The sequence below is a fragment of the Coptis chinensis genome, chromosome 3 (assembly GCF_015680905.1).
Source record: "Coptis chinensis isolate HL-2020 chromosome 3, ASM1568090v1, whole genome shotgun sequence".
Classification (NCBI taxonomy): Eukaryota; Viridiplantae; Streptophyta; class Magnoliopsida; order Ranunculales; family Ranunculaceae; genus Coptis; species Coptis chinensis.
Genome location: NC_141458.1, coordinates 20,406,772 through 20,478,860, shown reverse-complemented (window position 1 = coordinate 20,478,860; position 72,089 = coordinate 20,406,772). Strand labels below are relative to the sequence as shown.

Here is a 72,089-nt window from a genome sequence, read left to right as displayed (position 1 = left end):
TGTAGTAGTTCATAGTTCCCGGTAATTGGAAGTACAAATATGGCTTTGGTAATGATTACCCTTGGATTAAGGAAAAAGTCTTTATCCGAAGCGTTCTGCTCTAGGTCGTTTAGTCTTTTTAGAATGTTCTGGAGCGAGTTGGAGTGTACCACCTACATAAAGCGAGCTGCTCGCGAGTCGCAACGATCTCTACTTATGCTTAACGCGTGCTTAATATTCTTTAATGAGAATATTACTCCCTTACACAGGCCCCTCTCAGTAGATTGTGCTGTTCATGGAAGCGATCTGCTGAGAGAAAACAACAATATGTGTTGAGCATGAGTGGATGAGCGGCTGGTGTAAGTTGAGTAATTGGCACGCTGTAACGTTTGACTTGGGTTGCATGACGATTCGGTTGGAAAATAAAAGTTGTCACGTGATTGGCATGTGACCGAATCATAGCTTGATTGGTAGAGAAACGCGTGTCGCCCAGATTTTCGAAATCGTGAAAAGACAGTTCCTTGAGCCACGTGTGTGGGCTAGGCCGTAGGTTGTAATCATAACTCCTTGGTAACTGAACGGGCGGTTGAACAAAATCAAATTTGGGACAACTGCAAAGTTATTTTTTGTTTTCGTCTTCAGCAAAATTACAAGCTAGGGTTTCTCAGGTGAGTGTTTTTGCTGGTGCTGCCTTTCCATTTTTCATTTTCTTTCATCCTAGTCAAGCGTTGTGTGTTTAGTAGATAGGTCGGTGTTAGGCTTTATTATTTAAGTTTGGGTAGTCGGTAAGAAGAAAATGTAAAAATGTCTGACTCTGATGATACTTGATCTGAAGAGGTTCGAGAGGTCTCATTAAGCTATGGTGAGTATGAGGATGATAAGGAAGAGTCAGTGAGTCTTGGTAATCAAACTAAGCATAGTGAGGAAGTTAGGGAAGATGAGGGTAGTGTTCGATCTGGCTCTATTGGTGCTGTGGCTAGCATATCAGTCGAGCGTAGGGAGGGTCATCTGCTGGTGGGCCCCCCAGGGACGGTGGATCATCGCGGCAGCGTGAGTGCATTCGAACCGAGGGGCGGCTTATGGGATAAACGTACCGGACCTGGAGATATACGAACCAAGGTCGAGTGAAAATGAGCGGAGTGAAGAATACAATCCGCCGAATGGTGGCGTAATAATCTGTGAGGGTCAGCTGAGAGCGCATATGCAAATACCATTCTCGAAGTTGGTTTGCGACTTTCTAGCTCATTGTTGGAAATCCCCTTGTCAGTTTGTTGGTAACACTTGGCGGCTGTTCAAGGTGTTTGACCTACTGAATGCAAGTGGCGAGTACCACATAGGGGTTTCTGATATTACTGAGCACTTCGTTGTAAGGCGATTTGGTAATTTCAACTTTAGCTTGCAAACTATGACAACACGTTTTGGTGTGATCGATGGTGTAAGCAACGAGGCTTGGACCAAGAGGCCATTGCTGCTAGTTGGCAACTACTGTGCTAGCGGGTGTAGGTTGCAAACTAGGATTTGCAATATCTCCGGTGGGTGGGAGTGTCTTGTACATGTCATTTTAATGGGTGAGTTGTTGCTATTCTAACTGATCTGTGTCTTTGCTTGGCTTGTAGATTTTTCTGTCAAAACATGAACTGATTGTGGGGAAATAGAGAGGTTCGCGCGGTTGAGTCGAGTGCAGAAACAAGCGAAGCTGCCTGAAGTTGCTTATTTCTTTGTAGAGAAAGGGGGTCCAGCGATCCGAGAGAAAAGAAGAATTCAGAAGGATCGAGCTCGAGGTCAAGCTAGGAGGGAAGTGATGGAGAAGCGCGCAAGTGACTTGGTAACTAGGGAGGATAGAAACCGGGGTCGCGTTAGCTCCAGACGACCCTCAAGAGGTGCTGGTGCCTCAGGTGTGGGTGGGTCAAGCTGGCGACCTGAGGGTGGGTCGATTGATGCTCCTGTAGCGCTGGAGACGGTGGTCTTCAACCCTCGTGTGAGGAGCAGGTCATCGAAGAGAAAAGCTGATGCATCTGAGCAAGATGCTGTAAGGGTTGCTAAAGCTGCGAGGCATGCTTTAGGGGAGAGTTCCAGCACTGGGGGTGGTTCTGGTGGTGGTCGAATTGGTGGGACTACCACTCGCAAGACTTGAGCGAGACCGGAGCATGTTCTGGACCTTGCTACTTTTGAATCTAGGCCGAGCTCGTCCCCGGTGGTGCGAGAGCCTAGTCTGCCAGTGAAGGCGAAGAGTTCCCATAAGGCGAGTGGGAAATCAACTATGACTGCTGAGGACTTGGAGACCCAATTGGTATACCTAGATGACAATGGGGTGCAGCGTACTGTGAAGCGAACTAATTGCAGCTTCAGGTCGAGTAAGGTAGCGGCCTGTCTGCTTGATCATATAGATTTGGATGGTAACCGTAAGGAGCTGGATAAGAGGGGGTTGGAGGATAACTTAAAACGGATGGAAATTCGCTCAATGTCTGGTACATGGGGCTGTCTTGTTTTAACTTATTTGCTTGCTTATTAAACTTGTTGCGAACTGATTATTAGCATATGTGTGCGTCTGTAGTTTGTGAGTGGATTTCAGAAGCTGAAAGAGATTGCCCAGTTCTCTGAGAAAGATAGGGAAACTGTGGTGAAGCTGACCGAGGAGCTAAAGAATGCTTAGGATGCTGCTAAGATGGAACGCGAGGAGCTTGAAGACCTAAAGAAAACGCACCAAGCTCTTAGTTTGGCGAAGATGCTGAAGGATACTGAGACAGAAGATCTGAAGCTGAAACTACAAGGTGCTGAAGAGAACGTTAATGCAGCGACTGTGGAAATTGGTAGGCTGAATGAGTACGCTCTGCACTGCAAGAAAGTTGCTCAAGACGCTACTAAAGCTTATGATGAGCTGGACGCTGACTTTGTTGGTCTAGAAGCTGATTATAAAGCTTTGAAAGAGGAGCATGGACGCTGTACTCTTCGTCCTCCAGTGGTACTGGTACAGGGAGATACCAGTGGTGCTCTTACTTCTTCCATCGCTGCTCCGGAGATTGTTGTGCCTCGCACTGAAGCTGCTATGTCTGATGTTCTTATGAGTCTAAATCTGGACGGTGTGTCCATAGTAGTTGAGGGGAAAGAAGCTGAAGTTGACAACTCGCTGGTGGCCGGAGGTTTGGCCGTTATGCCTGGAACTAGAGAGTTATGATGTAAGGTTGGTAATTTGAATGGTTGTTAGTTGTGATACAATAGAACTAGTTTCCCGGGGTAACCGGGCAGTTTCCTTTTCTTATTTCTGTTTGTGAATACTGGATAACCATGCAATGATGAATGTTGGTTAACCGAGCTGGATTTCCTGAGTAGACTCAGTAGCTCGGCTGCCATGTGAACTGTGTTTAGGATTGCCTTGGCAGATCGCTTTTTGCTTATATGCTATGCTTATCCCTTGTTTCTTTGCTTTGTAAGATTCTTGTATTGGTTAAATATATGAATGGAGATATCGCTATATATGTATGGCTGTGTAGACGCTTTCTAGTGACCATAGTTGACTTTAAGTAACCTGTGATCGTTAAATGAGGGCCCTGTCCTTACTAGGTCCTTTAGCGCTGCAGGTCGCATGTAACGCGAGTTGGTGATTCGTTAGGTACTGCGGAGAAAGTAGGACGTAGGTCGATATCTTCATTCTGTAGAAGTGAAACAGTTCTGCACGTGCATGCCACGTGTAGGCAAGTGAGCGGTTAGATGTGTGCAATGATGGCTACCAGGTGGCCTGACGTTTGGCGTCTCAATGCAATTATGATGTGCCTAGGGAAGATACATTATTACACCATAAGTAACATCATTCGTAGGAGAGCAAATGCATTTGCTCCCATTTGCTCTTCCTATTACTACATTTCTTCGTCCCCAACCTGTACTGCGTCATCTTCTTCGTTGCTTCTCCAGGTACGTCTTTCTTCCTTATTTAGGTATCCCGTTTGAACAAAGACTGTTGTTTTGGTTGGTAACTCGTGTATTGTCATTCTCGCTCATAAGTTACACTATGGCTAGGTGCCGCAGATATGTAAGAGGAGAAGGAAGTTTGAGGGAGACCTCTCCTCTGATAATGGAGGAAATGGAATTCCATCCCCACGTGCATGGTGATCAGGGTAAGAGGAAAGCTGTTGCTGTAGAGGCCAAAGGGAACAAGCGACCTAGAAGGTCAGTTCGTTTGACTGGTGGCGTTGTATTCAGGTCGCCTAGACGAGTCGATGATATTGGTCGACATACTGAGGAGCGTAGCGACCTGGGGCAAGGTCACCACGTCGCTGGTAAGAGTTCGTCTCTGCGTCACGGTGACGTGGGGAGCGAGTTCTACTACATGGGGAAGACGGGGAAGAAGCGTGCGGTAAAACGCTCTGACTGCAGCTTCCACTAGGCACCCATAACGACCAGTCTGCTGAAGGGGATCATTTTGGACGGTGACAAGGCTGAGGCAGAGGATGAAGACATGGACACGCTGTTGGGGACCATGGACATGGCTGCTTGTTTGGTGAGTAACTTATGCGTGATGTTTTTGTTTCTGTTACTTGGGCAGTTTTGACGTTAACATTGTTCTTGCAGTTTTTTGCAGGGTATGACAAGTTGAAGAACGCTGTGCAGCGTGCCGATACTGACACTAACCCGCACGTCGAGCTAGGATGTATGCGAGCTGCGTGGGGAGTTGACAAGAAGAAACTAGAGGTGATGACCAAGAAGTGTCAGGATGCTGCTGACGAGAACACTGTGTTGGTTATTGTTATGACCGATTTGCAAGGGGAGCTAGCTAAAGTGACTGAGTATGCCAAACAATGCCAGAGGGTGGGCAAATAAAGGCTAAGAGGCGTATACCATGGCCTGTGTCCAATACATTGAGCTGGACGAGAAATATCACCAGCTGAAGAAGGCGAATGACGGCGAGGGACAGGGTTTAGGTATGCGTGTGGTGCTGAGATCTGCCAGGCACACCCCTTCGACTAGCGCTTCCCTGAAAGATAAGCATGTTGTAGCTGATTCTTGATTGTGATGTATCTTCTTGTCTTTGTCAGTTATGGGAATTTTATAAATATTTTGTAAGTTCACCTCTCTTATATGAGAGTTAACAATGAGCCGTGGTTGTGTCTTGGGCTTAAAGCGATTCGCCATTTTGATACTGAGAACTGGTTTCTACGAGAATGGCAGTTCGATGTTTTGTTAACATGTTAGAAGTATCGATCTGGATTTCCTGGGTAGACCCAGCAGATCGGTAAATTAATGTCTTGGCGTTGGCCGAGTATTCCCCTTGACTGTGTATGGAATGCATGTTTCTGCTTGAATGTTTATAGCTAGCACCTTGTTTATAATGCGTATGGGATGGAATGTCCAGGGAACCTGTGGTTTATCTTAAAGAAGCATTATGCTTGTAGTTATCGCTTTCTTTCGTGGTTGTTGCGCTCTGATGTGAGGCTCATTGGGAGTACTCTCGTCGAGCTGAGCTTAATATTAAGGATTTCTCACTAGGTGAGTTGGTAAGGCGTTAGGGCCTGTAAGCTGTAGATAGCGTTCTGCCTAGAGACAGCGTGTTGGCTTAAGAAAGCGTGCTGCTCACTGGGAGCATTCTCGCTAAGTCGATCCTAAAAGTATAGGTCCTCAACTAGCGAGACTCGGAGAAGCTGTGGAGCTTGTAAGCTCTTGAGAGCATTCTGCTCACGGAGAGCGTGTGGGCTTATGAAAGCGTATTGCTCACTGGGAGTGTTCTCACTGAGTCGATCCTAGAAGTATAAGTCTTCGACTAGCGAGACTCGGAGAGGCTGTGGAGCCTGTAAGCTCCTGAGAGCATTTTGCTCACGGAGAGCGTGTGAGCTTATGAAAGTGGATTGCGAGATTTGCCATTGCGAGTAAATGGAGTGAATTGTAATAATAAACAAAAGTAGATTAACTTTGAATTTACAGTAAGAGAAAACATGGGATATAAGACAATGTAATTTTATTGATAAAACTTCTTCAACAAATAAGTGTTCCAAGGTCGTGGTAATAAGTTCCCTTCTTGAGTTTTGATCCAGTATGCTTCGTTGCCTACAACGCGTTCCACTATATATGGGCCTTCCCAAGTTGGTGCTAATTTGGAGTCATCTTGAGTCTTTTTCAAAACTAGATTGTCGGGTTGAAAAGATCGAGGATGCACTCATTTGTTGTAGGACTTCTTCAGAATTTGCTGATAGGATGCTACTCTGATGGCGGCTAGGTCGCGCCGTTCTTCCAGCAGATCGACCTCTCGTGCTAAGACGGAATCGTTGTCTCCAGACTCGACAAGTTCTGACCGAGTAGTGGTGACTGTCAGCTCGGTGGGAATAACGACTTCTCTGCCGTAACACAAGGAGAATGGCGATTCACCTGTATTTGCGCGAGCTGTGGTGCGGTGAGCCCACAAAATGTTTTCTAGCTGATTTGGCCATTGGCTTTTGGTCTTCTCTATTTTTTTCTTCAAATTTTCTAAGATTGCTTTGTTGCTGGCCTCAGCTTGACCATTACTTTGTGCGTACTAGGGAGTGGAAAATGCATGAACTATCTTCCACTTGGCCAGAAATTCTTTGACCGTTTTGCCTTTGAACTGTGAGCCATTATCCATCACCAGTGTGTGCGGCAAACCAAATCTGGTGATGATATGAGTCCAGATGAAGTTTCTGACATGTGACTCTTTGACATTTACGAGTGGAATAGCTTCGACCCATTTATTGAAATAGTCAGTTGCAGTTAAGACGAAGCAGAATCCAGTACTTTTCTGTGGGATGAATGGTCCCATGATGTCTATGCCCCACATATGAAATGGCCAAGGGCTCGCGATGCTAATCAACTCACGAGCTGGTTGTATGATGTTGTGGCCAAAGGTTTAGCATTTGACGCATTTAAGTACATATGCTTTAGTGTCGATCTGCATGCGAGGCCAAAAGTATCCATGGGAGATCGCTTTGTGAGCCAAAGAGCGACCTCCCGCATGGTTTCCACACTTCCTTCATGAATCTTAGCGAAAATCAGTTGGCCCTGTTCTGGGCTTACGCACCTCAAGTGAGGGCCGCCAACAGACTTTTTGAACAACTTGTTATTGAGCACACAGTAACGGCGCGCTTGATATGGGATTTGCCTGGCCTTGGTACGCTCGTCTGGGAGCGTGCCATGTTGGATGTATTCAATGATGGGCTACATCCATGTTTGACTCATCTGATTGGCAGAGAGCGGGCATAGGTCATTGATTTCTAATATATGGTCTACTTGATAAGCAGGTCGGTCAACTACTTCAATGAGTAATTGTCTAGGGGCGCAGCTCGGTGTTTGAGTGGCCAAATAAGCTAAACTGTCTGCGTGACGGTTCTTGTCACGCAGAAAGTGGTGTATCGTGACTTTTTTGAAAGAAGGAAGTAACTGATTAACGACTTGAAGGTATTTAGCGAGGTTACCTTCATGGGTAGTGTACTCTTTTGCAATCTGACGAACAACCAGTTGCGAGTCACTAAAGACCTGAAGCTCCTTCACACCGAGCTGCATCGCCATGCGAAGTCCCATAATTAATGCTTCGTACTCGGCTTCATTGTTAGAGGTCGCGAAGTCAATGCGAACTGATTTCTCGACCATGGCTCCATCTGGGGATGCTAAGATGACTCCGACCCCACTTCCTCCAGGGTTACTAGAACCGTCGACAAAAAGAGACCATATTGATTTGGTGGCTTCCTTTGTGGGTACGACCTCTGCTTCTGGTTCCCAATTTGGGTCATCGACATGGAAATCTGCTAGGAAATCAGCGATGACCTGCCCTTTCTGTGAAGTACGAGGGATGAACTCCATGTGGTGTTCTCTGAGCTCTTCGGCCCATACTTCCATGCGAGTTGCTTGTTTTCTATGTGAAGAATTTTCTTCAAAGGTAGGTCGGTGAGAATCTTGATTGGATGTGCTTGAAAGTAGGGCTAGAATTTTCTTGCTGAGTATAACAATGCGAGTACTACTCTTTCAATGTACGAATAATTCTTCTCAGTTGGAGTGAGAGTTTTACTTGTAAAGTAGATCAGCTTCTCGGAGTTGTTTTCTTCTTTGAAAAGAACCGAGCTAATGGTAAAGTCTGATACCGCCAAATATAGCCCCAGCATTTCGCCATCCTTAGGCTTGGCCGGGATGGGGGTGTAGTCTAGTACTCTTTGAGGGTGGAAAACGCTTGGTGGCATTGATCGTTCCACGAAAACTGCTTACCCTTTTTGAGAAGTTGCAAGAAAGGTCAGCACTTGTCTGATGCCCTTGATATAAATCGGTTAAGTGCCGCGACCATTCCAGACAACTTCTGAATTTGCTTCTTTGTCTGGGGATCAGGCATGTCCAAGAACGCTTGGATTTGGTCTGGATTAGCTTCGATCCCTCTTTGTGATACTTGGTATCCAAGGAACTTCCCGGATGACGCTCCAAAGAGACACTTCTCAGGTTTAAGCTTCATTCGAGTTCGGCGCAACCTGGAGAACGCTTTCTCGAGATAAGTGAGGTGGTCTTCCGCTTTCTTGCTTTTGACGACCATGTCATCAATGTAGACTTCCATGGTGTCACCTAACATGTCCTGGAACATGTCAGTGACGAGACACTGGTACGTTGCGCCAGCGTTCTTAAGTCCGAAGGGGAGGATGTTGTAACAATAGATTCCTTGTTCTGTGATGAATGATGTTTTTTCTTGATCTTCTTCAGCGAGTGGGATTTGATTGTATCCACTGTACGCGTCCATGAAAGAGAGGAGCTCATGGCCACACGTCTGATCGACAAGTCGGTCTATCATGCGAGGTAGGGGAAGCTATCCTTTGGTGTTTCCGATTAACGTTAAGTGAAGTCGGCCTTAAAGACAAAACCGCGCCGTTCTTTTTGGAACTGCGACGATGTTAGCGATCCAGTCTGGATAGTCTACTTTTCTAATGAACCCGACTTGCTTAAGTTTTTCGACTTCATTATTGATGGCTTTCTGGAATCGTAAGGAGAGTCGTCGAGGTCGTTGGCAAACTGGTCTTGCATTAGGGTTCATATTTAGTCTATGACACGCAACATTAGGATCTATTCCAGGCACATCGATATACGACCAAGCAAAAACATCTTTATTCATGACCAAAAAGTTTACAAGCTGGGCCTTGAGTGTGGGGTCAAGGTTAGCCCCTACATATACGAACTTGGGATCATCTTCGGTTCCTAGGTTCACTCGCTCTCTGTCTGCCTGTTGAGATGTTGTCTTTGGTACTGATGCTTCCTCAGATGGGGATACTTTATCGATCTGAGGGAGAGTGGAATTGGTCGCATGAGTAGGAGCGATATCTGTGGCGACGACAACAGGGGCTGGAATGGCCTCTGTGGTTATGACAACAGATTCTGGAGTGACCTTCGGAATTGATATTTGTTGCGCGAAATATGACGGTGCGACTTCTGAGGTGCTAACTGGTGGAACAACAACATTAGATGTGACTTCTGGGGTCTTGACTGCTGGATTGACAACAACTGATGTAACTTCTGGGATCCGACCTGGTGGAGCGACAATGACTGGATTAACTTCTAGAGTTGAAATAGACGACTGAACCTTCTTGGTGGAGCCCCTAGCGTGCTACTTTGATGCTTTGGCTCTAACCTCAGCAACCAGGTCTTTGGCCATTGTATAACTAGGGCTGGGAATGGTACGGGATCATCCCGAATCCGACCCATATCCGAATTCATTTTTATCCCAATAGACCATATCAGAATATAAATTATCTGACCCGAATATCCGAAAACCCGAACTATTTTAACAAGATTCATATTTTGATGCCTAAAAATAATTTATATCTTACATTTATATATGAAAATCATTAAAATAGTGTATTTTGTGTGTGTTTTTAGTGGATATGGATATCCGAAATCCGATCCGAATCCGGATGGATCCGGATATGGTAAAGAGTTTTGAGTGAGAACCCGACCCAAACCCGCTCCATTTCCTGCCCTATGTATAACTGGTGGGCTCGTACCTTGTGTGACGATACAGGTCAGCGGTCTTGTTTGCAGAGAGGATTTGATTACAATGATAAACTTCAAGTTGATTGCTTCGAAGCTCCATCATGCCTCTTGGTCCTGGGAAGTGGAGAACTTGATGTACCGTGGATGGTATAGCTTGCATTTGGTGAATCCAGTGCCGCCTTAGAATGTCATTATAGGATGACTTGATGTCTAGAATGCTGAAGCGTGTATTGAAGTTGACTTTGTCCTCTCTAGATCCCACTGAAACTGGGAGTATGATATCGCCGATTGGGTCGGCCCTGGAGCCATTAAACCCATAAAGAGGAAGCGATCGGATCTATAAAGACTGACTTAGGTAAGTTCATTTCTTGAATTGTATGATAGAATAGGATGTCGCACGAACTGCCAGGGTCTATTATGACGTGTTTGACTGTTCAGTCGCTGATCTTGACATGGACAACAAGTGCATCGTTGTGTGGGAGGCAAACCTTGTTGAGGTCGGCCTCGATAAACGTAATATCCCCTGTGTTGCGACCTGAACTTCGCGGAGCGTGTGATGCTTGTGAAGAAAAATGATAAACTTCTTGAAGGGCACCGACACGTCTGCGTTTCTCTCTAGAAGATGTCACAGAATCATCTGGGAAAGTGATCATATGAATAGTTCTAGTGTTGTCGCGATCTGATGAGTGCTGTCGGCGTTCATGGCGAGAACGGTTACGGTCTCGGGGGCGTCCTCTGCTGCGGGAGCGAGCTTGAACCTTGTGATGGTCCTGGAGAGGTGGGGATCTACTGCGCACTCGGCGAGCCATGAGCTTATGGCGTAAGTCGCCGTTGGCTATGTTAGTATACTGTTTGATATGCCCTGCTTCGATGAGATCTTGGAGGTAGTGCCTTAGCCCCCAGCATGCATCAGTCTCGTGACATTTGGCTCGGTGAAATGCGTAGTACGGTTTGTCAGGTCGGTCCACTGGTTGCCGCACATCAGGTTGGAAATATGAAGCTCACTTGATCTTTTCTAGGATGTAACTGGGCGAGCGTGTCAGGACGGTGAGCTCGCGGTTGTTATTCATTCTGTTACCCGGCTTCTTCTCTTGCTGTTGGGGACGCTTTTTGGAGACTGGGGGGTTATCTGATATTGCTGCGACCTCTTCTTCTTCTGGTAGGCCTTGACGCTTCAGGCCTTCTTACAACTTTATATACTTGTCAACTCGAGCGTACAACTCAGATAAAGTCTTGGGATGCTCTTTCATGAGCGATCTGGCGAGTGCCGTGTTGCGCACACGGCAAGCGTTGTAAAATGCCAAGGTGGCGAAAAACTCTTTCAATCCTGCTTCCATGCACAGTAGTTCGGCTGTGAACCGACCTAAAAATTCACGAATTGTTTCGTTTTTGCCAAGTGAGAGCTGGAACAACGAGTTTAGATCAGCTTTCTTTCGTCTGTTATGCATATACTGGCTAGCAAATGAATCGGTAAGTTGCTCGAAGGTCTTTATCGAGTCTGGCTCGAGTGAGAAGAACCAATCGAGTGCTCCATCTTTGAGACTAGCAGGGAACAAGCGACAGTGGAGATGATCGAACTCTGGTGCACTATATAATGCCAAGCTTTGGATATAACGAGGCACATGTTACCCAGGGCATGTGCTGCCGTCGTACATCGGAAAACGTGGCTGAACAAAATCCTGAGGAGAGGGTTTATTTAGTACCTCCGTGGTGAATGGCGATGCACGGTACGTCTTGAGCATTTTCTAGACGATCTGGGTGGCGTCTTTTCTCACTGCGCTTTGACCGATTCTTTGCGATAGTTCGTTAATTTGCTGATTAACTTCATTGATGCCGTTCTCAGCAACATTCACAGCTGGTTGTTGTTGTGCGTCTACTTGTGCACGAAGAGCAGTATTTTCCTGCCGGAGCCAAGGAAATGCTCTCATTGGTCAAACCTAGCTGGTTCGCGAGGCTTTGAACTTGAGCTTCAAGGCTTGCCGTGCTTTGTGGGCTTGAGACTTTTGGTTTTTTGGTTTTTGATTTGTGTGAAGGTGGTTTCTCAAGTAATCGAGACCACAGACGACGCCAATGTAAAGGGGCGTTTTTCCTTTACATATACAGGAGAAAGAAGAAGGGGATTGGATTTAGGTAAGACCGAGTTCGCTAAGTAGTGAGCTGCCTACGTATCTTCTCTTGATTCTGGGGGGAGAGAAGAATCAGGCCTCACGTAGTTTATGTAGGTGGTATTTATAGGTACAAGAGAGTGTTGATCTTCGAGACACGTGTACTCCCTTGTACATATGTAGGGTGGAGATTACGAATGAGTGTTAGGTTGGTTCTGGTAGGAAGGCGGTGATAATTGGGAGTGGGTGTAGTAGTTCATAATTCCCGGTAATTGGAAGTACAGATATGGCTTTGGTAATGATTACCCTTGGATTAAGGAAAAAGTCTTTATCCGAAGCGTTCTTCTCTAGGTCGTTCAGTCTTTTTGGAACGTTTTGGAGCGAGTTGGAGTGTACCACCTACATAAATCGAGCTGCTCGTGAGTTGCAGCGATCTCTACTTATGCTTAATGCGTGCTTAATATTATTTAATGAGGATATTACTCCCTTACACCCTTAATAAAAACGAATTATACCAAACCATGTATGGGAGACCTTGGATTCCATCGTTCAACCACATCAGAACCCCAAAGAAACCAATATAAAAAAGTTTCACATTTCAAATTATACCTTAAATTAGAAGTATGATGTGCATGTATCAAACTCGATAATAAAGGAGATTTTTGGACGTGTGTATTAGACGGGGTGATTTTTTGCTCCCAGCGAACTTGGGTCCAAGCGCTATAAGGGGTGGTTAACAAGTAATGTATGACAACTTGGCAAAGATACCAAGGATTGCAACTCCCAGTTTTGCCCCTCTCCACCACTGACCAATTAAAAGGAAACCCTGATGTTTCTTTCGTGCTATATCTTCTTTTTCAATGAGTGTGTAAAAATGTAATAACCTAATAAAGAAAATAACTAGATTGGATTTTTTTTTTAAAAGTTGATCTTCTCCTCGGCTTTGATCCATTAAAATGTGGTATTGTTTGATCCACTCTTTCTTGTTCCGGTGATATCATATTCAAAACATTGTAATATAAGAAATCACTTTTTTTTTTGATGTAACAGTAAACCTTTTATTAAACAAAATGAGATTTACATATGCCCAAGACATCATAAAGGACTTGCATATTTACAACCATTGGCGCCTGATGCCACCATACAGACGCAATTTAAAATGGCGGAAGGAAAGACAAGTCTCGAACAGGCCCAGTTGAAAAGTGTACATTTGATTGCCGTAACAATCAATAGTTCTTTACTTGAGCCACCGCATGTGAGGCTAGCGCGTCTGCAGCCCCATTTGCTTCACGATAAACCCAGCTGAAGTGCACTTCTTGGAAGTTACTCAGCACTATCTTAATCTGAGTAACAATTCTATCTAATAACTAATGACAGTTCAAGTTATCCTCCATTAAAACCTTAAACAGCAATTGAGAATCTGTTTCTACCTCAACCTTCATATATCCAGCTGCTGTCCCAATTTGAAGTCCATATAATAAAGCAACAAATTCCGCTTCATTGTTGGTTGCGAAAAAAATTGGAATCGATGCTCCCATTATGAAATGACTGCTTTGAATCCCCCGAGAATACATCCTCCCCAGATATCGGATTCCCAATAGAAGCCCCATCTGTATTCAGTTTAACCAGGCCTTCTTTGGGTGGGAACCATTTAATATAAACCAGCATTTTTTCCCTATGCATCTGGCGGGACATGACTTCCATAACCATTTGTATGTGTTTCAAGACTCTGCTAATGTATCGAGATGGATGTGGACGCTTACCTTGAAACCTTGTTTCATTTCTCGCAGTCCAAATAATCCACAAGACCCCAACAAAGTAGCAAAGATCAAGGCTTCACCATTTTGCATTGTCCTTATATATTGTAATAAGCACAATAACTGCTCCTTAAAACTGCCAATATTCATATTCCTCCGATCAACAAGGCCACTCAAATTTGTTCCACACCAAATAGCTCTAGAAAAGGAACACTCAAAGAAAACATGAGTTTGTGTTTCAGGAAAGCTCTCACACATGGTGCATTCTGGATAAACATGAAAATGATGAGATGCCAAAATATCCGCTGTTGGGACGACACCTTGCAAGCATTGCCATACGAAAAATCTTTGTTTGAATGAGACTTTCATCTTCCAAACATGTTTGTAAACATTGTTATCCTGAACCAAAGTATCTGTTGCTGTAATCAACTGAATGCAACCATTATAAGCAGACTTGACCAAGTATTCTCCATTGTCCTCCCATTTCCAGATCAAAGTATCCTCCTCATTTGGTGTAATAGGTATCGAAACAATTCTCTCCACATATTCTACTGGCCAAAATTCATTTAACCTATCCCAATCCCAGGTATTGGTATCCATGTAAATGAAGTCAGAAACAAGGTGAAAAGGACAGTCTAGTGGTTTCCCAAGAAGTTCAAACCAAATCCTCGGAATGTGGAATCCATTTTTCATCCCATGCATTAATAGAAGTACCATTCCCAAGCTTCGGACCGATCCAAAGATTGATAATTTTTTTCGTGTTTCACAAATCCTTTTCCACAGAAGTGATGAAGTAGATTTTACTTCCGCCTTCAAGAAACTGGAATTGTGAAAGTACCTCTGTTTCATTTGATGAGCCCATAATGATGTTGGATTCAGTAGATCCCAACCTTTCTTTGCCAGCAAAACATAATTTTGTAACTGCAGTTCCTTTATGCCCAGCCCTCCATTATTCTTTGACATACATGCTAACTTCCACGGGAAATAATGAAGTTTCCTTGTTGATGGTGTATGGCCCCATAAAAAAGATCTTCTGATAGTCTCCATTTGATCCAGTATCTGTGCAGGTAAAATTGTACAGGACATAGCATGAGTAGGCAACGAAGATAAAACTGAATTAACCAGAGTGAGGCGGCCTGCCTTAGATAAACAATTAGCTTTCCATCCTGCCAGTTTCCTTTGAAATCTTTCCAATAGAGGACTAAACTTCTGAACTCTACCCTTCCCTGTTAAATTTGGCACTCCCAAGTACATTGGCAGGATAGAAGTAGACGGCATCATGAAACTTCGTCTCAAAAAGTACACAAACCTTCTATGCAATTTGGGGTGATGAATAATTTGCAACTTGCTTCTGTTGATAGTCTGACCTGACACTCTACAATACTCCTTTAGTAGATTGTTCAAATGATGTTTTTGTCAAAGATAAGTTTAACATACAATAACAATTAGAAGTAAGTGTAAACTAAAAATGTTGAACGATATATATATATATATATATATATTATAATTACAGATAATTAACATTTGATTGTTTTCTCAATATGTTATGGGGGAAATGATTGAAACTTTCAATCAGATTTTATTATTTTCCGTTTTCTCATTCCTTCTCATTTTCATTTCTAAGTGTAAGGAGGGAAAAAATTGGAACTCAGAAATATGGTTATTTTTGACAAATTGTCACTTTGATTTTGTTCACCACGTGGCTGTTATGCAAGCTACTTGGAGCGCTTGGACCAAACTGCGCTAGGAGAAAAAATCACTCAATTAGATGTGGTTTAACAATTTCCTTTATTGTGCTATGGAGTCAAAAGTAATTGGTCACACTACAAATTGAAAGAAAACTTTGAACCCTAAATGGTATCAATTGTTATCAAGATCAGACTGCCAACTTGCTGCTGATTTTCGTATCTGAAGCTATCTACTTAGATTAGGACTCATAATTAGTCATAACACACTCAGCCTATATATATATATATATATAAAGTACTGAGTAAGTTTATAGTTCTATCTCATTTGTCAATTATTTGTGCTTGTGTTAAAATATGCCTATTCTAGGCGATAAGATTGGTCCTAACTGACGTTGACCCCTAAGAGCATCCCCAAGACCCCAATGTGGTGCACAATAATTAAGATACAACAATTTTCCTTTGTGGTTTTGGTAATGAAGATATAACAGTTCACATGGGACTATGGGAGGTTATAACTAGGTTCAATTTGAATTGGGCACAAGCACATTACATCCTCCCGGTCAAGGGTGTAAAAGTTATTTTTAGTTAACACTACTGATGTAGACAATATTTAAGGAGAAAGGGTTTGATGGATTGAAATGACCAAGTTAGTTTGGACGAACTGTTTACGTATCAAGTTCTCTCTGCTGGGGGAGATTTGAATCAGGTCAGACGTAGTTCATCCTCTTCTTTATATAGGCAAAGGTGACCGCGCTTCCTCCTATCTCGTGTCAGGTCAAGTTCTGGACTTAATGACATTTAATGAACCATAAAGGCATCATGCGGTGGAGTAATGGCAAGCGCAGCTGAAGCTCTGGTCTTGATGATGCCAGCTGCAACATGCATTACTAGCAGTTGGGGTGCTGGCTAGAGTTAGCGTTCTGGAAGCTTGACGTTTTGGGAGAAGGACGTTCGGGGTGCTGATGAGCTCACGTAACCTGTATGAACTGGTCATCAGCGACCTGAACGCGTGGATGAGTGTGATTGTCTGGTGTGCTGGACACGTGACTAATATTCAATGGAAGTGTATATTACTCCCTTATATAGGGTGTTAAGCGCCATATTTGTTATTTTTATTCACCCTGTAACAGGTTAGTAACAAGCTAGTTTTTTTTGGGTAACTTAGTAACAAGCTAGTTGTATTCGAATGCACCATGCCATTTTATAACCGTAGCCTTTTAATTAGCATGGATGTTGGTTCAAGCCATTTTAGCAAGCAAGTGCAAAACATCAAAGGTTTACATTAAATCATAGGTGATGGCGAAAAATTTGGCTGTCCTGTCCATCAGATTGTTTAAGCCCAGGTTTGTTACAAGTGTAGGTGCCCTAAATACTTAATGTTGTTTATTTGAAGAATAAAGATAAATAAGGATACTTCATGCTTGAATTGTGCCTCTAACCTACACATGCAGACCTCTAAAGCATACCATTAGATTGACCTTTATATATATATATGTACGGATGGTCATTAATTAAGCGAGTAGATTCGAGCTTTAGCAAGTTCGTGGTCATCGAGTTTTTTCAATTCGAATAGCTCATTGAGCCTGGATCCAGATTGTTTCGAACCAAATCACAGGTTTCTCAGCTTGATGGATTCAACTTGTTTTATGCATAGTTTTGAATTTGTACAAATCTAGAGATAAATGATCATAAAATAAATATAGAATTATTTCTAAAGATTGAAATAACATGCAAAAACAATCTCACGAAATATGGAAAGTGTGATTAGAGTTCGCTAAAACGACAATAAACCGCTACCTAACAAGTATTATAAGGTGAAGAGACTATGATTACAATCAATATGTGATAGCTATTACAATCCAACACACTATTATAAAAAAATATAAAAAAATATATCAATATATCTATCTATATCTTAATATTAAAGCTCCCACAAGGAGTATTTTTCGAGCTCTATTAAAATTCCACGTTATCTCCTATTAAAACGAAAATTTCTCTTTTATTTGAAAAACGAGAATATATATTTTTTTACAATGGGAATTCATTTCCTATTATAACGGGAATTCATCTCCTATTAAAACAAATTCTAACATTTCTAATTAAAGCGAGGATCATTCTCCTATTAAAATGGGAATTCCTCCCCTATTGAAAAGAGAAAATCTAGCACATCTAATTAAAACGGGAATTATTCTCCAATTAAAACAAGATCTTTCTCCCAATTGAAAAAACAGGTTTTTAAAATTTAATTAAAACTTCATTTAAAACAATTTGAAAGCAAAACTTTATTACAATGATTTGATAAAAAATGTTTCTCTGAATACAATGTTGTATATATACTAGTTTAGAGACAGTTGTAACTAATTGCTGACAAGGATCAGTTAGTTATTAATCATAATAGAATTTTAACTAATGAATATAACTAGAAGTTAGTGCTAACTACACTTGTCAGTCTATCTTGTCTTCCCTGTTATTACCCTCCCTCAAGCTGAAGGGTGAATCTCGCATTGATAGCTTGTGAATAAGTAATTGAAACCTCTAAGTTGATAGACCTTTTGTGAATACATTAGCAATCTGGTCTGCTGTACAAAAATACTTGATAAGAAGTAATCCACTTGTAACTAGCTCCCTAACATAATGATAATCAACTTAATGTTTGGTTATGGCATGAAAAATAGGATTATTGGATAAAGAAATTGCGCTTATATTATCACACTAGAGAATAGGAGGATGAATCATAGGAACTTGAAGATCCTTTAGAAGAATGCTTATCCAGTAGAGTTTTGCTACAGTACAGGCTAAGCTTCAATATTCTGACTCAGTGCTGGATCTAGCAACTGTTGGTTGCTTTTTCTACTGAAAGTTCTTCACTCAATAGCAAACCATGTAGCTCATCTGAGTTAACTTGTTGTTGCCTTACACGAATAGAAGTAACAAACGATTTGTATTCATTTGTAAGACCCTTGAGCATATGAAATACCAAATATGTATCATTAACTGGTGAGCCAGCAGCAGCTAATGAATCTGCAATTTGCTTGATGTTTTGCATATATGAAGCAATACTCAAATTTCCTTTCTTCTGACTTTGTAACTTTGTCTTGAGTTGCATAACATGGGCAGTTGATATGGTTGCAAAACGTTTCTCTAATGTTGTCCATAACTCATAAGCAGATGAGATTCCAACAACATAAGGTAACACCTCTATTGACAATGTCGCATTCATCCAAATAAGTAATGTTTGGTCTCTTCTAATCCAATTAATATAATCAGGATTGACTTGATTTGTTAAATTTCCTCTTTGATCAATAAGAAATTGATCAGGACATCTTTCTCTACCAGTCAAAAGATTCAAAAGTTTGAAGTTTCTAAGTGTTGGCTTAAACACAGATTTCCACAAGCTATAATTCTCTCTATCTAATTTAATGGAAATAAGATTGCATATATTCTGAAAAGAAAGGTTTTGAAACGAACTCACAACCGGATTTTGAAAAGATGATGACATCTAAGAAGTTGATGAATCAGCAGGCTCCATTAATGGATTCTGAAGATTGTTGAATTGATTGCTGGTTGGAATATTTGCTTGATTCTGATTGTTATTGAACTGATTTGTAGGAGAAGGTTGATTATGATTGTTGTTATGTTAAGTAGAAGGTGCTTGAATCTGGTTATTTCTCGCCATTAATGAAGAACTTGAAGAACAATTCTTGATAATTTGTTAGGGTTTGATGATTTACACCAAATTGAATCTAAGAAAACTAAAGAACTTCTTGATTACTTGCTTACATCAAGAATTGAATTGATTGATGATGAATGATTGAGCAACGGAATGATTGAATTGAAAATTTTAGTAATTATTGGGTTTTGAGGATCGATCTGAAATCTCTTTCGAGCATTTATCTCCGATACCATGATAATAGATTGATTGAAATGAAAACAAAACTTTATTACAATGATTTGATAAAAAATGTTTCTCTGAATACAATGTTATATATATACTAGTTTAGAGACAGTTGTAACTAACTGCTGACAATGATCAGTTAGTTATTAATCATAACAGAATTTTAACTAATGAATCTAACTAGAAGTTAGTGCTAACTACACTTGTCGAACTATCTTGTCTTCTCTCTTATCTCCTATTTGAAAAGGGAAAATCTAGCATATCTAATTAAAACGGTAATTATTCTTTTATTAAAACATGATATCTCTTCCAATTGAAAAAATGGGGTTTTAAAACTTAATTAACACTTCATTTAAAATAATTTGTTAGAAAATTGGTTAGTGACTAAAACGGTAGTCCCAAATTTCTAAAAAAAATTTAAATATTTTCAAAAGAGCTGGTGAGTATGCACGTGCCTACAAGCTAATTAATATTAAAGCTCTCACAAGGGGTATTTTCCAAGCTCTTTTAAAATTCCACATCATCAACTCTTATTAAAATGAGAATTTTTCTTCTATTGAAAAGAGAAATTCTAGCATTTCTAATTAAAACAAGAATCTTTCTCCTATTAAAAACGGGAATCACATTTCTAAATTAAAACATGATCCCTACCCCAAATAAAAAATGAGTTTTTAAAACTTAATTAAAACAATTTGTTGAGAAATTAAAATGGTTTTTAAGATTTGATTAAAACAATTTGTTAGGAAATTAAAACGGGTTAGCAATGAAAATAGGAATCACAAAACGGGATAGAGACACATTCATTATGCGCACATTATAGCCATATTTTTGACATACAAATGAGTTAAGGCCTAGTTTTTTGTGGAGATGATCTCCCTACCATGAAGATCATTCTCACAAAAAATCACAATATTTGGATATGTCTAACCATGTAAAAATTAGTGTTCATTTGTGTTCATTTTTGAACTTTTAATCTAACGGTCTAAAATTTTTGTGAGCATGTTCTCTATGGTGGGGAGATCATATCTACAAAAAATCAACCTTTAATTCAACTTTTAAGTCCATGATTTTGCTTGGATTAATTTACAATGTGGCTATAATGTGCGCATAAGAATGTGCCTCTATCCCTCCGTTATATATATATATATATATATATATATATATATATATATATATATATATATATATATATATATATATATATATATATATATGCGGAATTATAGAAATGACATACGGAATTGCCATACATAATCCTATCTACCTGCACAATGAAAATAAGCTCTTTTGAACATGTCTAACCCTACTAAAAATTGAGTTTAAATTTGAAATTTATCTAACGGTTCATACTTTTAACACTCTTTTGACAAGACTAGACACATCCAATTGAGGTAATTTTTTGTGGAGATACTATCCATAGTAGGGAGATCATCTCTACAAAAAATCAGCCCCTAGGGCAATGTGCAAATCCGCTTTTGGATTACGTATGTCAATTCTATATGCCATTTCTGACGTAGCCAGCCTATATATATATATATATATATATAGTTATGATTGTTGAACAAGTTTTTAAAAGAGCTGGTGCATGCATGGGTATACTTTAAAACAAGTTTTAATAGTTACGATTTGTTAATATTAAAGCTCCCACAAGGGTTATTTTTCTATCTCTTTTAAAATTCCACGTCATCAATTCCTATTAAAACGGGAATTCCTTTTCTATAAAAAAAAAAATTCTAGCACTTCTAATTAAAATGGGAATTGTTCTCCTATTATAATGGGAATTCTTCTCTTATTGAAAAAGAAAAATCTAGCAGTTCTAATTAAAATGTGAATCCTTCTTCTATTAAAAACGGGAATCACACTTCTAAATTAAAATGGGATCCTTCATCCAATTAAAAAATGGGGTTTTAAAACTTAATTAAAAAAAATTGTTAGAAAATTAAAACAGTTTAGTGACGAAAACAAGAATCACGATTTGTTAGAATTTTTTTATAAGTATAGTTATGATTGTTGAGCAAGTTTTTAAAAGAGTTGATGTGTATGCACGAGTCTACTTTTTAGTTAATATTAAAGCTTCAACAATGGATATTTTTCTAGCTCTCTTAAAATTTCACATTATCAACTCCTATTAAAATGAGAATTCTTCTCCCATTGAAAAGAGAAATTTTAACACTTCTAATTAAAATGGAAATTCATCTCCTATTGAAAAGAGAAATTTTAGCACTTCTAACTAAAATATAATCATTCTCCTATTATAAATGGAATTTCTCTCTTATTGAAAAAGAAAAATCTAGCATTTCTAATTAAAACGGAAATTTTTATCCTATTAAAAACGAGAATCACACTTTTAAATTAAAACAGGATCTCTCCCCTAATTAAAAAATGAATTTTTAAAATTTTAAAACTTAATTAAAACAATTTGTTGAGAAATTAAAATAGATTTTTAAGACTTAATTAAAACAATTTGTTAGGAAATTAAAATGGGTTAGCGCCGAAAATAGGAATCACGATTTGTTAGAATTTTTTTATATGTATAGTTATGATTGTTGAACAAGTTCTTAAAAGAACCGGTGTGTATGCATGAGTCTACTTTCTAGTTAATATTAAATCTCCCATAAATGGTTTTTTTTTTCTAGCTCTTTTAAAATTCCACATCATCAACTCATATTAAAACGGGAATTTATCTCTTATTGAAAAAAGAAATTCTAGCACTTCTAATTAAAACGAAAATTCTTCTTCTATAATAATGAGAATTCTTCCCCTATTGAAAAAGAAAAATCTAACACTTCTAATTAAAACGAGAATCCTTATTCTATTAAAAACAGGAATTACACTTCTAAATTAAAATAAAATCCCTCCCCTACTTAAAAATGAGTTTTTAAAACTTAATTAAAAAAAATTGTTAGGAAATTAAAACGGTTTAGCGACGAAAACCGGAATCACAATTTATTAAAAATTTATATATGTATAGTTATAATTGTTAAGCAAATATGTAAAAGAGTCAGTGCGTATGCAGGGGTATACTTTCTAGTATATTAATATTAAAGCTCCTATAAGGAGGATTTTTCTAGCTCTCTTAAAATTTCACGTCATCAACTCCTATATTAAAACGAGAATTCATCTCCTATTGAAAAAATAAATTTTAGCATTTCTAATTAAAACTAGAATCATTCTCCTATTATAATGAGAATTCATCTTCTATTGAAAAAGAAAAATCTAGTACTTCTAATTAAAACATGAATCTTTCTCCTATTAAAAATGGGAATCACATTTCTAAATAAAAACGAGATCCCTCTCCCAATTAAAAAACGGTTTTTTAAAACTTAATTAAAATAATTTATTGAGAATTTAAAACGGTTTTTTAAAATTTGATTAAAATAATTTGTTAGGAAATAAAAAATGAGAAACTCGTGAGTTCGTATACGTCAATCCAGCGTAGCGACATTTGGACTAAATCAACCGTGTTTGGTATCATCGCACAGAAACCTGTGGTCGTTATAGTGTCCAACATATGCTCACTTTCCTACAGTAGCAGACCGCATATGCTCCAAAATTTATGCTTATTCACTATTTTGCTTAAACTAAACATGATGAATTCAATCCTGATGGTCCGAATTTCTTAATAATGGGAAATTTGACATCGTTTTTCATTAGTAGACCAAATGTGTATGTTTAAGGTTAACGAATTGCACACTTGCATATGTTTTCTTTGTCTTTTAGAGAGGGTGTTCTCACGCAATTTTTTGTGGAATTGCACCAGGCAGTTTCCTTGCCAAATAGTATGTCAAGCACTCTTCAAGTATGTCCAATATTAACTTCTACGACTGCCACAGACACAGATACTGGAGTGTTCAATGACTTCAATCAAAATTTGATTAGATTCCATTTAGGTCCGATCGTGCCAATTTAAAAAGCAAAGATAGGGACATATAGATGTGAACCTTTTCCTTGTCGAGTTGTTGGGCTAGCTACCTAATCCTTAAAACTAGATTTCATTTTTCAGATTTGGTTTGCTTCCTGACATCAATTAAAAATTCTAACCTTAATTTGTTATTGTGGAGTTGTCTTTAACATTGAATTCAGTCAAATAATGACAACTAATACATTTTGTTTTTCATTATAACTTTCGTAAATCTAAATTGTGATCAAATTATCAAACACCATTTTGACTTGCCGAAATTCATTGAAATAACACCACGAATATGGTGTACTTCATTTATATCTTTGTGTGATTGTGTCCATTCTTGTTTAGGCTTTTCAGACACGCCATCCTAGGGGTGGGAATTTGGCCCTAACAACCCTAACCCGGCCCTGACCGACCGACCCGACCCTAAGCCCTATAAAGCCCTCACAACTAAAGCCCTCAGTTTAAAGTCTAGGCCCTAATGACTTTAGAGGGGGCTAGGGCTAAGATTCTAAAACATAGGCCCGACCCTAACCAAGCCCTAACCAAGCCCTAACCGCCCCCTGTTTCATACTTTTTACTATAAATACACATACCATAATTGTCCAACTCTTTTGTTAAATATTTTCAATTAAAATAACATCGTCCTTTGTAGAATTTATCACTTACACCCAAGTGGTACTTCCAATAACTTGTTTTATATAACAAAAACTTGTCAACTTAGCATTGTGAAGAACAATGAAGCACTAGCCTAATAAAAATAAGACTTTATTCCTTTGATCATCAAGTCAAAGTCCATAACTTATTATTCTCAATTTCTTTTTTCACTTATTTCTTATAAATTATATTTTTATTCACATCCAAGCCAAGTCTAAAACTAAAGGTTTCCTTCCACACCATTAAAGCAAAAATACGAGCGGACATTTGTAACATAGAAACCAAAAACACCATTTGTCGGAAAAATGACATTTGTAATCTCAAACCTTTCTCCATCACTTGTTCAAAAGCCAATATTTTCATTTCCATATACAAAGCTTGAATCACTTTTAAATTAGAAGAAAGGTAATATTATATTTGTTTGAATCTATTATAGAAATAATTTATGATATTACAAATAGTTTAACAACTTCCATGACCCTTTAACCAAAACTATTATGTTTTTCTTTATATCTATTACTTCTTCCTTTAAAATGATAATATAATTATTTGTCTATGTATTTCAATGTTAAATGTAATTTCGGTGAGGTTTGAGTACAAGGAAGAACAAATTCGAACTCTCGATGTACTTGAGTTCATTAGATTGTGGATGTGCATTTTAAATTTTGGACTTATCTGAGATTATTACTAGATTGGTTGGACTTTGAGTTTGTAGATTATTGTACATTTTGTAATATAAATGAGTTTTAAAAACTGATGTAGTAAAAAAAAGAAAAATATATAGGCCGGCCCTAAAGCCCTTAAAGAGGGCTGTGGTCGTGGGTCGTGGCTTGAGGTTTAGACTTGTGACCCCCTATCTTCGATTTTTAGGGCGGGCCGACCGACCATAATATCTGAAGGGCTTTAAATGTTTAGGGCCGGGCTAGCCCAACCCGGCCCATTGCCCACCCCTACGCCATCCTGGCTTTGAAGGAAGTCACTCTCAAAACTACTAGAATTAGAAGAGATGCCCCAAATCCAAAATCAAACGGTTAGGAGATTTTTTTTTTTTTTTTTTTTTTCGATTGAAATTTTTTTACCATTGGATCTTGAATTTAGGGGGACATTTTTGTTTCTGTTAGTTTTGAAGGGCAGGGGGGGGGGGGGGGTGTTGTTCATAAATTGGCTTGAAATAACAATCAATATACCTGAATTTATTATATTAAAAAAAAATACAGTAATTTAACTAAAACGATTAAGAGCTACGCCATTTTAAAATGCATCCCTAATTTATACCATTGTTGTTTTGGGGGGATTGAATTACGTGTTTTATCCGTTGTAGTTCATAATTTGGTTTAAAACAATCAATATACCTGAATTTATTATATCAAAGAAAATACAGTAATTTAACTGAAACGATGAGAGCTGCGACTTTTAAAATGCATTTAACAATAAACAACAAGAGCTTTGACTTCCAAATCCAAACTCTAAGGTAAAAGGTGACCCATAAAATTGAACGGTCTATATTGATGAGAATGCATTATCCATTTATAAGCCACAATGCAATCTTTATTTTATTTTTGAACAAAATGGCATTGTCAAGCTTCGAATATGCAATCTCTTTTTTTTCCGCTAACAACATGTGTTATATATATATATATATATGGTTAACTGATACGTGGAACAAGATTCATGTTCTTAATACAAGCAGGTAGAGGATCCGTGACCTGTTTGTGTAGTGCCCACTGAGCCAACTCATGTGCTTCTACATTAAAACATCTACGAATCTAATTAAAACTAAAAGACATCCTACTTCTAGCACTCCTCAAAATACAATCTTTTAGAGGTTTCAATCTCCAGTCCACAGAAATCTTTTCAGCGGGAGCTTGCATTGTCTTGATCACGGTTTGACTATCCCCTTCTACCAAAATGTGGTTGAAACCTTTGTTGTGTGCTAGGTTCATTGCCACTTCTACTACTACCAATTCAGCTTCTTCAGGGTCTTGTGCTGTAAATCTTCTATAGGCTGATCCTACTGGAGCTCCAATGCTATCCCAGGCTATCACTGCTGCCCCAACAAGTTTTTCCTCCATGTTGAAAGCATCATCGACACAAATCAGTATGCAATCATTATGGATGACAGGGAAAAGAGATAGAGTGTCACTGTTATGATTATAACAAGGTAAAATAGAGGGGGTTGCTTCCCCTTCTTCTGCCGTGTTACTATATGTTATTAGACATTTATTCCATAGCGCATGTGTTCTTCGCAGAAGACTGCCTCTATCTGCTCTTTTCCCTTCAAATTTTATATCATTTCTCAACTCCCATACTCCCTGTAAGATAATACAGGCAAGAATGCATTTCTCAGTAAGGCCTTGGTCTGAGCTTGAGCAACCCTGCATAAAATCATCTATCCAGTCCCTGACACCATAGGAGTTGTGAAAATATGTTCTAATGCCTGTGTCTGATATCAGCCATGTAACTCTCATCCATTGACAAGAGAAGAACAAGTGCATTGGGGTTTCTTCCTTTTCAAAGCATAAGGGACAAAGAAAATTCCCTTCAGCCATTCTTTGTTTAAGAATATCTTCTGTAGGTAGCACCCCCATGTGTAGTTTCTAGAGGAAAAGCTGAGTTCTAGCACTGATTTTGGCTTTCTATATCAGTTTCATAGTGTTTGTGTTAAAGGACGAAGATTGGACATGCCAGTTATCATCATGTAACACATGGTAAGCTAATTTCACAGTGTGTTTGCCATTTTTGCTCGGGTTCCAAACCACCTTATCCTTCTCATCATTTTCTGGTCTGATGATAACCATTTTGATTGCATCACTTATGATTGGTGGAAACAAACTATCAAGCAAATTTGAATTCCACCTAGAGTGGTCAACAAGCATAAGATCAGATACCTGCATGTCATCTAATTCCATTGAGAAAGGGACATAGTCCACTAACACAATGGGCTTGTTGTTTAGTCTCAACCAAGGTTGATATAGCACAGAGGTTTGAGCACCACTGCCTATATTCCAAATCAAGTGGTTATCCATTTTAACATAGGCTCTATGGACCCCTTTCCAAAAGTAGGATGCATAGGGTGGGGGCTGTTATTTGAAATCGATCTAGTTTTTTCCATAGATAGCTTTGAAAGTTCTTGTCCATATAGAGCATGGATCAGAGATGGATTTCCAAGCTAATTTGGTTAACATGGCTGTGTTCATGTCTTTGGCTTTTCTGAAGCCTAAACCTCCCCAACCTTTAGGTTTGCATATGCTGTCCCACCCAATGGTGTGGAAGCTTTTCCTTTTAGCAGTGCCATGCCACCAGAAATCTCTACATGCCTTGTCTAACTTATCACAAGTTGATATAGGTAACCTATAAGAGGACATGGCATAAATAGGGGTGGCCTAGACAACTGCTTGGATGAGAGTTATTTTGCCTGCTTGAGATAGAACCTTTTCCCTCCACCCTTTTATTTTACCATGAACTCGATCCACCAAGTAATCAAAGTCCTCAGTTTTCTTCTGAGAGATCATGATAAGAACTCCTAGATATTTTTCCTTAGGATTGAACAATTTCATTTTCCAGTATCTCTTCAGAATCATCTGATGTTTGTGATGCACATTCTTACTGCAAAATAAACTGGACTTATCATAGTTTATTTTCTGGCCAGAAATCTTGCAGTAGTTATCCAAAATGGTTCTAAGTTTCCCACTTTTCTTCAAACTTGCCTTAGCAAAAATGATAAGATCATCAACATATAATAAGTGGGAAATAGTAGGGGAATTTCTCCTTAGCTTCATCCCATGTATCTCCCCTCTCCTTAGCCTTTGTAATCATTCTGGACAACTTTTCAAAGACCAAGATAAATAAATAAGGAGAGAGGAGGTCTCCTTGCCTAAGCCCCCTCTTAGGGATGATAGGATCCAAGGGTGCACCATTTAGGAGGACTTTAAAAGAGACTATGGAGAGACATTGAGAAACTAGTCTTCTCCACTTAGAATTAAAGCCCAACTTATCAAAAAATTTGTCCACAAAAGACCATTCTACTCTGTCATAGGCCTTTGCCATATCCATCTTCATGACAAAAAACCCATCCTTGGACTTCATATATTTCATATGGTGAAAAATCTCTGAGTCTAGGCCAATATTGTCTCCAATACTCCTACCTTTTATGGAAGCACCTTGGAAGGGGACACAATCTTGTTTATATGTTGTTTAAGCTTATTAGTCAGGATCTAGGAAATAATCTTATAACTAAAATTGCAAAGGTTAATAGGCCTAAACTTAGAGATGTGGTCAGGGTTAGACACTTTGGGTATGAGTGTTATAAAGGTTTCATTCATGTTAGGGTGAAGGGAGCCAAGCGAGAAGAAATTTTCCACAAAATATGAAATGCTAGGACCCACCACATCCCAACACTTATGATAAAACACTCCCTGAAAACCATAAGGTCCTGGGACCTTAAGCGCCCCCATTTTTTTTTTTACAACATTCCAAATTTCCCCATTTGTAGGAATAACAGTGAGAATCTCATTCTCCCTTAGTGATATACAAGGTTTAAAGAGATCCAGAATCTCAGAATTTTCCTCAGGATCCTCAGAGGAGAACAGATCCTCAAAGAACTCATTAATAGCCATACCCACATCTTTCCTACCAGTTTTCCAAATACCATCATCATTATTAAGCTTGTCAACAATGTCTTTTCCTTCTTCTGTAGATGGTGGACATATGAAAGAATTTGGTATTTCTATCATCTTCTTTCACATGGTGCATGCTTGATTTTTGTTTCCATAAATCCTCTTCTTTCTCATACCATCCCAGCAACTCAGCTTTTAGAGCACTAGCCTTAAGCAAGTTATCCTGAGTAGGATTTTTGAGAGCTCTATCTAAAACTTTTTGAGTGCTTTTGATCTTAGTAAACACATTCCCAAAAACATCGGTGTTCCAAGTTTTTAGGGAATTTTCAGTGTTTTTTTGTTTTATTTTCACATTCCAATCAGGTTGTTCATGGTTAACAGCATGTTAAGCTTTATCAACGATAGGTTTACAAGTAGGATCCTTCAACCACATATTAAAAAAGCGAAAAGGTCTAGCTACAATCTCAAGTTCAGTATTGAGATTGATGAACAAAGAAAGGTGATCAGATGTGGCATTCACAAGATTATTAATAGACATATGTGGAAACATGGTTAACCAATCAGTAGAAGCTAGAGCGCAGTCCAATCTTTCGAGAATATTATCATGCTTTTTCCTATTGTTATTCCATGTGAATTTAGGCCCCTTATAACCTAAATCTACCAAAGCTAACTCATTAATCAAGCTATTGAACTCGAGCATGCTCTTATTAAAAACAGACCTGCCACCTACTTTCTCATTCAAAGATGTGATGACATTAAAGTCCCCAAACAACAGCCAGGGACCAGGTATAAGGGGGGATATATCCCTAAGCTCGGACCAAACTTTATGTCGCAGATGAGCACAAGGCTCACCATAGACGAAAGTAAAAAACCAAACAGTATTTGAATAAAAATTATTAAATTTACCTGTAATCTGATTTGATGTTGCCCCAATGATTTCAAGGTCTACACCGTCTTTCCATAGAGTAGCCAATCCACCACGAAGACCAACAGCAGGGACCGAGAAGACACCACTAAACTTTAATCTCTTATTAATATTACTGATACTACTATCTTGTACTTTAGTTTCAGATAAGCAAATCACATCCGCTTCGTGTTGCCGGATGAGGTCCGTTAGATTTCGAATTGTTGTGGTGGTTCCCAACCCACGACAATTCCATGACATCATTGAGAGTGAGGTGGCTGTAATGGGACAGCCACCGCGAACCCTTTGGTGTTACCTTGATCTGAACTTCCATCTACTCTGTCATCTCTCCTAAACTGCTCCTGTTTAGAGTTTTCAGACAAGAGACATCCTCTTGTTGCACTTCCATCCCACATATCTTCCTCTTCGCTTGTGAATTTCATAAAAAATCTTGATATTTTCTCCAAAGTCTGAGGTTCCCCATTCTGAAAAAAAACCTTTCCTTCAGGGGATTCTATTTCATCTTCCCAGTCTTGTAGTGACATTCTGAAGCTACCAGTGCCTGCTAAAATACTTGATCCTTCTCCTGGCTGTAAACAGATAGCATTGTTTTGGTAGCCCTCTTCACACACAAAATTTTTTGACTCACAGTCCTCCCATTCTTCCTCTTCATTTTCTTCCATTTCCTGGTTGAACAGTGGATTTGGGTCTTCCTCCGCTTTTTTCTTATTTCCTATCTCATCGGCCTCACTAACTTTATCCCTGGTTAACAAGTTGATGACATTTACCTTTTTGACTTTGTGTTTACACAAGGTCCACTCTTTCATGTAAAAGCCAAACTTTTGACATCTTGTTGATCTCTGCTGTAGTCTAGTACTGTAACCTTGTCACCCTATGTCTTATTAGCCTTCCTGACCCAGTTGTCTAGTAGAGCTTGCCTTACTTGTGGCTCATTTTCTATCCTGTTTTCCCAGTGAATAACCCTTCTTTTCCATCGGTTATTCTCTTCCACCAGCACCCCCTCTCCGAAGAGGTATGGGCATAGGAGGTCATTTACTTCATTTTTTTCTACCATGGTCTTCAGGACTTCGAGATCCAACTTAAAGAAAGCTGTAAATTTCCTTTTTTCTAGATGAGAGAAATTAAGGTGATATATAGGGGGTGGGGTTGCATGTATAAAGGGGGGAGTGTTTTGGAGGAGAGTTGGGAGATGGTTTTCTAGCATTGGAACACTAGCACCGTTGAAAACCACCAAAGGAGTAGCCTGCTTGATTAAACCTTTATTTTGCCCTTGTGGCAAATTAGTATTGGCCCAAAACTCAAACAGACTCCCAAAAGAAGAGTGGGCTTTTAGGTTTGGACCAATGCCATAAGCAGGTAGTTTTGAGCAGAACCAAATTTTTGGGTTGGGAACCACCAGAGATAGGCCCACCTCAGGTGGAGATAGTTTGGCCCACCTCTGTTTTGCCCTGTGGGTTTACAAACGGTGTGATCGCCAAGTCTGTCATGTCACACTCTTGTGACCTACTAGATCTGGGTTGACTCACCATAGATGCATGTGATGTTTCTAGACCCCAATGACCCCATCCTGCCAAACTATCCGTTGGAGCCTGATGTTTTAGCCCACCATCATTGTACACTCGGTTTAGATTTTTGTCTTCTTCCATATGTAACCGTTAGTTTCTTTCTTTGTTGACCGTAGTTATGCTGAGGTGGTTTGACTAGTGCCGGGATCCACCGTGAGTAGCTTTCTCCCCCGAGAACTATTTTACAGGGAGAGAGTAACTTTCATCGACCACGTTTGCTCTCAGCCCATTGGTAAATCTGCACTTTGGCTTTGCTCCTTTACCATTGCCTCTAAACTTCAGCCCCAGCTGATTACTTAGTGCCTTGCAAACTTTTAAGTCATGACCCAGGAAACCACAGTAATAACAAAACAGAGGAAGATTTTCATATTTAAACTTTACCACACAGACACCCTCTTCTTCAAAATCGAGTTCTGCTTGCTGAGTAAGCACACGGTTAAGTTTAAAATCTACTTGTATCCTAGCAAAAGGTAGATATGAGCTTTGGCCTCCATTAAGTATCACTTTTTTTGCACCACCAAAAGCTTCACGTATGCTATGTAGATCCTCCATAGTGCTCCTCTCTGGTGGTAGTCCATGCCCTTGGATCCACATGTTGGCTGATGAGAAATCATATCCATCCAAGGGGGTGTTTGGTCACCATGGTTTGATAGATAGAATGAACCCATGGACAACCCATGGTCCATTTTCCATTACATATTCTAGATCCCTCTTTGTATTGAAAGAAATCTTCATGATTCCTTTAGCTAAGAACTGGAATTTTGTTTCCTTTTCCATGTGCCATTGCTCTCTGAGTTTTCCGGTGATTGTGTTGTGATCTATCCAATTTGGGGTGAACAATTTTCCAAACGCTACCAGGTTCTAATTTTCACTAGATTGTTTGTTTTGTTTCTTCATGGTTATTTTAATAGTAGGAGAGGAGATAGCTAATTGGAGTTATGTTTCCATGGTTGTTAGCTGGAACGGATCGGTTTCCTCCTCCATCAATGGTGGATAAAACGAGGATTATGTTTAAAGGATAGGTTTGGCTACTAGCATTCAACTTCGATCAAAATGCATTATCATCATTTTATTTATATAAGCCAGTAAGGCACAATGCAGTCTTTATTGTGATTTCAACAAAATGGCATATTAGCATTGTCAACCCAGTTGCCAGCATTGGCTATTAGTGTTTAACCTTAGGGATTTTGGCAAGTGTTTTCCTCCCAACCAAAAAGAAGAAATTAAGATCTGATTTATCCTCTTTTTGTCTTGCTTGTACATGTTCTAATATGTTCTTATTTGTAGTCCTAGGGACATTGGGCAGTTGGCATTACATATAAAGCGTTTGTATGGTTCAAGGCAAGATGGTGATCGATGATGAGGTGACTAACTTACCTGTCAAGATATTGGGTCCTTGTTGTAGAAGACAAAGGTAAGATATTGTCATACTGAGAGCATTCCCAATGTAAACAATTTTTTTTCACCTCCACGTAGGACTATTTTCCTTCTTTGCTACCTTTTTGCTGAAAAACAAGAAAATGTTACCCAATGTAGAGGTGACTTTAAACCTCGGATGGAATGTTTGATTATGTATGAATGTAAAAATTGAAAAAACGGCCAGTTGGAATGAAACATCCCGTTTGAAAAAAAAAAAAATCGAAAAAAAGTCAAAAAAATACGCGGGACGGAATGAAACATTTCGTCCGAAAAAAAAACCGAAAAAATATAAAAAAACACACAAGACAGAATAAAACATTCCGTCTGAAGCTCACAACTCAGTGAAAATCTCAGTAGCAAGTGCTACTCTCGTTGTGACTTAGTTACAAGTCACCGACTTTGTCACCTTTGCATTGGGCAAGGGTTTTATGTTATTCAAAAGTGAAAACTCTCAATTTCCCTTCATAGTGACTTGCATTGGGAATGCTCTGATAGCCAAGCGTGAGTTGCATAGGGAGTGAAAATGAATCAAACATAAAGATCTTCTTGCTGGATTGGGTTGTTGGAGAACACCCCAAGTTCAAAAACCAAGTAATAGGTATCCAGCCCAACAACCATGAGATAATTGAACTGGAGTCCATCTCAGAGTACCACAAGTGCACTGTGCACATGATACACACCGGTTCTTGTATGATATTAGATTATTAGGCTAGAAGATTGCACCTGTTTCTGTTGATTCAACAGATTGCCCCATGTAGCTTTCATAGGGGTTTAACATTCCAACTTTTTTAGTACAAAATACAGTCAGTACGTTGTAAAAATTGTTTGAGCTATGCAGTGCAGTGCAACAAGTAGACGATTTTTAGGCCTACTATGAGGCTTATTAACACTGAAGAACTATTTTTTTTTCTCACCCCAACAAATCTAGATATTTATGCCATTCATGGTTTTGCAGAGCAAGTTTAGTTTTTATTTTTATTTTTTATATCTTAAAGTACTAAATCCGGCCTATCCATTGCTTACAAAAAATAGTAGGCCCTTCCATTCAAATTTGCAAACGTTAATGGTTAACATATTCAATTCAGATTCAACATTGGCTATTTTGCACGTCATGCTTATACTCTGGGTAACTCTGACATGATAAAAAAAATCAAATAAACAGAAGAAACGAAAAGAATCAAAATATGGTTTCTTACTTACAAAATGTTGAAATTTTCTTCACTGGAGACGCATCCACAATACAAATACCATGACTACTAGCCTAACTAGTGGCGCGGTGGAGCCAGGTATTTCACATAGGTAGGGCACCATGGAATATGCTATACCAATTGAAATTGTTGAGTAGAAATCAGTTGCGATGTCCTGACCATTTATTTTGTTTGTATAAATATGAATTTTTTTTTTTTTCTTCTTCTCAAGAAGATTGATGAAAATTTGTAAAGGAGTATAAAAATGGGAGTTAATGGGCAATTGATGGTAACAAATAGAGAAAAATACAAGGAAAATTTGAAGTACTTTCGAGGTTTTTTCCTAAATTTATTTCAATGAGTTTCCTTTCAATTAGTTATTTTTTTTATGGAGATATATTCTCTCTCCTCAGAGGTTTGTTTATGTTTACGTTAGTCACGTTACTAAGAGTTGGCTTCTCCAAAATAGTTGCCACGTGTTTAGTTGCTATAGGACAATGATGTAAGAGCAAATGTTTTCTCCTTGCCACTTGTTTTATTTTTAACTTTTTCTTTTCGGTTTGGGGCTTTGGGTTGTAGACTGTGGGCAATTTAACACTACTATTTTTTTCTTAATCCAAAGTTTAGGTGGGGCCTAGGCTCTACCTGGTCCATGAATAGATCTGTCCCTACTACTAACCAATACTAACTACTATGCTAATGTTATAAATTCTCTTCTTTTACAATGTACTAACTAGTACTCTGTGCACGGTTGATGACCGTGATAATTCACACTTGTATGCTATGCACGTTCCTAAAAAAAAAATGGAACCCGTGTGAGAGAGAAAAAAAAACAATTTTTTATATGTATGGTCCACATAAAAAAAGAAAAAAAAACGGAAAAGAAAAATAAAATGTGGTCGAACAGACATGAAGAAACCGCTTCCCGACTAGCTCCCTCGCACCTCATTATATAGTAGACAATATGACCGTGATATATACAAATGCATATATGAATTTATGTATTTAAACTAAATAATATAATTTTATTTAAATCCGTTCATTACATAGTACACAAAAAAAGAAGAAAAATATTTAATTTTAAATTACGTTTTCACCCTTGTATTTATTTTAAATTTTCAGTTCTAATGTGTACTTGGTCAACATAATATCAACAATTGGGTAGGGGTAAAATTAGAAAATGAAAAATTGTCTATGTTATAGTAACTTATGCACTTGAGTAAGGATATTTTAGGAACCAAAATTTATAATTAGAATTTGACCCTTAAATTTAATTCACTTTATCAAGTATATTGTGTATTGAGTAGTGTAATACATTGAAAAAAAATGAGGACAAAAGTGGAAAATGGAAAAAGCCTTTTTCTTTTGATTGTTTTTTGGTTTGTCGACACGTGTCGTGCAAAAGTCAACAAAGTGGCCTAATAATGATGACAAATTCTGAGGCCCATGTGTATAAATAAAAATATATTATACTTAAATGACATACATACCTTTATATAAAAATCTATTTACTCATTTTATAATATTTTTTTTATTGTAATATCAATAGTTGGGTGGGGGTAAAATGGAAAAAAAAAAGAAATGTCTGTGGAGTCGAAAAGTTCCGTTGGTTGGACATTTTTACCCTCCACTTATGCAAGATATTACAAAATGTTCATAAAATAACAGCCGTAATAATTAGAAGGCCTTAAGGGCAAAATGGGAAAATGCTACTGTAGAGTAGCCTTCTCTCTTTATCCAGTGAGTGGAGCGAACGTTCTGGGCCTTTGGGGGAGAGGGGGGGGGGGTGTATGTGGTCCAAAATGTTATTTGGTTGGTTTTTGTCTGTCTATCCGTCCTCAATCTCCATTCTCTTTTTCTTCGCCAAACACTCTATTTTCTCTCCTATATATATATATATATATATATAATTCCACAAATATAAAAAATTCAGTTTATATCAAATGTTCTTACTGCTGACTGATCTTTCTGAATTAATCAGGTGTTTTACTTGATCTTTTTTTTCTTTGGTATCAGAGCCATGACAGCTTAAATTGAGGTTAGTGCATTAACGGCGAGGAAATGTTTTACAGTTATATTTAATTTTTTTATTTCCTAAGAAAGATGTAAGTAAGGGATAGCCCTAATATGATTAAGGAATAAGGCATGTGGGTTATACTTAAGGACTACTTGCTAAAAGCCCGGTTTTTCAACAACAAGAATGTCCGTTGGTTTCCTAAAATACTGTTGACTCTTCCTTTCCAGTATTATGAATAGTATCTTGTTAAAGATGATATTAGGATTACTTAATTTCATTCTTTATGATACAAGACTATTTGCTTTAAGCACTAGGTCATTATTGTTTCTTTACGTTTATGATAGTAACTCTGGGACGTCACCAAAGTCGCGTAGGGTATATGCAGTGCCGTTTTAGCAGGATATGCGTTTTAGGCCGTTTGCTCCCCGTAAAGCGTTGACAGACGTGGTTTTACTATTATAAACACTGAAGACTTGATTTTGATTTGACTGTTTATAATGCTTGGAGAAGAAGACGATATATCAATGATTACATCATGAATAGTTTTAATATTGTTTGGTATGATTATAATTTAATATACTCTACCTGTTTTTGCACTGACACCTCAACACCCATAACACAGTCATCAAATGATGATATGATTTGAGTTAAATTAAGAACACAGAATTAATCGAGTATGTATGATCTCGACACGCATGATAAAATGAACAAATGGACGTACGATTCCTAATATGGATCTCAAGACCATATATAAATATGGTAACTGGATTGAGAAATTGACCAGTAAAATTGCTGTAAAAACTATGGAACAAACTATTAGTTTACATTCTATGAGTAATAACTTGAATCTTTTAAGTCCTCGTGATTTATATCCTTATATGAAAAATTATAAATTTATTCATGTAGGATTAATACAGGTTGCATTTAGACCTTTGACCCTGTTGGGTATGAATGCTTGTATTCAAGCAACTCTTAGAGATGCTAGGTGCCTCGACTATTTACCTTCCCTTATGGGAGTAGTAGAGACTAGTCTTTGTCATGGACCAGTCTATTTTGATGTCTATCCTAATTTTAGTTTGTCTTTATCAGATAGAAATTTATATGATTCTATATTATTACAAATTCAGGCTAAATGTTATAACTTTTTACCTGGATCTGAGGTGATTGGAATTACCTACAATATTCATTATAAAGTCTTACAAACTTTAACTCCTAATGCTAGACATAAAACTACACCAGGTAAAACTGTGTTAATTGATACAAATCTTTTAACTTCTAGTGTAGCAACACCTAGGATGATTCCTTGGAGTGAAATTCAATTTCCTGATTCATGGACTTGCAGAAACGCTGTTCAACCATAGCCAATAATTAATAATGATTTATATCAAATAATTCAATCAACAGAAGGTGAAGTTATATTAAACTTTAAGAAACCTTTTGTTAGCTAGTAGAAGTTTGTCCTTGAGATCTTCTTATAGGATATCCATACCACAATCTTCTAGGCATTTAGTATCAGAAGTTGAATCCATATCTCAGTATAATCAATCTGTAGAAGAGATTCGTATCTCTAATCAACAAATACCACATTTTATTTATACACAGAAAGCCAGGGAATCTCCCACAACATCAGAGATGGAATTTGTTTTACAGATGGATTATACACCTTATGAAACAAATCAATTTTATAAGTTAAAATATGAAGAGTTGAGTAAATATTTTACTTTTGCAGAATTGAAACATATGGTTAGAAATTATCAAGAGTATTTTCGATGGTACCAGGATTATGGTACTACTCTGGCTAAATGGTTTTGTCTAGAGTATCAGAATCATAAAATTCTTAATTCTAGAATCAAACGAGCTACTCTACAACAGGATGTTAAGGATTATTTAAGATCCAAAGGTATGTTATCTAATAAGGATATGTTAATTGATAGGGTAAAACCTAGTTGACCTATTCAACATGTTAAACAAGTTAATAATCATTTACCAGATAAGATTATTCCTTTTCCAAATCAACTGGTAGAATCTGAGGTAAAAATAGCTTTACCTAATCAAACTGAGATAAAAATAGATGTTACCTCTACTAATAATTATATTGGTGTTTTAGAATTTCATCAAAAGAATTGTACTACTTCTGCTGATAAGGAGATGACAGTTGTCTATCCTCCAACAACACCTTTAAAGCTGAAAGATAGTCTTGACACTGTGGCTGATATTATACCACCTAAAGAGCATAACATATTGGTTAAAAAGGCTGATAACAAATCCAAGACTTATAAGAAACCAAAAACTCTTAAAGAGAAACAACATTGGAAGAGACTTAGACCTAAAGCCAAAGCTCTTCATTTTTGTCATAAATGTGATCATTATGGTCATAATATGGGCCAGTGTTCCACTAGACCACAAGACTATAGTAATCTTTTGAAGATAAGAAAATTTATGATTAATCCCCAGGATAAGATTTATAATCTTAATTATCTTCAGAACTTTATGACTTTATAGAATCTTCGTTCTTATAATGATATGAGACTTCCTGATAGTAGATTCGGTAAATCTCGTAGTACTAATGTTCCTGATTTACATTATGAGGTTAATAACCTTAAGACAGAGATAAAAGAATTAAAGATTAATAAAGATCTTATTACTAGTTATGGTCCCCATCACCATAATAAGATATCCCTGGATAACTTTGTTTTTCAAAGATGGAATATTCTTATTACTTTGGTTATTAATAATGAGTACACTCTTACAAATCATATTGCCTTAATTGATAGTGGAGCTGATTTGAATTGCATTCAAGAAGGTTTAATACCTACTCAATATTTTGAGAAATCTACTCAGAATCTTTCCACTGCTAGTGGTACTCCTATGCATATTGCATACAAATTAATAGATGTATTCATCTGTAAAGAAGGTCATTGTTTATCTTCTACTTTCTTTCTGGTTAAAGATCTTTCTCGACATATTATTTTAGGAAATCCTTTTCTTAATTCTATTATGCCTATTACCAAGATTAATGAAACAGAAGATAGAGCTTTATACAATCTGGAATCAGGAAGATTCCATCTCTTGACAGATGGGCTCGACTCTGAGGACTCGGAAACTTCTGAAGTCGAGACTGAGCATGTCCATGATCGTGTTCAGCTCGAGGATGTGGTAGTGGCTGAACCTGTTACACCGAATGTAGAAATACCAACTGGTGTTACAACAAGATCGGGGAAACAATGTGGAAGAAGAGGCCCTGATGTCAGTAAACAGAAGGACTCGAATCCAAGGAGTAATAACAGTGGCAAGAAGAATAGGGGTAGACCTCGAGGATCCAAAAATAGGAATCATCAATGAGGACATCTATGTGCTTCTGGAATGTGAGAGGTGCCAATGAGGTCAGAGTAGAGAAGAAGCTTAGTGTTTTTTGTTTGCTTGAAAACAAAGTCAGGCAAGATAAGTATGATCTCATTAGGAACACTTGTTGTCCGCTATGGGATCGTATGAATAACTACAATAAGGATCCTTCTGGGCGTATTTGGATATGTTGGGACCCTTTCTTGATGGAAATTAATAAGATATCGGAATCTGACTAGTACATTCATTGCAAGGGGAGATTCAAACCTACTAATGAAGAGTTCCTTTTAACTGCAGTGTATGCCAGAAATACCAAATATCTTAGACTGAATTTATGGAGAGACTTAATTACCATCAAAAGCTTAGTGAACTTGCCGTGGTGTACAGCAGGAGACTTTAATAACATCACCAAACCAGAAGAAAGAACGGGTGGGAGTCCAATGCACCCAAGAGAAGCAGAGGATTTTGTGGAATGTCTGCACAAAATAGAATTATCCGATCTTAGATTCAATGGGTTTTTTATACATGGAACAACAAGGTGGAGGGAAAAGGCAGAATCATGACCAAAATTGACTGCTGTATGGTTAATAGTTTATGGGAGGATGATTTCGCAAATTCCATGGCAGAATTTCTGCCCCATGGTGTCTCTAACCACTCGCCAATTTTACTCTTTTGGAATGATTTTGAGAGGAAGGCGACACCTTTTAGGTTCAAGAATTTTTGGCTTGAATAGCCCCAGTTTCACACCATCCTTCAAGAAGTGTGGACGAGTAATATTTTCTCCAATCCTATGTATGAACTAAAGCTTTTGAAGGAAATGTTGAAGCCGTGGGCAAGGAATAATTTTTCAAACATCCATGGAAGAGTTCAACAGGCCAGAGAGAATCTATATGACATCCAAAGGCAGATCCAATCAAAGCCATTGGACCCTTACTTGGGACAGAAGGATCATGAAGCTCTATAGAGGTATAGTGAACTAGCAGGTATTGAAATCTCTGAGATCAAATGCAAGCAAGACAGTGAATGGATGTTAGAAGGAGATAAATGTACATCATTTTTTTTTCAATCCTTAGAAGAAAAGAAGACCAGAACAGGGATATGGGCTCTCCAGAATTCTCAAGGGACTACTATCACAGGACAAGCAGAGGTGACCAAGACTATCATTGAGTATTACACTGCTCTTCTGGGAATTGAAGCAGAGGAGATAAGCGGAGATAATTTCTTCAATCAGTTGCAAGTCCGAAATACAATCTCTGACCATATGAAGGTTATTATGGAAGTGGATGTTACAGTAGATGAAGTTAAAAATGCTCTCTTGGAGATGAAAGAAAATATAGCCCCAGGGCCAGACTGGTTCACCCCTATTTTCTTTAAGAAATGCTGGGAAGTAGTTGGTCATGATTTCTCTCTTGCTATTCTTAATGCATTCAAATACTGCAAATTCCCTAGAGGAGTTAATGCTACTTTCTTATGTCTTATCCCTAAAGTCAACAATCCCACAAAACTTGAAGACTTTAGACCTATAGCCTTGTGTAATACCATATACAAATGTATTTCTAAGGTTATTGCCAATAGGATTAAGATAGTTATTGATGATTGAGTGCAGACTAATCAATCCGCTTTTATCCTTGGTAGATCCATTCAGGACAATATTCTTCTGTCTCATGAGCTTCTTTGAGGATATGACAGGAAGCATGACACACCTAGATGTACCATTAAGTTGGACATCCAGAAGGCATATGATATGGTCAGTTGGGAGTCTATCAAGGCAATGATCAGGACCTTCAGATTTTCTAAAAACATGTATTAGTGGATTGACATGTGCATTTCATCTCCTTCTTATTCTGTCATGATAAATGGTGCGTCAGAAGGATATTTTAATGGAGGCAAAGGAGTCAAACAAGGAGACCCCCTATCTCGTATCTCTTTGTACTAGTAATGGAGATTCTCAGTTGTGTGATTAAGGAAAAGCTCAACAATAAATCTATTCAGTATCATTCCAAATGTAAGAAGGTGAAGCTCTCTCATCTTGCTTTTGCTGATGATGTTCTTATGTTCTGCAAGGGAGAGACTTCATCCATACAAGCCATGAAAGAATGTCTGGATATCTTTGGAAGTGCAACTGGGCTACAGATCAACAAGCACAAGACATCAATCCTAGTGGGAGGACTAAATGATCAAGAAGCAGGTGCTTTGGCTACCATTTTAGAGGTTGACTTGATTAAACCTCCGGTGAAATACCTAGGACTTCCTCTTATCTCTGCTCGACTAGGAATCAAGGAATGTCAACCTTTGGTAGAGAAGATCACTTAGAAGATTACCAACTGGAAATCAAGGGTATTATCGCATGCGGGTAGATTACAGTTAATAAAGTCCATTCTATTGTCCTTCCACACATATTGGGCAAGAACCTTCATTCTTCCCAAGACAGTGCTCGAGCAAGTGGAACGTATTTGTGCAAAATTCCTATGGACTGGTACAAATAATAGGAGAGGGCTGCACCAGGCGAGCTAGAGTACAGTTTGCCAACCAAAGGAAGAAGGTGGGCTGGGAGTTATGAATGTCCACAGATGGAATGTGGGTGCACATTGTGGGCTGATTTTCAAATTAGTCCACGAAAGAAGATGCCATCTGGGTAGATTGGATTTGGAAGCAACACATCAAATCCAACTACTTTTGGACTATGAAAGTACCAAGAGACTGTTCTTGGACATGGCAAAGTATTTTGAACAATAGAACCACAGCCAAGAAATTCGTCAAATACTCCATTGCAAAAGGGGAGGAAACGCTATTTTGGCACGACATTTGGTGCTCAAGATCACCTCTGATCGAAGATGCTGAAGCAAAGATAGAATGGGATTTTCCTTTGAACGCAAAGGTGAGTGTAATCATTTCCAATGGGGAATGGAATGACACAGTCAACCTGATACAATCACAAACCTTAAAGGAGGTTATTAGAGCAGTGAATATCAATACCCATCTCGCACAAGATCAGGTAGTGTGGATGCCTCATCCGAGGGGGCAGTTTACCTCACACAGTGCGTATCAGGCTCTTTCACTAGTGAAGGATAAGAAAAAAATGGCAAAAGCTCATCTGGGGTAAGTGGGTGTTACCTAGACACTCCTTCACTACATGGCAGCTGCTCTCGCAAAGTCTCCTGACCCAGGACAGACTTGTGCAAAGGAGAATCCTACAATTTTCAGCTTGTTGCTTATGTAATAACAGTCGGGAATTCTCAGGGCACCTGTTTTTTGAATGCTCGTACTCCAAGGAAGTCATCTCTAGAGTCAAGTGGCTACTTGGTCTTATCACAGATAACAGAATAGCAAACAGAGAATGGTCGTCGATTTTGCGTATTTGCAAAGAGGTAGATATGGGAGAGGTATACAAGGTATTTTTCTGTGCTGCTGTTGCCTATATCTGGAGGGAAAGGAACGATCGTAGATTTCAGAATATTGCTAAGTCAGCAAGGAGGATATATGAGAAAATGGTAAGAGATATAAGGAACTATTTGCAAGTCCTCAGACCTGAAATCATTGATTCGAATAGAGCTAGAAACCTTTTTCAGAGACTTAATCTTGAACCTAGATACAAGACGCAAAGGCAAATTGAATGTGTTTGGAGAACTCCAAGTGGCAATCGAGTGAAAGCCAATACCGATGGAGCCTTGAGTAGTAATGGAGCTGGACAAGGTGGGGTAGTACGAGACAAAGAGGGACAAGTGTTAGCTGGATTCAGTGGCAGTGGAGGCATGGCGTCTGTGCTGTTTCAGGAAATCAAAGCTATCGACATATGCTTGCAAAGATGTCTCGATGAAGGTTACAAGGAAGTGGAGGTTGAGTCTGACTCATTGAGAGCTGTGAACACAATCAACAAGGTAGAGAAACCTCCTTGGTTCTGTCTTGACATTCTTAAAGCTATAGATACGAAAAGAGCTAAGTTCACTTTTATATCCTTCTCTCATGCCTATAGAGAAGTGAACCGAGCTGCAGATTATCTAGCTTCTCTTTATGACGCATCTAGTTTTGTTGTACATTTTGTCCCTCCATTAGATCACATATTACAATGTATTGTAAATGATGACGCAAGTGGACAAACTTATGTACGAAACAGTTGAATCAATACAGGTGGGGGTCTGCCTAACCCTAACTTAACTTAAAAAAAAAAAGATTAATGAGAAAGGTATTTATTCAACTATTGCTAATCAGAAAGTTACTTTTGAGTTTATAACTCCTCATATGTAGAAACAAATTCAAGTGATTAATAATAATTTGATCGCTAAAGAAAGTCAGTTAAACTTTCTCAAATAAGAAATAACTTTTTTAAAATTGCAACAAAGACTTAACACTAGGGAATTTCAGTTACAAATTGAACAGATCAAGAATCAGTTTATCACTGAAGTTTGTAGTGAGGGCCCTAATGCTTTTTGGGCGAGAAAGAAACATATTGTCTCTTTACCATATGAAGCAAGCTTTAATGAAAAGTTTATTCCGACTAAGGCTAGACCTAGTCAAATGAAATATTTGGCACTATGCCAAAAGCAAATCCAGAGTCTTATGGATAAAAAATTGATTACTCCCAGTAAGTCTCCTTGGAGTTGTACAACTTTTTATTTAGAATAGGATATCTAATCCATTTTAAGGCATCATTAAGGATCTTTTAGATCGCTTATCTACAACAATCATTTTCTCAAAGTTTAACCTTAAGTCAGGATATTGGCAAGTCCAGATAGCTCTTGAAGACAGGTATAAAACTACCTTTACTGTACCCTTTTGGACATTATGAATGGACAGTAATGCCCTTTGGATTAAAAAATGCTCCTTAAGAATTTCAGAATATTATGAATGATATTTGTAATCTTTATTCGGATTTTTCTATTATTTATATTGATGATATTCTAATTTATTCTAAATCTTTAGAACAACATATTAAACATCTAAAGATATTTAAAGATCTTATTAAAAGAAATGGTTTAGTAGTGTCTGCACCTAAAATGAAATTGTTTCAAACAACTGTTAGTTTTCTGGGTCATAACATTACTAAAGTAAAAATAATCCCTATAGACAGAACTATTGAGTTTGCATCTAAATTTTCTGATGAAATCTTAGACAAAACTTAGTTACAAAGATTTCTTGGTAGTCTTAATTATTTAGCAGACTATTATAAAAATCTTTCACAAGATACCTCTATCTTATACTCTAGACTAGCAAAGGTTCCAACAACTTGGAGTTCATCACATACTCTTGCAGTACAAAAGATTAAGCTTAAAGCAAAGCAATTACCTTGCTTATTTTTACCTAATTTTCAGTGGTTTAAAATTGTCGAAACAGATGCTTCCAATATTGGTTACAGTGGTATCTTAAAATAGAAAAATCCTATCACTAGTAAAGAAGAATTAATCCGATTCACTTCTGAAACTTGGAAGAAGGCTCAGATTAATTATTCTACTATAAAGCAAGAGATTCTTTCACTGGTAAAATGTATTCATAAATTTCAGGATGATTTATTAAATAAGTGATTCTTGGTTCGTATTGATTGTAGTGTTGCTAAATAGGTATTACAGAAAGATATCAAGAATATTGTTGACAAGCTTCTTTTTATGTTATAAGATGATATATGGATGATGTAGATGGTGTATGGTCGTTGAACAAAATAGAAGCGTATCAAAACCTAATTATCCCTTAATAAGTAAAGGATAAGTAGGATATCGTTCAACTTTTAAGTGTATGTTATGTGAAGGACATGACTGGAAAGGGGGGTTTGAGGGATTAAAAACTATAATTATAGATATTATAGATTCTAATGCTAAACTAAACTAAACTATTGAGAATTTATAAGAAAGAGAATTCAAGAGATTAGAATCCAACAATACTTTTGATTCAATAACCTTTTGCTTCATGGTTGTTCTCACAAGTAGACTATAATTAGGCAATCGAGCGAGTGTCGATGCCCTCTTGGACAAAACATCGTTAGCAAATAACTCTACTTAAGGTTATTCCTATGTTTATGTTACTAGTATCTTCTTTCCTTTTATGTGAGCTTGGGCAGCTATTCAATGAATCACCATCTAAGGCAAACACAAGGAATACTTCTCTTACTCTAAAACACTACACAACTAGAAGAAAAGTAGAGAATAATAGTATAATATTCAATTACAATAAATAAAACCCTATTCTAGCATTATATTCAATTGCAATAAATAAAAGCATGTCACTAGCAAATATTCAATTGCAATAAATAAAAACCCTTAATCTATACTTCCATCCCCTGGTCTGGGCAATGGAAGTAATAACTAAAAACATAAAGAACTAACCTGATTGAAGAACACCATGAACCAGAAGAATCATTAAACCTTAAGCACTGGCTTCATCTCCTCCCTTGAAGGAGAAAATTAGTTTTCCATAAAGAAAGAAGAACGAGAAGAAGAAGAGTCGAAGAACATAAGACTAGAAAGACTAATTTATTAAGACTCAGCTAGTTAAAACCGATCTTTTATTATTAATCTCTCTTTGCCTCAAGTTTTGGAGACAAGAGTATAAGTGAATTGGCAAATTACATGAGGCACTTAGGTCCTCTATTTATAGAGGTTACAATGAGCTCTAGAAGCATTCCAAACCGTCATTTGTTTCCTAATACAAATAGACTTCTTTGAGTCGAACTTCGTCTCCAAAACTGAGAAGAAATTGGCTCTGATTAATCGATCCCATGCGTGCGGGCCTTTCGATCCATCCCCGCACGCATTAGTCGATTTTGTCTCTTCTGTTCTATCATTCTATCCTCTTTTGTGGGCTTTGGTCCAAGCAACGAATCCTTTGGCCTTGGGCTTCCAAATAGGCTTTAAAATATGTCCAAGTCGCATTTTTAATAGCTCCAATTCCTTGGCCTTCTCCATGATTGTCCACGGGCTTCCCATGTGATCCTTAATGCTCCGAATTGCTCTGTTTTACCCCTTTTTCTCTAATATTCCACAAAACTCTCTCTTTGACCTGTAGAATCATAAAACATAACTTACAAACACTATTAGTCCACTAAGATGGCTAAACAAGAGGCATAATTGAGAGTTAAATAACACTTTTTGAGCACTTATCAATTGCATCTAAACAGATTTTTGTAGGATAGCAAGCTGATCTCTCTGTCTTTGATTTTGACATTGATTATATCAAAGGTGATTTTAATTCGTTGCCAGATTTTCTAACAAGAGATTTTTTGCAGGGATTATGAGCACCTTTCAGTGAGGCAAAGGTCGTGGTTATACCACTAAAGGTCATGGAAAGAGTAAAGGAAAATATAATTTCCTTGACAATGAGGAGCAATTTCCTCCCTTGTCTCATGGTTATAGTCAACAGAAAGGAAAGTCAATGAAAGAGGCAGTTCTTAATCCTTCAACTCCTTATATCCCTAATAAAAGGGCATATCAAACAGTCATTTATCTTCAACCAGGTGATGAGCAGTGGATGCCTAATCCTTGAGAAATTCAAAGAAAATATTTTGACACACAACAATATCCTATTGTTGACGACAAACATAGATATATCTATGAGGAAATTCTAGCTTCAATTCAGCTACATCTACTATGGATATTAACCATACATTACAGAAGCCTGATTCGGAATATAGTCTGATCTCTTCCAACAAAGCAATAATTAAGAGATTTATCTCTTATAATGAATGGGGTTTAGATCCCAACAAATGTCGAAAATCAAGTTCGACAAATATCTTTTATAATTATTAGGATTATATCTTAGCTTGTACTAATGTATTTTTCTATCAAAATGCTCACAAGAAACATTCATGGTTTATTAAACTATGTCCCCAGTCTATTAAGACTGATTATCCATATTGGATTTTTCATTAGTGGGAATATTTTGGTCCTGAACTTGATATTCTCCCTGAGAGCCTTTTAGATATTTTTTCTAAAATGGACTGAATATCATCCTCAATTAAAAGGAGATGATGCCTATGGGTTTACCATCTTTAACCTTTTTTTTTTTTTTTTTTAACCTTATATGGTATACCATGGATTTTTAAGTGGGATTTTAAATGTGAATATAATCACCTTCGAATTCCAGTTCTTAAAAGAAAGTTTTATTCAAGATGGTGGATTACTTTTCCAACCGAAGAAGCCATTAGCAGCATTGAGAATGATTTAAAATTATTCATTAAACAGACTCCCAGAAACAATCCTTCAGGGGAGATGGATACATGAAACCCTTTTGATATGATGAATAATCTTATCAGATTTCAGAATCCAAGTTTCTCAGAAATTTAAATTAATAACTTATGTATGGAAAAACTTAAGTCATTTTTTGACTTCTACCAACTACTGCAAAAGCATCCTCCAGCATAAAGGATATATCATCCTCAGGAACTACAATAGTGTCCCCCAAATAGGATGATGTTTCTAACTTTCTATGATATCAAATAATAGTCAGGATGAAGCAAATCAATTTGCTTGCCTAGCAGGAGAAAGTCAGCTAGATGAAGATTTAGGTGACAATTTTAATCTTATTGAAGCTTTAACTCAGATATATCCGAGTTCTTCTAATCCTCCAGTAAAGCGTACTGAAATTGACATATGGGCTAAATTCAAACAAGCTCTTAAGGATAAGCAGGAGCCCAAACCTACTTCATCTAAAACATAAGGAAGATTATGTTTGCACGACAAAATCATATTTCTAGAAGAAATGATGACCACCTATGGCCCATGAAGAGGACATAAAACAAAATTATTCTCCATGAAGGAGACATAAAGGAGAAGTATTATTTCTACTCATTATGATACGGATTATTATCCCTAAAAAAAAAAGATGGAATACAAGCAAATAAGTTTTGTCAAGGTGGACCCTTGAAGAAGACATCCTACCTTTTGCTTTTCTCAAAAGTCAAAAGGGGAATAGGATTTTATCATTATAAGAATTCTTATCCTTTCAAGACAGCAATAAAAACAAGTATACTTTGTCATGGTGGCCCAGCCGACTACGACTGCTCAAACATATGTAGCCACTTCCTGTGCGGACTCCAAATTATATTTTGAGATCCGACTTGTTGAGGAACATATATTTCATTTTAGATTTCAATTTTCTCTTTGTTTTGAGTGATAAGAGTGCTCTCTTTTCTCCCCCTTGTAATATTTCCACAAATATAAATAAAAGTTCAGTTTATATCAAGTGTTCTTGCTGCTGACTGATCTTTCCGCATTAATCAGGCTACGTTAACATATTATTTTGACACCTTATTTTGACATCCACAACTTACACAATGAACTAAAGGCTGATTTTATGAGAATATGTTCTCCATACAATAGAGATCATCTCCACAAAATATTAAGACATTTGAACATGTCTAACCTTATCAAAAGTTGTGTTTAAGTTTGATATTTATCTAACGGTTCACAATTTTAGCACTATTTTTAATAAAGCTAGACATATCCAATTGAGACGAGTTTTGGTGGAGATTCTATCTATGGTAGGAAGATTTTCTCTACAAAAAATTAGCCCTTAGTTCATTATGTAAGTTGTGGATGTCAAAATAATGTGTCAAAATAAGATGTCAACGTAGCCTAATCCATCTCTCTCTCTCCTTCACCCACCCAAAGCCCTAACTCGTGCACTCTCTCTTTTTCTCATTCCATAATTCCGCTCACTCCCATTGTTTTGTAGTATACATGTAAGCAAATTTCTGAAAGGTTTTGTGAGCAGCTAATTCATGATTCATTAAATGAATCAAAGTGATAGGTATTGAATATGATCTCATTTGTAGATGTCAAAGTTTGGTTTCCATTCTCTTGATTGTAGGTTTCAGGAAGAATAACCTACAATAGACATGAAATGGATGAATTTGTTCTGCGGAGGAATTCTGCTAGCTTATGTAAGTCAGGATGATCTCCACATTGGAGAAATGACAATGAGAGAAACCTTAGCATTTTCCGCAAGATGGCAAGGGGTTGGAGCACGATATGGTAACTTCAACTTCTAAATAATTGTGTCAAGTTATGCAACAGAGTAATAGAAAATATTTTCTCTATATGAAAAGAGTTCTCTGTTTCTAATTGGAATTATTTGTAGATATGCCGTCAGAGTTATCCCAAAGAGAGAAAGTGACAAATATTAAGCCAGACCCAGATATTGATGTGTTTATGAAGGTGAAATTAGGATTCTTCTTTTTGTTTGTTCAAAAGCTCGTTTGATTGTTTCTAAAATTTTGATGGGGGGGGGGGGGGGAGGAGAGACATGCTTTTTCTTATGGTGTCTTCAAGAAGAACTTTTATGTTTGTTTGTTGTGTTGTGTCTTTTTTCTTAAGATTCCAATGGTTCTGAATCATTTTTCATTATGCTTGTTTTCCTTCCTCACCCCACTTGAGCAGGCAGCATCACTGGAAGGTTAGAAAGAAAATTTTATAATTGAATATTTTCTCAAGGTAAGTGACGGGACATGTTCTATATGCATTTTTCTGTTCTGATAATTTTCTTATTCTGCCTTGACGGGTATTGATAGGGAGCATGATAAGTACCCAAAACTGTAATAGAGACATAACAATTTGGTTAATTGTGTGTTTAATAAACATAAAATAATTAGATTTTTTGTACTTTCATAGGTTTTCGCAGTTAACTTGAAAATAATGGTGCATTAAATCTTGGGAATAGTGTATATAGCTGAAGTCTTTCTAATCAGACCATGTGAAGCTCAACAAAGCCAGATTAAAGCCCAGGGACTCAAACAGGACAAAATCAAATCAGAATGGGATTATGTGCAGAAAAACATCAAACTTCTGAAGCTCATATCTCTTGAACATGGACTTCGATTTCGGCGAGTAAGCTGCCCAGACAATCAGTACGACAAACTCTACCTCAGCTCAAATTTTGTGGAAATTGACTTACAGACCCACCACTGGACGCAACACGTGGACACATTATGTAGGCCCACAAGAAAGGATGAGTCATCAATCATGGAGCAAGTCAAGAAAAAAGTGCCAAATTATCGGCACAAATTGACACCTTGTATGTATTAATTACCTTGACTAGACTTTTTGTGCCAAATAGTGTTTAATTTTGGCTTTGTATGATTTGGAGATAAGATGGAATTAAATGTGAGTAAATGGTGGGAGATGCTTTCACGTGGGAAATGAGAGAATTCTCTCATATGTATTGAATTTGGGATTTGGGAGAATTATTCCATTCATGCATGTGTTTTCATTTTTAGGAAAAGCTTGAAGTTATCTTGTAATAGTGTTAATGGTGGAAAGCTTTTGTTCCATTAAAATAAAATCAATTTTCTTCAAGTAAATAAGGTCTTTCATTCCTTTTCTTTTATTTTTTCTTAACTTAGCATAACATCAATTTGCATAATCATTTCAATCCCATGAATATAAGCTAAAACCCTCATAAGGTGGAGGGTTAATGATGCTTATGTGAGGATCAGACTATGTATCCTTAGATTCCAGAATCACTACTTAGAAACTTAGGACTCATTTAACATCCTACCCCAAAATGGTAGTGTCCAACCAAATTAAAAGCCTGGAGCTCGAGATGAACTCATGCGCGACCCAGGTGACACTGGGGCTAGTCGCGCGCGCGAACCCTTATAGAATTCAGACTTCTCTATTTGACAGGTTGATGTAGGATGAATCCAAGAGTTGAAATATCATCTCAACTCCTCATGCTAGTAAGATGGACTCAGAGATGAGTACATCTTGCTAGGGATTGATCCTCAACTCCTTTACGGGTTTGTCTATGAACCCAAAACAGATTAGAGATAGTAATAATCTATTTTCTAAAAAAAATATGTAGCTAAACTTTACATGAGTAGGATTAATCCTCTATCTTTCTCTCTCTCTAGTCTTCTTGTTTAAATTACCAAAGTTTCGTTTTTTACCTTGTCTTGCATGTTAAGTTATCGTAGAAAGTAAAAATAAAAAATTAAAAATCCTTCTCACTAGTTCCCTTGAACACATTCCAGTTGTGACATCAGCTTAGTCTTAAGGTTGGACGAACACCTTACTCGAAATATACACACGAAATCCGTGAGTAAGGCAAATCATTGAATATTGGTACGTAAATGGTTGTGTAACTTGCATAGATATAAACCATCAAAGTCCTAACATCAAATGGCACCGCTGCCATCCTAAAGATTCAGGGATTCTACATTACAAGCTGGAAAATCTCCAAGGGGAACCCCCCAACTCCTACCCTTCCATACCTTTCCTTTTTCGTTTTTGAATTGGTTTTCATTTTTATTTTCTTCGCGTTTTGCTATTGATTACATAATGTTATTTTGTTTCGCATATAAGTATCTTTTACTCAGACTTGGAACAACATCTACAAAACTACCTAAGCTCACTGCCAAAAATTTAGGACATTTTATGCTACTTTGACCGCGTGCGCGAATCATTTAGTTGTGTCTGCGAGTCCTACCACTCGCGCACGCTATCCCTTCTTATCGCGTGTGCTAACTTGTTATATCTGTTTTAGTTCGGATTTCAGTGCATGACCAACCTATTCTGTGTCACTCCAGTATTGGTTTGAGTCAAGGCCATCTGTATTGAATTCGTCCAGTACCATCAGGACTTCATAACGTTCACGTGGATTGAAACGACGGTTTCATTTCTTTGGCGGAATTGCGGGGCACTTACATGTTCTAATTTTTAATATAATTTTGCATGATTCACATGTGTTTATCTGTTATGTCGTAGGTAATGGACTATTATTTGCGTATTAGGATAAGAATATGTATGAATCATGTGCGTATGCCTGTTAATCTATATAACAAAGAAGGGTGGTGCTGGACATCTAACACCACCCCCTAACCTTTAGATCTAGCTTATGAGGTGGCGAATCCTAAGACTTATGAGGTGTGGGTTGTTTAATAGTGTGGAACAAGAGTGTTGCATCATTCTTGAAGTCAACAAATGCGGTTGGACTTTTAGTGGACTTCGGTTGGGATTTTTTGTCTGGCTTCTAATAGGCTTTGATTGGAGTTTTTTTAGTCGGACTTCGGTTGGAGTTTTTTAGTACGGAAGGGGGGGGGGGGGTGGATGCGCGTCGGGAGCACTGAAGGCACGTGAATATGTGACGTAAGGGGGCAGATGTGCATCGGGGCGCCGAAGGCGTGCATATCTGTAATGGGGCGGGGGATGGCGTCGGAGCCAAAGCGATGTATTTATCTTTGTACAAAGGCGGATCGTGTCGGGCCAAAGGCGCGTGTATCTGTGCCATACGGTGATAAGAGCCCAAAACTGTAGTTTTAACCCTGTAACAGTCATACTTTTAGACCAATTATGTGAGTAATAATTAAGAGTTAATCGACACGTGTTTTATGCGTTTCAGGCTTCAAAGTCAATTATGTGCAGAAATGTGCAACTTTGATGAGATAAAGGAGCAATGGTTGGTTGCTAAGGAGTTCTGTGATTAAAGGCCAAGATTCAAGAATACAAAGCCTTTCTAAAGCCCGGTCAAAGCTGAAAAGTCAAAGTCAACGCGGGCAGAAACAACACACAAAGTCAGCAGAACTTTCGAAGGCCGTATCTTTGGACTCAGACCTCAGAATTGGGCCTACCTTATGTCAAAACGACCAACTCGGAAAGAGCTTTTCAATGGTCTAAGCCTTGACCAAATCAGAGGAGAAAAAGTGTACAAAAAGTCTGTTGAAGCCAACTGTAGCTGAAGAGGCCTTTTTGGACTGAAAGAATTAGGTTTTGGGCCCGATTTTTCGGCCCAAAACATGGCTCCAAGCCCATGCACGATTTTTGGATCTGAAACATATAGCTCTTTGTTAATAGTAGATAGTTAGACCTAGATTAAAAATTGGATTAGTTAGCCTCCATTAATTAGTTTTAAAACTTAGTTTTAGAATTTCAATTAGTTAATTAATTAGTTTTTCATATCTTGTTTTAGATCTAGTTTCATGTTTAATTAATTACTTTAGAACAAAGTAGATTATTAATTTAGTATTTTAATCATTGTTTTATTATTCATTAGATTAATAAAATAGTGTTCTTGGTAATCTAGTTTCATTTTCCATTTACTTATTTAGTTCAATTCTTAGATTCAATTATTTGTCTTTATTAGATTGAATAGATTTTTGCATGAGTAGTTTCCATTTGAATTTAAATAAGCAAAATTTCAATCTTTATATCATGTCTTGTTCGAATTTGATTGGGAATGATAGCGTGATGATTCTCGGCTAAACCTCCATTAGAGGGGGTTGAGAAGCCTTGATGAAAGCTTGATTCGATTATCGTAAAGTCGTCGTAATTTCCTTTCCACTCTAGAAATGATTAGTTCACCATGAGAATGGGTGTAATTGTTCACATGCTAGTTATGAATTGGTAGAAATGCCATGTGTAATTAGGGATTAGGAATAACCAGATTGTTCTGCAAAGCAGTTCAATTTGGATTACGACGATTCGTCGTTAGTGGATTAAGTTGAGCTAAGGTGGAATCAATCCCCCTCTAATTCCTTATCATAGAATCGACGTAGTATTCCCATAGTTGTTTAAAGAGTCGACTAGTTGCATCTTGTGGGTAGTTGCATCGTAGTCTAGTTATCATTTCGTAAATCTCTCATTAGACTTAAAGTAGAGTAATTAGACTAGAAAACACAGCATGCGGAAGGACTAGGAGTGGAACAAACTTCCTACTCCACTATATCTGTTCAATAGATCGAGAGTAGAACAATCTTTGATAAACTTAGCCACGTATTTAAGTTTTAATTTACTTACGTTTTGAGTTTCATCGTTCATTTCGTAGGTAAACTATATCTTTTTATCATTTATCAAATGGCGCCGCTGCCATCTTAGTTTACTTTCGCATTGTTTTCGTAGTATAAGTACTCTTCTTAAAGTCCCATTTCACCCACCCACCCTTGTTCGATTCTAACTATGGTTGTCTTTTCAGCATTAAACTTCCTCGAAAAAAAAAAAAAAAAATGGAGCGCACGCACCTCAAGGCTTCTAAAGGAGCGACTCAAGGCTTAAAGTTTCTTGGAAGGCGAGTCGACCTTCAAACCGAAGCGACCTGGCGCCAAACACAGAACTTCGAAGTTTACACCGAGCACCTGCGCTTCAAAGTGAGCGCACCAGCCACTCGAGCTGAATTTTGCCGGATTTCCACAGGTTTGATTCGAACTTCATTTTTTCAAGTTTTTCAGTGTTCTAACTTGTTATATACACTGAACACGAGTAAACAAGACGCTATTCATAAGCGAAGCAAGGACGCAATCAGGTATTCCTTTCTTCCACACCTCGCATCCCCTGTTAGAGGTTTATACTAGTATATCAGGATTGTTTGGAGTGTTGATGTATTTAGCTAAGTTTGGTCTGAGCCTTGTATAAGATTAAGGTCTGGTCGAACAAAAACACCGAACGTAATTACACAACAACGTCAACAAACAAGTCTATCTAGTATACCACCCACTACACCTTTAGCTACTATTTTACACACACCACCTGATATGATGCCTGAAGAAGGAGAGACTCCTCTCTCTGACTTCTACAAAGCCTTGAGCGATAGCCCCAAATATTGCATCGTTCTAGCAGACCCAGTGGGGGATTTCCGAATCCCCCCAAATATTTTTAATTTGTTACCCGTTTTTCATGGTTTAGACCATGAAAAACCTTATCAGCACATGCGTAAGATTGAACAAGTCCTAACAATATTCCACCATCTTATGGTTGGTGCGGAACAAATTAAACTGAGGGTATTCCCTTTCACCTTAGCCGATAAGGCGGCGTCTTGGTTAACTGCCTAAGTGCCTAATTCTGTGGACTTGTGGGCTAAACTTGTTCACTGTTTTATGGACATTTTTACCTACCCCTAAAAGCCGGATGAGATGCTTTCCAAGATTCATTTCTTTCGACAAAATCCTCATGAATCATTTTCGAGAGCTTGGAATCGTTTCACCGATCTCCTTATAGAGTGTCCACATCATAACCTAGCGAAAGACACGTTAGTTCGTGCCCTTTTCAAAGGACTTCTACACCACCATAAAGAAGTCCTTGACATAATGAATGGGGGTAGTTTCTTAAGTAAAGGAGCCCGGAGGCTTATAAATTTTAGAGGATCAAACTAAAGCGAAATAACAACTGGGGGGTAGTGACAATATCCACCGCTCCACTAGTTCTTCTAATACGAGTTTAAGGCGGTGGTATGTTTGAAATTAAACACGATCCGAGCTTAAAACTCTAATCGAATCACTCACTAAAAGGTAGAGGCCATTTACGTTCAACAAAAGCCTATCCCGTCATGAATGTAAATTCAAATCCATGTAGTTTCTGTTGGAGTCCTGAGCATCCCGACTCCCACTGTCCTATAGCCTATGAATAGACTTATTCCATTAATAGTGAACCTAACGCCCCTTGATTATAAAATCCCAACTTCGGTTGGAGAAATAACCAACACGTCACACCTCCAGGGTACAATAATCAATATGTTAGGCCAACGCACAGTTATAACCAAGCTCCACCACGACAAGGACAGGGTCAGGGTAATTATAATAATTATAACAACCAAGTGCAACCTTGACAAGGTCAAGCACAAGGTCAAGGTAGTTATAATAATTATAATGCTAATAGAGGTATCGTTCGGTAAATAATAACTATCAAAATCCGCCCATTAATAATTCACGCGAGATAGTTCCCGTGACTACTACACCCACACAACCGGATCGTCTTGACACCTTCATACAAGTGAGCCAAAAACTTTTCCAAACCATGGCTCAATCTAAGCAACAGCTTCTACAATCCGTTAATAATTTAAGCCAACAGTTGGCCCAAGATAAAGCCCAACCCAAAGGTGTGTTTCCAGGTCACGCAATACCTAATCCTAAAACAACAAACACAGCTTTTGAGGTAACCAATAATACTAGTAATGAATATAAAAATGTAGGTGAGCTAAATGCCATCACCACTCTCCGTTCTGGTAGAGTGGTTGATAACAAAGTAACTATGCCTATAGTTACCCCACCAGTAGCCCCTAGACCTGCTATTTTACTAGATATCGAAATAGAAACTGAAAAGCCTACCACTATAGAGGTACCAGTTACAATACAACCTAAGAAACATAAAGCCAAGGTTAAACATCCAGGTGATACATATGCTAAATATAGAGAGAAACCACTGTTTCCACAAAAATTAGCCATGTTAACTAGGGATACAAATTATGAGGAGATTAGGGACGTTTTCAAGAATCTAACTATAAACCTTCCCTTCCTTGAAGCTATTAAAAAGCTACCACACCATGCTAAGTTTCTTAAGGAGTTGTGTACTATTAGGCGTAAGACCAATATACCAAAAGACGCCTTTTTAACAGAACAATTCCTAACTATATCTGAACATAATGGAATTGTTAAGTACAAGGACCCTGGTCGTCCTACTGTACAATGCACCTTAGGAGATTCCTATACGACGACCGTGTTATTAGACCTGGGGGCTAGTGTTAACTTACTCCCGTTTTATTTGTATAGACAAATAGGTCTAGAGGAGATGCAACCCACTAAAATGACGTTGCAATTAGCTGATCGGTCTATTAAGTATTCTAAGGGTGTGGTTGAAAACGTGCTGGTAAAGGTTCAGGATTTCTACTATCCGGTTGATTTTGTCATCCTCGATACAGAAGTCACTAACGACTTTGTCCCAATCATCTTAGGGCGTCCTTTCCTGACAACTGCCAATGTGCTCATTAATTGCCGCGATGGTTTGATGTCCATGTCTTTTGGCCATCTTGCTGTTGAAGTAAATGTTTTTAAAACAAAGACACATTTACCCGATTCGTCTATGGATGGAGAGGTTAGCATGATCGAGAGCCGGCCGAGATTATTTTAACAACACGTTCCCTGATAATCATATGTCCAAATTTCTTTCCTTTGGAAGTTCAGACTCCAACATTTTCATCCCTACACTAGTCGATACATATATTATGGATGAGGACGAGATAAATGACTTTCTCAAAGATATAGAGGACTACCATAGTAATGTAGATATGACTAATCTAGATGAGGAATTCGATGAGTTTCTTAGAGCAGGTGATGAGTCACCCTATCAAGAACTACTTTGCACAACATCCGCCTCGACTCCCCTCCTTCCACCCTTTCAAAGGAATCTCGAGTTTGCACTCGATCCTTTTGTTTCTCCTGTACTTCATAATTTTTTAAATCCACCTAGTAAACAAATACTTCAGAAGGACAAACCATTCGACACCTTCATTTTCAGACTTGAAACAGTCCCTACCTACACCATGAATGAGTTTTGTGCTAAACCCACATCCTCATTGTTTACATGCTTTCCTTCTACAACTTATCCATATCCACCATATTCTCCACAACCAGTCACTTTTCCACACTTATTCACTAGGACACCCTCTCGTTCAAAAATGAAAAAGAAGGTGCATGCTAGGTTACGTTATAGGGTTATCCGACTTCGCTTTCATTTCACTAGGTTGCGTCATAAGAAATCTTGGTGCTTGATTGTGTTTGGATATGTTTTATGTGATATTTATTTATGGAATGATCCACAACTATTTCGGTTGTTGATATATGATAAACTGCATGTTCATATTATGTTTAGATAAAGTCGAAAGTATCGACTATAAACGACTCAGTTTTTGTGTTTGGTGCATTTCCTTTCATTTTCAGATATTGGTGAGTGCACCATTAAGGTAACCGGGCCCTCCCTATGGAGTGTGTGGCTGTAAGTACCGGATCCTAAGTCCATATTTAATATAATTCATGTTTTCCACTCTTGCATGTTTTCTCGGATTTTTGAGTCACGTTTCTCTATGGGGTGAATTATGTCCTTATTGCTTATTGTTTTTCCTTATAAAAGTAAAAAAATATTAAATAATAAACATAGTAATCTAGGAAGTCTCGGGAATCTGACTTTAAAAGACCCATTTAAAAAAAAAAAAAAAAAAAAAAAAATCTTCTAAACTCTGTTGTAAAAACAAATTTTCTAAACTCTGTTGTAAAAAATTTGTTTGGGGGTGGGGTGTTCGTGTTTCCCTCCTAGAATGTTTTATGTCCCATTAGAGTTGCTTAGGCCGTTTAATTGTATTTTGATTCGGGTTGACATAATCTATGAATTTAGAGTTCATTTGTTCGCATAACGTACGTCATGCACGCACTTTGAGGCGTTTTCCACTATCTTATATGTCATCCATTGTCAAAATAGAGTGTTTTATGGATCATTGGATTGAAAATTCTCTCCTGATCATTTCCATATCTCATTCGCAAAAATCGGACCGGTAACGAAGCGGCAAATTTAGTTTGAAGTTGCGCTAAAAATCGACAAAATTCGAAAAATTCGAATTGGGCTTGGGCCCAACCCGCGCGCACCAGCAGCGCACCTGCGCCCCTTACCTTCACACCAATAGTCGCATTCTTCACTTCTCCAAACCGCCATTAACGACCAACAAAGCTTCAAACCCTAACTAAAAAATAAAATTAAAAAGAAAACCAAACTACAACACGTCACACATTTAAATCCATTTCAAATCTCCTCAAAAACCGTACCACCACCACCTCCACCAATTTAAATCACCAAAAACCACTGAAAAATAAAAAAATTTCAAGCTGCCCCGCCACCACACCACCACCACCATCGTTTTTTTTGTAAGGTTGTCCCTCATTGCTTGCCCACTACATTCCAAAAACTCCAATGGCTCAACAACGTCGAATTTTGCCGGAGCAAGCATTTACTGGCGACCACTTCGCGCCGTTTTATGGTGACAAAATAATTAGTAGAGATTGGAATAGCTTGTGGTACTCGACTGACGCCTTTTACCACGAAGAGTTAGCCCGATTGTTTTACAACACGAGGGAGTTGGAGGGGAGTAGGATTTTTGTTACGGTGGCAAAGAGGAGGAAGGAAGTAACTGCTGGGTTGTTGGCTGAGATTCTAGGCATTCCGCCTAGAATCCATTTGGATGCCACGTTACAGGAGTCCCAATATAATGGGGTAGAGTCGTTGATAAACGTGACAGTTACGGAAGGGAACTACAATACAAGCTCGCATTGTGTTCGCCAGGCATCCTCGAACCAACCACCGGGTGGCCGCATTTCGATGGATTGGTTGGAACGCCCTAGGGAAGGAGAAGGTCGGCGACATCGGTCCGAATCTGCCTCCACATTCTATGGATACTCCGGGGAGCAGAAGTACGAAGTTCTCAGATCTTGGAGTTTTTGCTTAACATGATTAGGGGAGTAGGGAAGTCTATTGCACCTCTCCCCTGTTTTGATAACCAAGATCATCTTTGAAGTTGAGGCGACTCGACGCGTCGATAGGATTTACCTCACCCTACACCGAAATCCTCGTATTTATAAGGATTGTGTCCAACGAGTTTGGAGGTTGCCTGAGGATAGGGTAGAGGACGAGGAGGATGGTGGAAATGAGAATGACTCGGAGGATGAGGAGGACTTAACTTGTTTTGATGCTGATGCCTTGGAGAGGTGTTGGTCAGATGCAGAACACATGGCTGTGATTCATCGTGGCATGCGTTCACTCAATACTATTTGCGAAGACCTCCGGACTCGACATGCTACTATCCACCATAACTTCGAGATCCATACCCAGCGAGAGGATGAGCGGTGGGAACAGATGAGGGCTGAGCTAGAAGCTTCGCCCGGTCGCCGATATGCTTGCACGCTTTCCACCTCACGGGGATTCTCCTTCTGAGGATACATCATCGAGGCACGAGCATCGTCGCCGAAAGACGAATGGTGCTGGCCCATTGGGAGCTCAGGAGCCATCTCCTTAGCGTGTGCCCTCCGCTACCAGTACCGACGTGTTTAGGGATAGTATAGCTTGATGATTTTTATTTGTAGTTTTATTATTGTTAGTTATTTTAATGTAAGTTTTAATTCCGTAATTTGAATTTTGTAGTGAAATGTACTTTGAATGAAAAATTTAATATAATGCGGTTATTTTCATTGTGCGTGGTTGTTTAATATTGATCCCACCTTCCCAAATTGTTTGGGGGTGGTGTTATCTATTCCAGCATGATTTTTATATGACCCTCGTTTTTAGAAGTTATTTCGGAGTCAGGGTGAGAATATGGCCGATTAGGCATATCTATGAATAAATATCATGGTAGGATGAAATCTCGATAAAATAGGTAGGTTCTATCCTAAATTCAACCTAAAAGATACTAGGGTTGTTTAAGAATCAAGAATATGAGTTGTTTCCGTTTTCGGGTTTGGAAATTTTAGTATTTTCGGAAACTGCCGTAAAAACTTGTTGGCAACTTTCCGATCCGTTTTAGCAACTTAAAACCTATATAAACTTCATTCATTCTACACTCACAACCCACACTACACCTAACTTCCATCACTCACCTTTCACTCCCACGTTTCCCACGTTTCGTCTCATTTTTCAACCATCAGCACCTCGGAGCGCACCTGCGCCCCAGAGGAGCGCACTCGCGCCCTACTCATTTTTCTGAAATTTTGCACAGAGCGCACCTGCGCCCAAGGTGAGCGCGACTCGCGCTCAAACACTGGAACTCGAAAATCATCAGAGCGCACCTGCGCCCAAGTGGAGCGCACCTGCGCCCTGACCTCCGTAAACGCAAAAATTTCCAGTTTTCTGCGGGTTGTTCCCGGATCATTTGCAGCTGTTCCAGAGCATCGTTTTGAGATGACATCTCCTACAATAATACCAGAACAGTCTTTCGAAGATTTGTTCCAAAGCACTACTTATGGTGCTTGGTTTCGCGAGGCGATCACATACGTAGGCTGGGAACCGCTAATGGTAAGACCTGCTGAACTTTATTCTCCAACACTAGCATCTTATTTTTACGATAACTGCATTTTCTTTGAGAGACCAGATGGAGAACACTTGTTCTCCATCAACATTGATGATGAACCAATGGAAATTACCAGGTTCTTGCTAGCATTTGTTCTTGGACTTGCTATGCATTTGAAATACAAGACCCATGGTGTTATTGGGTAGATAATATGCATGTCTACACTTATGAGTTTTGCATGAGTCGTATGGGGCGGGCATTTTTCATTATCGAGGACCAAGGGACTATAACGCCGCTTTTGGTAGCCTATCCATGAACATAGGAACTGTTATGTTTTGGATCATGCTAAACATTTTAGGGGAATGGCGTTTTTCTTTTGTGAATGATGTCACTTGCAGCGTCTTCCTTGCTTTAGCCACGGGACGTATGTGCCATGACCTTCCCAGAACCTTAATGTCTAGTTTAGCACGAGCCCATAGCATGAGGCATAAGTACCTTCTTATGCCTGTTCTAATTTCCTGTATTATGCAATGTTTCTTTCCTGTTTTTGTACACGTTTTCACGGATTGGATTACGGCCCATTACACCGCATGCGACCCACCAATAGTATTATTTCGCTCTTTCCGTTGCAATGACATGGCAAGGGTGGAGGATATAATCTCATCAAAGTTGCACCCTACACCCGTCGGACCAAGTGGGCTTTAATAGGTTAGCAATAATAGATGATAAATGGCGGGAAGCCTGGCAAATTATCATGGCATGGCAGGACGCGAAGGAACCTCACTTCTTTATAGAAGAAGAGGATGATGAGGATGATGAATAAAGCAGGAGATAAGGTAAGTTTTCATTCTAGTTAGTGTCTGCTTATGTCCTAAGCAATTTGATTCTTGTTAACCCCATAATGGGAGGAACTCTTATAGAGTTGCGTCAGTTTTTATATTAGTATGTTTTAACCTTGTTTTGCAGATGTTCCAGAATTTTATGCGTTTCCATGGTACTTTTCTACCCTATTTATTTAAATACATTGAGGACAAAACATGCTTCTTGTTTGGGGGCATAGAAACACGTGTAATTAAGGCATCTGTTAGGATATAAATATGTATAATATGCATTTGTTTTCTAGTTAATATTTCAAAAATTCAAAAATATAAATAAATAAGTTCATGCTATACACTTAGGAATATTGGTATTGTTTTCCTTCTCTATGCTTTTAATAATCTAGAAGTCTCACGTAGCTTTTGCATTAGAATAATTTTTAGAAACTTAGGTTAATATGTAGGTAATAATCTTTGCATCTATCTATAAATATATTACATGAGTATCTATGATTGTTAGCAATACGTTTATGAAATCTAGGCTAGAGTACTTATTCTACAAATCCTGTAAGAATATAGCCTAAAGCCTTATATGAGTGGAATATTTGAGAAATGACACAAGGGAGAAGTAAAATCCGGATAGAGAAATCACACGTCCACTTGCTTGATCACTATGCCATATCCTTAGCAAGAATTTAGGCCCTCTTTGGATCGATATAGCCAGAAATTCAAACCTATGAATTATTTTTCGCTAGTCACCCCTTTGAGCCTTTCTTTAGCCTTTCATAAACCACAAATCCTTTACCCTATTACAAAACAGAACAAAATAAAAAAAAAATTCAACCTACCCAATTTAGATAAGTCTGAGAATAGAATGAGGAAGAAAGAAGAAGAGAAAAACCTGTGTAAACAAACGCTAGTTAATTGCTTCAGAAAATAAAGAAAAAAGTTTCCATCCAAAGAAAAGAAAAATAAACATAGAAATAAAATAAAAACTCCAAAAAAATAGAATAAAAGGAGTCAAAAGCCAAAGAAAAAGAAAAAAAAATATATGGCTAAGGATGGAAACAAAGTGTAGAAGCAAAAGTAAATAACAAGGTCTTCTCTAGTTACATAATATGAAGACTCTATTATCTCAGACTTGTCCTTTTTGAATATCCATTTTCTTCCTTCTTAAACCATCTTCTAATCCCCGCAACACCTAATAAAGACCTCTAGCTCAAATAGGAATAGGTTAGTGTGATAGTAAGTGGCAGATGTATTTGATCGACTCCGGCTTCCTTGTTGTCATTGAGATTGTAAGGTAAAGTGTGCCCACTGCACACTGGAGTAGCGAAACTTGAGTGGAAAAATCAGAGTGTTAAATCAGAGTGTTGTATCTTGACTATTATTGTGAGAACCTACTTAAAGACGCTATTCCGAGTTTCAGAAACGAACCTGCTAGGCATTTCATAGTATTACTCATTGTATATATGTTTATTGTAGATGATTGATTATTATGCATATATTAGCTTAGGTTTCGACTTGATTACTCTATGTGCATTGCTAGTGAGAGGTATAGTTAATTTAGAGCATGAATAAGGAAACAATAGTTTTATTTCTTAGTCGTTGTAGTATAGATGAAGTTTGTGAGTACCTTCACTGGAAAACTCTCACGAGGCTATAACTCGTCCACTAGGGAATTTCTAGTGGTTTAAGGCCTTGTTGCATATGGTCAATGCAATCGACTTTCGGTAAAAAGAGTAGATAGAACTCTATTTTTTGGTCACTTATTCTAATTTCTCATCTTTGCTTGAGGACAAGCAAAATGTTGTTTGGGGGTGGTTTGATAAGAGCCCAAAACTGTAGTTTTAACCCTGTAACAGTCATACTTTTAGACCAATTATGTGAGTAATAATTAAGAGTTTAATCGACGACACGTGTTTTATGCGTTTCAGGCTTCAAAGTCAATTATGTGTAGAAATGTGCCACTTTGATGAGATAAAGGAGCAATGGTTGGTTGCTAAGGAGTTCTGTGATTAAAGGCCAAGATTCAAGAAGACAAAGCCTTTCTAAAGCCCGGTCAAAGCTGAAAAGTCAAAGTCAACGCGGGCAGAAACAGCACACACAGTTAGCAGAACATCCGAAGGCCGTATCTTTGGACTCAGACCTCGGAATTGGGCCTACCTTATGTCAAAATGACCGGCTCGGAAAGAGCTTTCCAATGGTCTAAGCCTTGACCCAATCAAAAGAGCAGAAGTAGACGAAAAGTCTGTTGAAGCCAACTGTAGCTGAAGAGGCCTTTTTGGATTGAAAGAATTGGGTTTTGGGCCCGATTTTCCGGCCCAAAACATGGCTCCAAGCCCATGCACGATTTTTGGATTTGAAACATATAAAAACAAAAGCTTAGCTCTTTGTTAATGGTAGATAGTTAGACCTAGATTAAAAATTGGATTAGTTAGCCTCCATTAATTAGTTTTAGAACTTAGTTTTAGAATTTCAATTAGTTAATTAATTAGTTTTTCATATCTTGTTTTAGATCTAGTTTCATGTTTAATTAATTACTTTAGAACAAAGTAGATTATTAATTTAGTATTTGAATCATTGTTTTATTATTCATTAGATTAATAAAATAGTGTTCTTGGTAATCTAGTTTCATTTTCCGTTTACTTATTTAGTTCAATTCTTAGATTCAATTATTTGTCTTTATTAAATTGAATAGATTTTTGCATGAGTAGTTTCCATTTGAATTTAAATAAGAAAAGTTTCAATCTTTATATCATGTCTTGTTCGAATTTGATTGGGAATGATAGCGTGATGATTCTCGGCTAAACCTCCATTAGAGGGGGTTGAGAAGCCTTGATGAAAGCTTGATTCCGATTATCGTAGAGTCGTCGTAATTTCCTTTCCACTCTAGAAATGATTAGTTCACCATGAGAATGGGTGTAATCGTTCACATGCTAGTTATGAATTGGTAGAAATGCCATGTGTAATTAGGGATTAGGAATAACTGCATTGTTCAAAGCAAAAGGTTCAATTTGGATTACGACGATTCGTCGTTAGTGGATTAAGTTGAGCTAAGGTGGAATCAATCCCCCTCTAACTCCTTATCATAGAATCGACGTAGTATTCCTATAGTTGTTTAAAGAGTCGACTAGTTGCATCTTGTGGGTAGTTGCATCGTTGTCTAATTATCATTTCGTAAATCTCTCATTAGACTTAAAGTAGAGTAATTAGACTAGAAAACACAACATGCGGAAGGACTAGGAGTGGAACAAACTTCCTACTCCACTATATCTGTTCAATAGATCGAGAGTAGAACAATCTTTGATAAACTTAGCCACGTATTTAAGTTTTAGTTTACTTACGTTTTGAGTTTCATCGTTCATTTCGTAGGTAAACTATATCTTTTTATCATTTATCATACGGCACGGGCAAATACTAGTGTATATATACGTTTGAGTGATTATGAATTGCATGTTAATGTATAAATACATTCCCGTGATTATATTTTGCATGGTTATATGTATATATACGTATAAGTGGACATTGTTGCATGCTTAGAGCATCTTTAGGAGTGAAACCAAAAAAACACCAAATTTTTTAACCAAACCGAACACTAAACCAAAAAAACACCAATCATCTTTAGGAGCAACATCAAATTTTCGACATCAAATGATGTGGTTTTGGATAAACCGTGCCATATAGCCCACGCGGTTTTCCCAAAACCGCGCCACTAAAGCCCATCTGACAGGCCCAAGCCCACGCGGTTTTCCAAAAACCGCGCGATGTATCGCACATCAACTTTCTTCTTTCTTTTCTTTCCTAATCTCTCGCGCGGTTTTCGCAAAACTACGTGATTGAAGCCCACTTAGAAGCCCAAGTCCATGCGGTGTTAGAAAAACCGCACGATTTTCCCAAAACCGCGTGAGAGATTTAATACAACACCAAAGTTGGAACCAAATTTTGGGTGATTTGGTGTTTGGTTTGGTGTTTTTTTTGTGTTTTCATCAACATGTGACTCTCCTGAAGGTGAAAAAACACCAAATTGTTTGATTCTAGGAAAGTATCACTCCTAAAGATGCTCTTAGTATCTATTTACATATGAGTGAACTGTCTTGTTTAATAATTTGATTTTGTCACGAAAGAGGAGAACATTCCAACGAAGGTTAAAATCTGAGTTGGGTAAGTTGTTTCTAAGCTCTTCGAGGTGAAGCTGCTCTCTATATGACATTCACAATCTCACTGAGTATTGACGAAATCAAATTATTATGCAAAACACGGGTAGTTTAGAGTAGTATATTATTCTATATGTAATACGTTACCTATTTAGTTTTTACATATATGTTACGTCTTTGCATATCAGTATATATATGTGCATATGAAGAATATCTTTGCCTGCTACCATATCTAGATACATATGAGTAGTTTCGATTTGCCTGTTAGCGTAGATATACGTATATGTAATATATATTTGCCTATTAGCCTCTATATACGCATTACTGATGTGTATATATATATATATATATATATGATGCATCTTTGCTTATTAGTATATATATACGTATGAGTAGAATATCTTCACATGCTAACGTCTCTAGCTACGTTTGAGTGGATTATGTTTGCATGATTAGATTTTATATGCCTATTTAGTAATTTAAATACCTTCAAAAAAACATTTAATAATAATAATAATACATATTTTGTGCCTTTATCCTATGCATAAAAAAAATATAAAAAAAACCAAAAAATATAATAATAAATAAAAATCATATAAATCTTAAACATATTCCAACGATGCCCAGCTAGGAAACTTGAAAGATTGAGGTTCCTTAATTAGGACCGTACTTGCACGGAAAACCTCCCTCATATCTTTCCTGTGGCCTAGCTGTTGGTTCATGCACACGTATTCCTAGCTTCACTACTATGTTAGCAGCAACTTAGGCCTACATTGTTCACTTATAATACTTAAGAAAATAATAAAATTCAAGTAATAATAAGTTCATTTTGTGTATCAGATCTAATTTTATGCTTACATGAGATTAATGTCTGGTAATAATAAAGAATTTTAACATACTTATCGTAGGAGAAAATACGATAGGCAATTGTGTAAATTCTCACCTTAACAAAGTTCTTCATTTGTTAATAAAAATCATCAAAATCCTTTGTCGCCATTAACCCCATTCGTTATGGCCGACGAAACTCCACCAGCTGAGAAGCCCCTTTCGGATTTCTATACTGCCTTACAGGAAGGACCTTCTTCCTGTATCAAAGTCGAGGATATTGCGGGTGATTTTCGAATCCCACCAAACATTTTTGGATTGTTACCTGTTTATCATGGTTTAGACCATGAGAAACTGTACAATTACCTTCGTAGGATTCAGCAAGTAACCACCACATTTCAACATCCATCCGTCTCTAACGAACAAGTCTTGCTAAGGTTGTTTCCTTTCACTTTAGCTGATAAAGCTTCAATTTGGCTAGCAAGTCACAACCACAATCCATAGACACATGGAACAAACTTGTGCAATCTTTCATGGTAAAATTTTACACTCAGAAGAAAACTACTGAAATGCTTCAGAAGATCCAATTCTTTCGCCAAAATCCTAATGAATCCTTTATGAAAGCATGGAGTTATTTTATCGATCTTCTTTTAGAATGTCCCCATCATCAGCTCGACACCGCTGTCATTGTTCGTTCATTCTTTAACGAACTTTCCAATCATAAAAAAGAAAGACTTGATATAATGAACAGCAGTTGCTTCATGGACAAAAGAGCTACTGATGCATACAATGTTATGGAAAAACAAGCAACAAGAGGTACCCATTGGGGTGACACTGATTCTTTTAGATCATCTACGGACACTATTACAAAAGCTACATTTGTATTTGAGATAAAACCTGATCCCGAATTAAAAAATCTAATAGAATCCTTAACTAAAAAAGTAGATGCTCTCGCAGTTCAAGTGAACAATAAAAAACCAAAACAGGTCATGAATGTTAACACCTCTCCATGTATTTTTTGTATTAGTCTTGGCCATCCTGATGCTTATTGTCCCTTGTTATATGACTCATCTTCCTAACCATCGGAAGAGGCTTGTGCATTCAACATTCCTAATGCACCTTGTAGACAGAATCCGAATTTCGCTTGGCGCCCAAATACCCAACAGATGGCTCCTCCAGGTTTCTCCAACCCACATGTTAGACCATCCACCAACTATATTCCATACCGTCAAAGAAATAATCAGCAGTACCAACAAAGTCAAAATCAGTTTCCAAGTAATTCCAATCCTAACTTCCAAAACAACCACAACCTTGTTCTAGCCAATCCAAGTTACCACTATCATCCTCAACCTCTCAGCAATAACCGTGAACTAGTCCCTATTGCACCACCTGTGCAACTCGTTACTAATAAGACGAGTGATACTTTCTTGGCTTACATGAACCAATAATCTCAAATACTAACATCTATCCAACAATCGCTTTAACTATTAGCGCAGGAAAAGAGTCAGAAAGGCGTGTTTCCTAGACGAGCAGTTCCAAACCCTAAGCTAGCAAACACTACCTTTGAACTCAACAATGTACCGAGTACAAGTAATCCAAACCAGGGAGAAGTGAATGCAATCACTACTCTTTGATCTGGCAAAACTATAGACAATCAAATACGTATGCCAGATGATCTCCTAAAGGAAATTGTTACTCCCAAAGCCCCTACTCCTGATGATGAACCTACGCTGAAAGCACCAATTCTAGCCAAGTCACCAACTCAAAAATTGAGAAACGAGCAAGCAGATCCCTATACCAAATTCCGACCCAAAGCATCGTTTCCTACCCGTTTGGTAAAAAACAAACCTGATGAAAATTTTGATGAAATTCGAGAAACTTTTAAGATTTGACAATCAACTTACCTTTTCTCGATGCCCTCAAACAATTGCCAAGACATGCAAAGTTCCTAAGAGATATGTGCACCACAAAAAGGAGAACTAATGTTCCTCAACAAGCGTTCCTCACCGAACACTTCCTTTCCATCATTGAATCCAATGATATTGTCAAATACAAGGACCATGGTAGACCAACCGTTCCATGCACATTAGGAGACAAATATACTGCTACTGCACTACTAGACCTAAGAGCTAGTGTGAACTTACTTCCATATTATCTATTCAAATAGCTAGGTCTTCATGAGCTTAAACCTACCAACATGACTTTGCAATTAGCCGATCACTCCATTAAGTATCCCGAAGGCATTATGGAAATGTCATCGTAAAAGTTCAAGACTTTTACTATCCCGTCGATTTTGTCATTCGGGATATAGAAGTGGCCTATGACTCCATTCCTATCATTTTAGGGCATCCCTTCCTTGCAACTGCTAATGCCCTCATAAACTGTAGGGATGGTTCCATGACCATGTCCTTCAGAAATCTTTCAATCGAGGTAAATGTGTTCAAGTTAATGAAACAAATTTCAGAAGCTGACATAGATGGTGAGATAAATATGGTTGACAGTCCTGTGCAAGAGTATTTAGCAAACTCTTTTCCTGACGATGAAGTGCACCAATTTCTTTCTTTTGGCATTTTTGAATTTGATGTTAACTCTTACACTTAGGAAGTCAATGCATTATTAGAGTTAATACCACTATTTGACCCTACTACCGTGATGTCGAAGCGATTTCGAATAACATCAATCCATTTTCTCTATTGAAGATGACTTTTCTCAAGAATCTTTAATCCCCACTCCTCCCACCCCTGACTTAAAGCCTCTTCATTCAAATTTAAAATACATACATCTTGATCCAGTTGGTAGTCATCCAATTATCATTTCATCCAAATTGATTGCCGATCAAGAATTCCGTTTAATTAATGTCATTCAACAACACCGTTCTACTCTTGGATGGTATCTCGATGACATTAAAGGCATTGACTCTAGTATGTGCACCATCACATACATTTTGAAGAAAGTGCAAAGACGTCGCGTTAACCTTGATAAGAGCCCAAAACTGTAGTTTTAACCCCTTAACAATAATACTTTTAGATAAATTATGCGAGTAATAAATAAGAGTTAATGCTGATTACGTGCTTTTATGTATTGCAGGTATTGAAGTCAATTATGTGCAGAAATGTGCCACTTTGGCAAGATAAAGGAGCAAGGGTTGGTTGCTAAGAAGTTCTGTGATTAAAGGCCAAGATTCAAGGAGAAAAAGCCTTTGTAAAGCCCGATCAAAAGCTGAAAAGTCAAAGTCAATGCGGACAGAAACAACACACAAAAGTCAGCAGAATTTTGAAGACCGTATCTTTGGACTCAGGCTTTGGAATTGGGCATACCTTATGTCAAAACGACCGGCTCGGAAAGAGATTTTCAATGGTCTAAACCTTGACCTAATCAGAGGAGAAAAAGTGGAAGAAAAGTCTGTTGAAGTTAAAACCAGTTGAAAAGGGCTCTGTGGACTGAAGAAATTAGGCTTTGGGCTCGATTCTCCGGCCCAAAACATGGTTCCTCAGCCCATGCACGAAAATGTGGATCTAGTCTCCTCCATTTCCACACACAAGACTTAGCTCTTAAGAAAGAATTAGGTTAGGTAGAAAGTAGCCATTCGAGCAGAGTTTTTAGATCTAGATTTTAGTTTTCATTCCATTAATTAGTTTTTCTTTATCTTGTTTTAATTTAGTTATTTGAATAATTGTTTTATTATTCATTAGATCAATAAAATAGTTAGTTCTTCATAATTTTGATTATTGATTTATTTAAGTACTTAGCTCTAAATTAAATTAATTGTTTGTTATTCATTTCTTAGTCGTTTAATTTCGAATTGAATTATTGAGTAGATTGGTATAGTAAAGTTATAATTTTTATATTATGTCTTATTCAATTTCATATGGAAATGATAGTTTGATGAATCAAGGCTAAACCTCCATTAGAGGGGTTTTATGAAGCCTTGATGAAAACTTGATTGTGTAGTGTAGAATCGTTGTAAGAGTCTATTCCACTCTAGAAGGGAGTTGATTCACCATGAGAATGGGTAGAACTTCCTCACATGCTAGTCATTAGTTGGTAGAGATTGCCATGGATGATTAAGGATTAGAACGACCAATTCTTATCGTAAGAACATAAGAATTGGATTACAACAATCTATGCTAGTTTATTAAGTTAGATTCAGGGTGGATTTAATCTCTCCTAATTCTTTATCTAGATTCAAACCTTAGTATTCTGTAGCATTTCGTAGTTGAATCAATATAGTTAGTATCTTGTTATTTGAATTCACATCATAGTATAAATTCCACACCATTAATCTCACTAACTTTGGCTAGGACTGATAATAAATAGAAAACTTTGAATGCTAAAGAACTAGGAGTAGAACGAATCTTTTACTCCACTCTATTTCGATAGATTCGAGAGTAGAAATCTTTGATAAATATAGTATGAGTTCCGTTTTTAGTTTTACTTGTATTTAGTTTCATCGCTTATTTGTGAGTATAACTAATCTTTTTACGTTTATCAAATGGCGCCGCTACCATCTTAGTTCCCTTTAGTATTGTTTTCTTTAGAATTGTTAGTCTTCCAAAGTCCCAAAACCCACCCACCCTTGTTTGATTCTAACTGTGGTTGTCCATTTCAGCATTGAAATTTTTCCTCGCAGAATTACACGGAGCGCGACCCACGGCCTAGGTAGCCTAAATTGGAGTGCCACCCGTGCCCAAACACCTGGAACTTGAATATTTAGCTGAGCGCGATCCGCGCCTTGCCAAGGCAAAACTCGAGCGCCCTCCTCGCTAAAGCGCCTGGACCTTGAGTTTTTCCCTGGGCGTGACCCGCGCCCTACCAAGGCTAAGTTAAGTTCGAGCCCCCAAACGAACTGGAACTCGGCTTGACTGAAGCGACCAGCGCCTACCTACCTAGGCCTATTCTAAGCGCGACCCGCGCCCTCTGCTGAAACTGCCCGATTTCCACAGTTTTGTTTCAAACTTCCATTTCTTCAAGGTTTTCAGTGTTCTAACTTATTATATACACTGAGCACGTGTATACAAGACGTTATTCATAAGCGAAGCAAGGAGGCATTCAGGTACTTCTTTCTTCAAACACCTCGCATCTTTTGTTAGAGGTTCATACTAGCATACCAGGATTGTTTGGAGTGTTGTCGTGTTTAGTTAAGATTGGTCTTAGCCTTGCATGAGATTAAGGTCAGGCCGAAGAAAAACGCCTAGCGTAATCAACCGACAACGTCAACAAACACGCCTTTCTAGTATACCACTCACTACACCTCTAGCTAGCATACCACACACCACACCTGAAATAATGGCTTAAGAAAGAGAGTCTCCTTTCTCTGACTTTTACAAAGCCTTGAACGATAGCCCTAAATCTTGCATCGTCTATCAGACCCAGTGGGGGATTTCCAAATCCCCCCAAATATATTTAATTTGTTACCCGTTTTTCATGGGTTAGACCATGAAAAGCCTTATCAGCACATGCGTAGGATTGACCAAGTCCTTACTACAATCCACCATCCTACGGTTGGTGCTAAACAAATTAAATTGAGGGTATTTTCCTTCACTT

At 38.0% G+C, this 72,089-nt stretch overlaps 4 protein-coding genes across 4 annotated transcripts; 2 read left to right on the top strand and 2 right to left on the bottom strand.

The window, feature by feature from the left end:
• Positions 1 to 25,711: 25,711 nt before the first annotated feature.
• Positions 25,712 to 26,533, bottom strand: LOC147508530 (uncharacterized). The gene has a single exon (XM_086597231.1). It carries the CDS (start codon positions 26,531 to 26,533, stop codon positions 25,712 to 25,714), a length of 822 nt encoding a protein of 273 aa, XP_086453357.1.
• Positions 26,534 to 28,946: 2,413 nt separating this feature from the next.
• On the bottom strand, positions 28,947 to 29,726 carry LOC147508529 (uncharacterized). Its single transcript, XM_086597225.1, has one exon. The coding sequence runs from the start codon at positions 29,724 to 29,726 to the stop codon at positions 28,947 to 28,949; it is 780 nt and encodes a 259-aa protein (XP_086453351.1).
• An 11,228-nt stretch (positions 29,727 to 40,954) lies between these two features.
• Positions 40,955 to 41,329, top strand: LOC147508528 (uncharacterized). Its single transcript, XM_086597223.1, has one exon. The coding sequence runs from the start codon at positions 40,955 to 40,957 to the stop codon at positions 41,327 to 41,329; it is 375 nt and encodes a 124-aa protein (XP_086453349.1).
• A 370-nt stretch (positions 41,330 to 41,699) lies between these two features.
• On the top strand, positions 41,700 to 43,134 carry LOC147508527 (uncharacterized). The gene is made up of 2 exons (XM_086597222.1): positions 41,700 to 42,115; positions 42,243 to 43,134. Exons 1-2 carry the CDS (start codon positions 41,700 to 41,702, stop codon positions 43,132 to 43,134), a joined length of 1,308 nt encoding a protein of 435 aa, XP_086453348.1.
• The last annotated feature ends 28,955 nt before the right edge of the window (positions 43,135 to 72,089 follow it).

What these genes read in the sequence shown, in the direction of transcription:
- LOC147508528 (XM_086597223.1), top strand. Translation starts at nt 40,955, where the DNA reads ATGGAGATTCTCAGTTGTGTGATTAAGGAAAAGCTCAACAATAAATCT.
- LOC147508530 (XM_086597231.1), bottom strand. Translation starts at nt 26,533, where the DNA reads ATGGGGGTGCTACCTACAGAAGATATTCTTAAACAAAGAATGGCTGAA.
- LOC147508527 (XM_086597222.1), top strand. Translation starts at nt 41,700, where the DNA reads ATGAAAGTACCAAGAGACTGTTCTTGGACATGGCAAAGTATTTTGAAC. An exon ending in ATGGCAAAAGCTCATCTGGG is followed by an intron (nt 42,116 to 42,242) that starts GTAAGTGGGTGT and finishes ATGTAATAACAG; the next exon opens with TCGGGAATTCTCAGGGCACC.
- LOC147508529 (XM_086597225.1), bottom strand. Translation starts at nt 29,726, where the DNA reads ATGTCATGGAATTGTCGTGGGTTGGGAACCACCACAACAATTCGAAAT.